Source organism: Zingiber officinale, chromosome 2B (genome assembly GCF_018446385.1).
Source record: "Zingiber officinale cultivar Zhangliang chromosome 2B, Zo_v1.1, whole genome shotgun sequence".
Lineage (NCBI taxonomy): Eukaryota > Viridiplantae > Streptophyta > Magnoliopsida > Zingiberales > Zingiberaceae > Zingiber > Zingiber officinale.
In genome coordinates this window covers 118,884,864-118,956,952 of record NC_055989.1, presented here as the reverse complement: position 1 = coordinate 118,956,952, position 72,089 = coordinate 118,884,864, and the positions used below count along the sequence as shown (strand labels likewise).

The following is a 72,089-nucleotide window of genomic DNA, read 5'->3' as shown; positions in this document are numbered from 1 at the left end:
AGGCAGCCTTGCATGCTCGTTGCTCACGATGAGTGTGAGGCGGCCCTGCACGACCGCCAAAGCGGGGTCGAGCAGGGCAGGCTGTCGCGCAGCCGGTAGCACAGTGCAGCCTGCGCAGGGCAAGGCCGTCCGCAACTCGCATTGTTGAAGGCAGAGTTGGGAGAAAAGCTGTTCGACCCAATTTTGGGTGGATAGAACTAATCCAGAATTTTAATCGACGAATGGATATATGAATCTTATTTCACGATGAGTAACGACGGAAAGGAAAAATAATTCATACAAAATAAATAGTGAAAGTTTTTCACGCGGTAATTTTTTTTTTTAGTTTTACAATTTATTCTTCTAAGTTTACTTGGAGCATAAATCTGGCCTTCGATGGATCCACGGTTGTTTTGTAAATATTTCGTAAGTCTAGTGATACTTTATCATCATAAAAAATATCCAGATTCTTATCTGTTGGACCATGTGATTATTTTGATATGATTAACCAAATTAGGTTATGTCTTGTTTATTATTTGATCTCTGTGCCTAAGTGTGCAGAAACTTAAGAGCGTAGGAAGTCAAGCGGAAGACGCAGCTAGCAAGAAGGATAGCACAGGAAGAGAGCCGACAGGCTCAGTGCGTCTGAAGGACGAAAGAGCTGCGAAAGAGTACACCGGTGGACGAGAAGAACGTGTGCGACGTTCGAGGGACGAGAAGCCGGGACGGAAGCCTGCTCGACGAGAAAGCCGGAAATTAGGTTCGGATGAGCCATATTTCGGTTGGCCGAAATCACCCAAGCAATCAGAACTTCGGAAGCCTTCGTGAAGATGAAGAAAAGTTGAAGAAGCTATTGGAGGCGCCCTCAACATTGAAGGCACCCTCAATATTGTTGAGGGCGCCCTTCACTGGGTTAACTCAACCGTTTATGTGCGGATAAAGCTTTATCCGCTCACCTCGGCTGGAGGCACCCTCAACCTCGTTGGAGGCGCCCTCAATGCTCGAGATAAGTTTTCTAGGAGCTATATAAAAATCCCTGGAGCTAGGAAATTATTCATTCAATTCTGTACTCAATTCCTAGCAACTTCTGTGCTTTCTTAGTGTGTAAAAAAGTTTCTCCGCCTACAGTGAAGGAGATTCGTAGTGCGCTTTTTCAACCGTCTTGGATTAATAACTTTCTTGGTTGTAACCAAGTCAACTCGCTGAGTCTTCCTACTTTTCTTTATTTTATTTTCTTATTATTATTGTTGCTATTATTTTAGAGTTGAAAGAACGAGGAGGGTAGTTTTTCTTTTGCAGGCAATTCACCCCTCCCCTCTTGTCGGTCCCGCTGCACCAACAAGTGGTATCAGAGCTAGACCGTTTTAGAAGGACTAACTGCCGTCTGAAGCAACAAAGATCAAGACGATGGCCGGAACAAGTATTCATCCCTCGAAATTCAACGGAGACTTCGCTACGTGGAGACGACGATTTCGATATTCTTATAACTATGAAATATGGTTTTACAGCTCCAAAAGACAAAGAAGAATACCAATGGACGAAGAAGGAGCAAGCCGATTTCGTGGTCAACGGAAAGGCAGAGTTCCATCTGCTCAACGTGCTGCCGCCCCAGGAGGTAAGTCGGATCGGAAACTACGACTTCGCTAAAGACCTCTGGGAAAAATTCCTTGAGCTCCACGAAGGTACCTCAGAAGCGAAATTAGCAAGGCGCGACATCCTCCGGACTCAGCTGACAAATCTCCGGATGAACAATGGCGAAAAGGTAACGCAACTCCAAGCAAGAATAAAGGAGCTAATAACTCAACTGACCAATCTCGGAGGATCGGTAACGAACCGAGATTCTATCTGGTATGCGCTCAACGCCTTCCCAAGAACTCCAGAGTGGGCGTCCTTAGTAGATGCTTACTATATCTCTAAGGACTTTGAGGTAAGTACTTTAGAAAATTTATTTTCTACTTTCGAACTTCACGAGTCTCGAATTGCAGAGCCGAAACAAATAGAGAAATCAGATATTAATGTTACCCTACAAGCCAAGATGGACGATCCCGACTCCGAAGCGTCGATCGATGAAACTGAAGCGGCGCTATTGGTAAGAAAATTAAATAAGTTTATTATGACTAATAAATTTAGATCACAGTTGAGAAAGCATCAGCACAACAGAAGGACAGTCCGATGCTACAACTGCAACGAGGAAGGGCACATCAAGGATGACTACCTAAAACTAAAGAAAAGGGACAAGGAAAAGTCTCAAAGGCCGACATCCTCGAAGCGCAAGAGTCTGAGGGCTACATGATGAATTGTCATCCTCGAAATCAGAAGTCGAAACATTCTCAGGAGTAGCACTGATGGCCAACCATCAAATCTTTGAAGAAACTAGCTCGAAGATGAGCATAGATAAAGGGGGAGGATCATCATCAGAAGAAAGCTGCGATGAAGGGGGAGCATCATAAATAGAAGTAAGTAAGGTACGTAACCTAACTCCCAAGCAGTCTTTTCAATTCATTAAAGTGCTTACAAAAGATTTAGTTAAATTAGAAAAGGAAAATGATATGTTAAAATTAGACTTAGCAAAGATATGTCCTCTTGAGATGTACGATAATCTAAAATCAGAAAATGAAAAATTGAAAATTGAAATTGAAAAATTGAAAAATGATGCATGCTTAAATAAATTTCTAAAATCAAAACTTAGAATTTATGGAAAGTTGAATTGGTATATTAGAAAACATTAAGGATAACTTAGAAAAGTTCCCAAAAGTTATGTACCCCCTTAGTTTTTGATTAATCCAGTAGGAAGGAACCTATACTGGATTCCAAAAACCTTTCTAGCTTAAATTTTTCTAAGTTAACGCTTTCAACAAGAAAAATTTGACTGTTAATTTCTTTTGAGGCTTTGTCTAAAAAAGTGGTTGTTGCTCCAATAACCAAGAAGGCTTAGTGCCTCGCCACTGCCTGAAAGCCAAAATATTGAAATAAAATGTTTAATTAACTTACTGATAAAACATGAAAATAGAAATTAGAAAATACTTTAAACAATTTTTTTTTGAAATTTTCTCAATTTTTTTTTAAAAATTGCCTAAGTTAGAATCTTTCTTTTACTTAGAAAATTATCTCGCTTAAAATTTTTTCTAATTTTCCAAAATATTTGTGTTTGCAAAAACTTAAGAAAAATTTTCTTTTAAATTGATTTATTTTAAAACTTGAATAACTGTTACTAAGAAAATTTTTACTTGAAAATTATTATCCTATTTTTTTTTTATGTGATCAAATGGGGAGAGATAGGTACAAGTTTAGGGGGAGTTTTAGGGGAGTTAATATTTTTAAAAAATTTTTTACTTAGTGTTGCAAATTTTTTTATTGTAACATTTTTGCTTAAAATGTTAGTTTAGTAATTTCTTTAAATTACTTGTCTGTTTTTTCCCTAACTTTGAACTTGGGTTGATGCACATCAAAAAGGGGGAGATTGTTGGACCCCGTGGTTGTTTTGATGTGATAAACCAAGTTAGGTTAGATCCTGTTTGTTATTTGATCTCTGTGGCTAAGTGTGCAGGAGCTTAGGAGCGCAGGAAGTCGAGTGGAAAACGCAGCTAGCGAGAAAGATGACACGGGAAGGGAGCCGACAGGCTTAGTGCATCCGAACGACGAAAGAGTTGCGGAAGAGTAGACCGGTGGACGAGAAGAACGTGCTCGACGTTCGAGGGATGAGAAGCCGAGACTGAAGCCTGCTCGAAGAGAAGGTCGAAAATTGAATTCCGGTGATCCTTATTTCGGTTGGCCGAAATCACCCAAGCAATCGGAACTTCGGAAGCCTTCGTGAAGATGAAGAAAAGATGAAGAAGCCATTGGAGGCGCCCTCAACAGTGTTGAGGGCGCCTTAAATAGTGTTGAAGGCGCCCTCAACATTGAAGGCGCCCTCAATATTGTTGAGGGCGCCCTCAACTGGGTCAACTCGACCATTTGCGTGCGGATAATGTTTTATCCGCTCACCTCAGCTGGAGGCACCCTCAACCTCGTTGGAGGCACCCTCAAGGTTCGAGATAAGTTTTCCAGGAGTTATATAAAGGCCCTTGGAGTTAGGAAATTATTCATTCAACTCTGTACTCAATTCCTAGTAACTTTTGTGCTTTCTTAGTGTGTAAAAAGACTTCTCCGCCTACAGTGAAGGAGATTCGTAGTGCGCTTTTCAACCGCCTTGGATTAACAACCTTCTTGGTTGTAACCAAGTCAACTCGCTGAGTCTTCCTGCTTTTCTTTATTTTATTTTCTTATTATTATTGTTGCTATTATTTTAGAGTTGAAAGAACGAGGAAGGTAGTTTTTCTTTTGCAGGCAATTCATCCCTCCCCTCTTGCCGGTCCCGCTGCACCAACATTATCCATTGCAACCATTTTACTAATATTATATATAAGACACTCTTAATCTATCCATTCTTTTATTAAAAATAATCCTAAATACTTAAAATTTTCTCTCATTTAATCGTTGTCTTAGTGTCTATTATTACTAAATTTAAATTTTATATAATATATATTTACTCTATTAAGCATAAAACATTTTACTTTTAGTATTTTCAACCAAGATTTATGTTTAGCATTTACTATTTCATGTGTTTCATCTATCAATATGCATTACGATAATGTATCTAATTAGATTATCCAAAGCATTCATCTATGATTATTGTAAAATAATAAGAACTTATAATTGATCATTGATATAACTCTATCTTTATAGGAAATAATTCATTTAATTTGCCTAGAGTTTTCACTCTTGTCATTACATCTTCATACATATCCTTAATTATTTTAGTATATGCTACGCTGATATCTTTTTTTTTCTTTCTTGAATTCTTTATATAATTTTTCTTAAGACTCTATCATAAGTTTTTTCTAGGCCGATAAATATCATATGTAAGTCTTATATCTATTTTTAATATATTTTAAATTAGTTTTTTGAGAATTACATGACTATTGTCGATCTTCGAGTCCAAATTAGATTCTTAACTTTATCGGACATTAGACTTGTCACTATCTTGAGAATGATTTTTGCATGAATAAACAAAGCAACCAAGGAACTTGAGGATTATTTTCTACTATTTCTAATAATATGTTTCTTTATTTTAATTATGGTATTATAGACTCATATTGGGTAAGGCAGATGGTTATAAAGTTAACAATTGGTCTAGGTTCATCCAGATTCGTCTTTCTCTAAATCTCCCTTGAAGGTGGGACTTGGGAATAATGGTTTAAATCCATCAAAGGTGGCGTCATCGACACAAATGTTGGTACAATTATGACCTAAGTGATCAGGTGTGATCTTGGGTTTAGTGTTACCTTGGGTTATGATCTTTGTTCAAAAGGCTTAAGTATTATCTTGTGTTTTGATATTTTTGTTTGAGTATATAGGTACTTACAAGAACACACAGGGAGCTTAGAGAACTCGTGACTTGGTGTGGCCAAACTGACATAAATAGTATCTTGGAAGTTCATAAAAATTAGAGAAAGATGATATGAGGCATTTAAGAGATTGGAAGACGAGAAGCACAAAAGAGGTGATTAGAACAACTTAGAGCAATGACTTGATGTGACCGTGTTGAGACTTAATGGCTTGAAGTTTAAAGAGATAGGAGAAGATTGTAGAGCAACACAGATGATAGCTCATGGAGGTGGACTATATAGGTGAAGATGTAATGATGACATATGGAGGAGCTAAGGACGCGTGTGCATATGAGGGATGGGATAACTTGATATGAGATGAGTAAAAGGTGAAGTTAAGATGAGAATAGTAAGATTTTAGTGTGAGTTATGAGAGTTGAGTCATTTGTACTAATGAGACAAGGGTAGAATTAAGGTAAACAAACTTGACTTTAGAATTGATCAGGTGCTAAATCGTAGTCAGGTGCTAAATCTGTTAGAATGTATACTAAAAGCCTAGCTTTTAATATAAACATTTATCTAGAAATAAGAATCACATTGGTCAAATGTCTACATTTAAATGTAGTTGTTCAATTAATATTGTAGATAACATGGTGTGTGGTGTCACACACAGAAGATCATGTTATCAGTACCTTATAAATTATAAACAGTAGATCACGACCAAGATGGAAAGGAACAAACCATTGGAAGGTCGTAGTGTAATTAGGTATTAGTTTATCTTAACTATATAATTACACTAGTACACTTAGAGTGTATTGAGTAGGACCATTAGAGGTCGTTTCTTTTATACTGACTTTATAAAGGAACAAAGACCTCAGTTATTATGGAAGTGTGTGCTCTTAATCCCAATATAATAATAAGCACATATATTTGATATTTATTTCTTTAATTTATCAATGGGTGAGATTTAGTTCGATAAATCAATAAGCCCGATAAGTTGGGAAATGATATCACTTATAGTGTGTGTTATTGATTAGAAAAGGAAACTGTGTCCTAGTAATCTAGGTTGAGAATGTCCCCAAGATGAGCTCATAAGGATTGTCATGTTAAACCCTGCAGGTGGACTTAGTCCGACATGACGATGAGGTTGAGTGGTACTATTCTTGGACTAAGATATTAATTAAATGAGTTGTCAGTAACTCACTTAATTAGTGAACATTCGACATCTTAAACACAGGGAGACTAACACACTCATAATAAGAAGGAGCCCAAAAATGTAATTTGGGATTGGTGCGGTAGTTTAATAATAATTCTTTAGTGGAATGAATTATTATTGATGAAGTTAAGTTGTGTGTTCGGGGCGAACACGGGATGCTTAATTTCATCGGGAGACTAAAACCAATTCCTCCTCTCGATCCCTATCGTAGCCTCTTGTATATAGAGATTTATACCCACCACATACCCACCTTCTTACCCATCCTATAGGGGCCGCCCAAGCTAGCTTGGAGACCAAGCTAGGGTCGACCATGGTTTGGTTCATGGGTGAATTCATGTGGCCAGCCCTAGCTTGAACTCAAGCTTAGGTGGCCGACCCTATTAAAATAAAAAGGAATTTTAATTTTAAATTTTTTTTCTTATGTGGATAACATGATTTAAAAGATAGTTTAAAAATTTAAATCTTTCCTTTTATAAGATTCTACAAAAGATTAAGAGAAGAGCTAAATCTCTTTCCTTATTTGTAGATTAAAAGGTTGATTTTAATTTTGGTAAAAACTTTCCTATTAATCATGTTTATTATTTAAAAGAAAATTTAAAAATTAAAAATTCTCTTTTATTAGTTTCTACAAAAGATTAAGAAAAGATTTAATATCTTTCCTTATTTGTAGATTAAAAGAGATTTTAATTTTTAGAGATAACTTTCTTTTTATCCACATGTTAAAAGAAAGATTTTAATTTATAGAATTTCCTTTTTATTAACCAATCATGAAGGGAAAAATTATTGGAGAAATTTTTTATAAATTTCCGGAAGCAAATAAGGAAGTTTTAATTTGTGTTTAAAATTTTATTTGCTTGGAAATTTTATGGTGTGGCCGGCCATTGTAAATTGAAAAGAAAAATTGTTTTTAATTAAATAAATTTTCCTTTTCAATGGCAAAAGAATTAAGGAAGTTTTTATTAAATTTTCCTTATTTGCCAAGACCAAGAATTATAAAAGAGGGGGTAGAGAAGGCTTCATGGCGAACAACTCTATTCTATTTTCTCCCTCTTTTTCTTCCTTGGTGTGGCCGGCCATCCTCTCCTCCTCTCTTCTCTTTGATGGCCGAACCTCATCCTTCTTGTGGAGATTCATATGGTGGCCGGATCAAGTTTAGAGAAGAAGAAGAAGAAGGAGAGAAAGAAAGTTTTGTTTCTAGTATCCCTTGGAGCTTGGTGGTGGTGGCCGAACCTCTTCATCCTAGGAGAAGTTTTGATGATCGAAACTCGTAAGGAAGAAGAAGGTGCTTGGTGGTTCTCATCTCGGAAGATCGTTGCCCACACAACGTCCGAGGTTAGAAGAGGAATATGGTAGAAGATCAAGAGGTCTTTCTAAAAGGTATAACTAGTATTTTTCCTTTCCGCATCATACTAGTTATTTTTGGAAATAATATCAAATACAAGAGGCATGCGATTCTAGTATTTTGAATTTGTTTTCGATGTTGTGTTCTTTTATTTTTTTTCTTTTCCTTGTGATTTGATTGTTCTTTTCGGTTGACCTAAAGTTATTTAAGGAAATTAAATATTAACTTTCCTTAAAAGGCTTTGTCTAGTCGGTGGTGGTTGTTCCCATATCCAAGAAGGCCATGTGCCTCGCCACGTCAGTACTGGAAGCCAATTTTGGAAATTAATATTTAATGAAATTAATAACCTAGGTGATTTGGATCGAACGTGTTAAGTTCCGCAGGAGATCCGAGTCTAAACCTAAAAGAACAAATAGATTAAACTTTGGATCAAACGTGTTAAGTTCCGCAGGCGATCCAAGTTTAATTTAAAAGAACACATGGTAGCTAGGAAAAGGTTCAGACCTTTGTACAAAATTTTTGTACAGTGGAACCATTAGGTTTTCCGAGTAGCAACCAACAATTGGTATCAGAGTTAGGGTTTTGCCTCTGTGTATTTGGTATTAGTTTAATTATGCACATGTCATACATAATTTAGGCAGGTTAATAGTAGGATGTGCTAACTTTGTGGATGTAGGATCCAACTATTATGCTTATAGTTATTATGTGTGTGATTGGACCCTTGGACATGTCAAGGGCATTTTTTTGTGTGTGCATGATTGTATTATAAAATACAGCAGGAGCTGTATTTAGTTTTATTAGAATTTTATTTTTTTATCTAGTTACATGTACATTTCTTTTATGGAATATAGGATCGATGGATGTAAATTTTATTTTATGTTCGATCTAGTTTACATGTACATTCCTTCGAGAAATATAGGATCGAAAAATGTAAAATTCTATTTATGTCGCGGATCGAATCTTGCAAGGCGTGGAACCTTTTGAGGATCAGCGGCGCAGCGGAACAAGGAGAAAGATGGATGCGACAACTAGACCCGGTGGCGGTGGCCAAAGATGACAGCAGCTAGTGTTGGCGACACACGGAGGACAGCAATAGATAAAAGCCATAATAGTTGAAAATTAGTTTTTCTATTTATTGCTTTTTATGCTGTGTTGTGTGTGTTTGTTAGTATGCATGCTAAGTAGGCTAGCATAGTCAAAATTCCTCACTTTAAATAACTAAGTGGGAGAGGGATTTATTTTTAAATAAATTCCACGGTCTCCATTACTGGTTTATAAGTGATGCAACAAGCCTACGCGTTGGCTCTGAGTGCCTTCCTCCATATCGGATGAGCTTGTTTACGGATCACTAGCTTAAACTTCCATTTTGGATGACTATAGGAAGTTAATTAAGAGCGTGTGATCTTCCCCATCGGAAGGGACACAATCTTATTAACAGACTTAATGTCAAGTAATGGTATACACTTAGGCACGTCTAATAGTATCCTCCCCATCGGAGTCACTGCTATTATTTGTGTGACCGAAGAAAACCAACTATTGATTTGTCAAATAAATAAGTTGACAAGATAATAAAATTAAAAACCCCTCTTACAAATGTTTGATTTTGTATACATCCACACTATCGTGGCATACAAAATTCACGGTGTTTGAGGTAATTTTATTTGTCATAAAGATTTATTGACAAGATAATTAATGGGTAAACCCCTCCTCTTACAAATGTTTAATTTTGTATACGTCCACACTATCGTGGCATGCAAAATTCACGGTGTTTGAGGTGTTGGAGAATTTAAATAATATTGTTTGAGGAATCAATGTTATTTTAAATTCAAAAGTTTTGACCAAATATTTGATCAAAGAAAGATCAACTATTAATTTTATTCGTCATAAAGTAAAGTTGACGAGATAATAAAATTAATGGATAAAATCTCTTCTTTGATTTTGTATATGTCCACACTATCGTGGCATACAAAATTCATAGGGATTTTAAGGAATTGATCTTGACCAAATATTTTTGTGATTCTTAGGATTTAAAATGTTTGTCAATTCCCTAGCTGTTATACTATAGAAAAGACTTAGTAGTCCCGATTGTAAAAATTGGAAATAGGACTTGGACATTAAGGTAGTCTGTCTTTTTAGAACTAAAGAACAATATAGGTGTATTCATTAGTTGAAACATGTTTAGTGGTGTTATCTACCAGAACCTGGAGTGTAGATACATATGCCATTAATCATGTTCGCAATTCATTGCAGGGTTCCAGGAAACCCGACAACTAAATGAAAATAAAAACACCGTCCACATGGGCACTGCTGTAAAAGTGGCAGCTATTGCAGTGGGAGATGTTTATCCTTTAATAGGAATAAAATATGGATTATTAGAAATTATCTTTACGTACTAAGTTTAGAAAGAACCTGATTTCAGTTTCTAAACTATTATAGAATAGATATTGTGTCTATTTTGATAACAAAGCTGTTATCAAGAAAAATAGAGAAGTTATCTATTCTGGTATGTTGGTTGACAATTTATAATCCAATAACTCCCACGATGCAATAAATGGAAATTATAACACATCTTCTAACTTTAAGAGAAAGCAACCTTCGGAAATGAACCAATTATATCTTTGGCATCTAAGGCTAGGTTATATTAACTTGAGTAGGATTCATTGGTAGCTGATGAACTTTTGGGTTCATTGGTAGTGGAAATCTTTCCAACCTGCGAGTCTTACTTGGAAGGAAAAATAACCAAGAAGCTTTTAAGTCTAAGGGTTATGGAGCCAAAGATATGTTGGAATTGTTTCATTCTGATTTGTGTGATCCTATGACTATCCAGACAAGAGGTAGTATCGGATATTTCATCTATTTTATAGACAACTATTCAAGATACAAATACATTTACTTAATGTGCCGCAAGACTAAGTGCTTTGATTAGTTCAAAGAGTACAAGGCTGATGCGGAGAAACGTCAAAATAAAAGTATCAAGATACTACGGTGAGATCATAGTGGCAAGTACCTCTTGGAAGAATTTAGGAGTCACTTATCAGAAGTAGGAATTCAATCCCAACTAACTGCACCTGGTACACCCCAACAGAATGGTGTAGAAAAAGGAAGGTATAAGACTCTTATGGAAATAAGTAGATTGATGATGAGTTATTACCAAATTCATTTTAAGGATATACTCTGGAAACGGAAGTGAATATAGTACCTTCCAAAGTCAGAACTCTCTACTCATATAGAATTGCTGAATAAGCGTAAGCCTATTTTGAAGCATATTCGGATTCGGGTAGTCCAGCACATATGCTGAAGAGAGATAATGATAAGTTGGACAGGAATTCACTTGTTTGTGGGATATCCTAGAGAAATGAAAGTAGGATTATAGTCTTAAAAATCAGAAGGTCATTGTTAGTATCAATGACCGATTTTTAGAAAAGGACTATGTTATAAATCACGTGCCCATAAGTAAATTTGTTCTTAAGGAAATAATAAAGGACATGTCTAACCTAGTACCAACTGTACAAGATGAAATATCACAAGAAACTGCAACACGTATCACAAATGATACACAATTACAGAAAGTGCCTCGTCGTAGTGGGAGTGTTGTTAGGCAACCTAAAAAGATTTATGTTTTGGGAGAGTTTTTGGACTCGATCCCTGGAGGACATGAACCTGATCTCCGGACATATGACGAAGCACTCCAAGATAAAGATGCAACATCTTGGCAAAGAGTAATGAATAACAGAATTAGAATATATGTATTCTAATAAAATCTGGAAGCTTGTAGAACCACCAAATGGTGTAAAAGCCTTTGGGTATAAAAAGGTCTATAATAGGAAAAGAGGGATAGACAGGAAGGTAGAAACTTTCAAAGCAAGGCTTGATAAAAAAGGAAACTTTTTCATTGGTAGCCATGCTTAAATCTATCTGGATTCTTTTATCTATTTGGCAAGTGGATGTCAAGACAGCATTCCTTAATAGAAGTCTTGAAGAAAGCATCCATATAAAGCAACCAGAAGGGTTCATTGCAAAGGGCTAAGAGCATCTTGTGTGCAAGCTCAATCAGTCTATGGACTGAGACAAAGCTTCAAAGGTCTTGGAATATCCGGTTTATCAAAGTTATCCAGACCTATGGATTTATTTAGTAACCAGATAAGTCTTGTGTATACAAAAGGTGTGATGGAAACGTGGTGGTATTTCTTGTACTATACGTAGATTACATTTTTGATAGTTGGAAACAATATCAAGGTGTTATCGGAAGTAAGGGTATGGTTGTCCAAGCAATTCGTTATAAAGGACTTAGGAAAATAAGCACATATTCTTGGGAACAAGGTTCGCAAGAAAAGAATGTTGTGCTTATCTCAAGCTTTATATAACAAGCTCGTTTTAGCATGCAAAACACCAAGAAAGGTTTTCTATCTTTTAAGCATGGAGTGTCTTTATCTAAAGAGATGTCTCCGATGACATCAAAAGAGATTGAGGACATGTAGGCAGTTCTTTATGCTTCGAAAGTTAGACAACCTAATGTATGCTATACACGAGATCAGAAATCTGTTTTGCCAAGGGCATAGTTAACAGATATCAAAGTAACCCTAGACAAGGACATTGGACTGCAGTTAAACATATATTAAAGTACCATAGAGGCACTAGAGATTATATGCTAGCTTACAAGGCAGTTAATTCGGTCCCTGTGGGTTGCACGAATTTTTGACTTTCAATCAGATAGGGACAATAGTAAGTCAACCTTGGGGTTTTGTGTTTACTTTAGGAGGAAAAGTCATAACTATGGAAGAGTGATAAGCATAGGTATTTTTCTGGACTCCACCATAGAAGCTGAGTATATGGCAAGCCTCTGAGGTAGCCATAAAAGCTAAATGACTCAATAACCTCAAGATGGACTTAGATATGATTTCTGGTTTGTCCAAAGATTATTACAATTCATTGTAATAATAGTGGTGCAGTAGCAAACTCGAAGAAACCATAAGTCTATAAGGCAAGTAAACGCAATAGAGCGCAAGTACCACCCAATTCGAGAAATTGTATAAACGAGAAGAAGTTGTTGCTGCCTAGATTGCATCAAGTGATAGCCTAGAAGATCCTTTCACTAAAGCCCTTAAGGCAAGATCTTTTGATGAGCATGTTGAAGGTTTGGGAATCAGATGTATGGTAGCAATTATGACAGCTTAGTCTTTTAGTATAAGTGGGAGATTGTTAGAATGTATACTAAAAGCCTAGCTTTTGGTATAAACATTTATCTAAAAATAAGAATCACATTGGTCAAATGTCTACATTTAAATGTAGTTGTTCAATTAATATTGTAGATAACATGGTGTGTGGTGTCACACACAGAAGATCATGCTATCAGTACCTTATAAATTATAAACAGTAGCTCACGACCAAGATGGAAAGGAACAAACCATTGGAAGGTCGTAGTGTAATTAGGTATTAGTTTATCTTAACTATATAATTACACTAGTACACTTAGAGTGTATTGAGTAGGACCATTAGAGGTCGTTTCTTTTATACTGACTTTATAAAGGAACAAAGACCTCAGTTATTATGGAAGTGTGTGCTCTTAATCCCAATATAATAACAAGCACATATATTTGATATTTATTTCTTTAATTTATTAATGGGTGAGATTTAGTTCGATAAATCAATAAGCCCGATAAGTTGGGAAATGATATCACTTATAGTGTGTGTTATTGATTATAAAAGGAAACTGTGTCCTAGTAATCTAGGTTGAGAATGTCCCCAAGATGAGCTCATAAGGATTGTCATGTTAAACCCTGCAGGTGGACTTAGTCCGACATGACGATGAGGTTGAGTGGTACTACTCTTGGACTAAGATATTAATTAAATGAGTTGTCAGTAACTCACTTAATTAGTGGACATTCGACATCTTAAACACAGGGAGACTAACACACTCATAATAAGAAGGAGCCCAAAAATGTAATTTGGGATTGGTGCGGTAGTTCAATAATAATTCTTTAGTGGAATGAATTATTATTGATGAAGTTAAGTTGTGTGTTCGGGGCGAATACGGGATGCTTAATTTCATCGGGAGACCAAAACCAATTCCTCCTCTCGGTCCCTATCGTAGCCTCTTGTATATAGAGATTTATACCCACCACATACCCACCTTCTTACCCATCCTATAGGGGCCGGCCAAGCTAGCTTGGAGACCAAGCTAGGGCCGACCATGGTTTGGTTCATGGGTGAATTCATGTGGCCGGCCCTAGCTTGAACTCAAGCTTAGGTGGCCGGCCCTATTAAAATAAAAAGAAATTTTAATTTTAAATTTTTTTTCTTATGTGGATAACATGATTTAAAAGAGAGTTAAAGAATTTAAATCTTTCCTTTTATAAGATTCTACAAAAGATTAAGAGAAGAGCTAAATCTCTTTCCTTATTTGTAGATTAAAAGGTTGATTTTAATTTTGGTAAAAACTTTCCTATTAATCATGTTTATTATTTAAAAGAAAGTTTAAAAATTAAAAATTCTCTTTTATTAGTTTCTACAAAAGATTAAGAAAAGATTTAATATCTTTCCTTATTTGTAGATTAAAAGAGATTTTAATTTTTAGAGATAACTTTCTTTTTATCCACATGTTAAAAGAAAGATTTTAATTTATAAAATTTCCTTTTTATTAACCAATCATGAAGAGAAAAATTATTGGAGAAATTTTTTATAAATTTCCGGAAGCAAATAAGGAAGTTTTAATTTGTGTTTAAAATTTTATTTGCTTGGAAATTTTATGGTGTGGCCGACCATTGTAAATTGAAAAGAAAAATTGTTTTTAATTAAATAAATTTTCCTTTTCAATGGCAAAAGAATTAAGGAAGTTTTTATTAAATTTTCCTTATTTGCCAAGACCAAGGATTATAAATGAGGGGGTAGAGAAGGCTTCATGGCGAACAACTCTATTCTATTTTCTCCCTCTTTTTCTTCCTTGGTGTGGCCGGCCATCCTCTCCTCCTCTCTTCTCTTTGATGGCCGAACCTCATCCTTCTTGTGGAGATTCATATGGTGGCCGGATCAAGTTTAGAGAAGAAGAAGAAGGAGAGAAAGAAAGTTTTGTTTCTAGTATCCCTTGGAGCTTGGTGGTGGTGGCCGAACCTCTTCATCCTAGGAGAAGTTTTGATGGCCGAAACTCGTAAGGAAGAAGAAGGTGCTTGGTGGTTCTCATCTCGGAAGATCGTTGCCTACACAACGTCCGAGGTTAGAAGAGGAATACGGTAGAAGATCAAGAGGTCTTTCTAAAAGGTATAACTAGTATTTTTCCTTTCCGCATCGTACTAGTTATTTTTGGAAATAATACCAAATACAAGAGACATGCGATTCTAATATTTTGAAATTATTTTCGATGTTGTGTTCTTTTGTTTTTTTTCTTTTCTTTGTGATTTGATTGTTCTTTTCGGTTGACCTAAAGTTATTTAAGGAAATTAAATATTAACTTTCCTTAAAAGGCTTTGTCTAGTCGGTGGTGGTTGTTCCCATATCCAAGAAGGCCATGTGCCTCGCCACGTCAGTACTGGAAGCCAATTTTGGAAATTAATATTTAATGAAATTAATAACGTAGGTGATTTGGATCGAACGTGTTAAGTTCCGCAGGAGATCCGAGTCTAAACCTAAAAGAACAAATAGATTAAACTTTGGATCAAACGTGTTAAGTTCCGCAGGCGATCCAAGTTTAATTTAAAAGAACACATGGTAGCTAGGAAAAGGTTCAAACCTTTGTACAAAATTTTTGTACAGTGGAACCATTAGGTTTTCCGAGTAGCAACCAACAAAATCGACTAGTGATAGGCAACGATTAACTTGTGGAACAAGAACACCCAAAATCCCAACGAATCAAGTTTGGACTTTAACTAGTCTACTGGTGTGAAATATAGTCAATTGGTGGAAAAGTTGACTAACTAATCCATTAAGGCCAAGGAAGCATGAATAGAATATTCTGTTTAGGTGACCAATTGAGTGTGTAGTCGGTAACTTATCAATCAATTTTTGTGAAGGATAGAATGTTGAAAAGAGTTATTGGAGCTCGACAATGGTTGGATCAAGCAAAAGCAAAACAGTCAACTGTGTTGGATAATCTTATCATATAGAGAGAGAGGAAGTAGTCGGAATTAAAATTACAGATTAAATCAAATTTATTTATTGAGTTGACCTGAGTTGATAATCTTAATCTGTCAAATAGGGAAGGAAGAACTTGTAAGTATCCCATGGTAGTTTTGATATAATCAATCAAATCAGAGTTAGATCCTGTTGTTTTTGATGTCTTGTATCTAAGTGTGCAGAAACTTAGGAGCACAAGAACTCGAGCGAAAGACGCAGTTAGCAAGAAGGACGACATGAGAGAGTCGATGGACTCGATATATCCGAGGAAAAAGGTGCTGCAGAAGAGTACGCTGGTGGACGAGAAGTAAACGAGCGACTATTCAGAGGGACGAGAAGCCGGAGCGGAAGATTACTCGAGAAGGCCAAAAATGGGTTCGGGTGAGCCCTATTTTGGATGACCGAAATCACCTAATCGAACGGAGCCGGAGCGAAAGATCCGGACCGGAAGTCAACTCCAAATTGACTTTGGTCCGAGTGCCCGGAGCTATTCTGGGCACCCGGATCACCTGGGGCAGCTAGGGCGCCCCGGGTGCGAGCCATGGTCACAGGCTGGTTCAGCCCGGTCCCGACACCAGGACCACAAAGTTTATCATTTGTCGAGCTATCGCGATCCGTTATGTCGCGGATAAAATTTTATCCACACAGACGCCTGGAATCCTTCCAGGCGTTCAGATCAAGGTTATAAATACAACCTTGATTTCAGTAGTTAAAAAAATAACACTTGTAAACGAGTTTTTTTGTCTGTTCTACTACTGTGTGAGTTGTCAACGTTGTAAGAGCCTTCTCCGAAGAAGATTTAATAGTACCCTTCACTTGCCTTGGATTAGCAATCCTTTGATTTAATATTGTGTATCTATTTTTAATCAAATTTTGACGATCGCTATTCACCCCGCCCCCCCCTCTAGTGTTCTTTCCGATCGTACACTATATCATGCAAGCACCAAAACAATAGAGGATAAGGGATATAAAATAGTTGTCATGAGTGAAAACTAACAAATTATCCATTTGAGACTGAGTTAGGTTATTAGAAAAATAACTGTTATATTTCTCTTGATATCGAGTATTCCTTTGAGACCTTATGTAGTTTGAGAGGGATGAACTATGTGTGTAGCATGTAAGTGCCTATGGCTGGGAGCATAAGGAACACAGTTAGATGACGACTTGACTAGGCTTAAAGATTAAAACTTGAGAAATTTAGGCTACTCATTGCATTGAGTACGGAGGACTTCTACTTAGGCCACACTCAAATTACTTTATTATCATACTCATCAATAAAACTATTTGATAGAGTTAAATTAATTTACTAAGAATTATGATGTATTATACCAACACATTGTTGGATCGAGAAGCGCTAGAGGGGGGGGGTGAATAATGCTCGTGGCTTTCACTCGTTTCGGAATCGGAAAACAATCGAGTAACGCAGCGGAAATAATGAAAACAAGCAACACACAAACACAATGTTGGTTGCTACTCGGAAAACCTATAGGTTCCACTGTACAAAAATTTTGTACAAAGGTCTGAACCTTTTCCTAGCTACCATGTGTTCTTTTAAATTAAATTTTGGATCGCCTGCGGAACTTAACACGTTTAATCCAAAACTTAATCTATTTGTTCTTTTAGGTTTTGACTTGGATCTCCTGCGGAACTTAACACGTTCGACCCAAGTCTCCTTAAGTTATTAATTCCATTAAATATTAATTTCCATAAAAGGTTCCCAGTACTGACGTGGCGAGGCACATGACCTTCTTGGATATGGGAGCAACCACCACCGACTAGACAAAACCTTTAATAGAAAGCTAATATTTAATTTCCTAAAATAACTTTAGGTTAACCAAAAAGAACAATCAAATCACAAGGAAAAGAAAGAAACAAAAGAACACAACTTCGAAAAACATATTCGAAATTCTAGAACGTAAGCCTCTTGTATTTGGTATTATTTCCATAAATAACTAGCATGATGCGGAAAAGGAAAAACTACTAGTTATACCTTCTAGAAAGACCTCTTGATCTTCTACCGTATTCCTCTTCTAACCTCGAACGTTGTGTGGGCAACGATCTTCCGAGACGAGAAACCACCAATCACCTTCTTCTCCTCCTAGCTAGGTTCGGCCAACAAAGAGGAAGCTTCACCAAGGAAGAAAATCAAAACACTAACCAAGCTCCAAGAGATGCTAGCTTTTTCTCCTTCTTCTTCTTCTTCTCCGAGTAGTATTCGGCCACCACAAGAGCTCCAAGGGAGAGGGAGAGGTTCGGCCACCACAAGAAGAAGAGAGGGAAGGGTGTTGGCCGGCCACACCAAAGAATAAGAGAGGAAGAGAAATAATTAAGGGTTATCCCATGAAGGCACCCTCACCCCTTCTTTTATATTCCTTGGCCTAGGCAAATTAGGAAATTTAATAAAATTTCCTCAATTTCCTTGACATGATTTAATTTAGAAAAATAAAATAAATTTTCCAAATCAAACTTCAATGGCCGGCCACATCATTGGAGAACAAATTGGACAAGTTTTAATCAACAATTAAAACTTCCTAATTTGTTTCCGGAAATTTTAAAAAATAAAATTTCTCTTTAAAATCTCTTCATGGTTGATAAAAGGAAATTTCTATAATTTTAATTTTATCAACATGTGAATAATTTTTAAAGAAAAAATAAAACATCTCTCCAATCTACAAATAAGGAAAGAGATCTAATCTCTTTCTTTAATCTTTTGTAGATCTTTTACAAGAGAGATATTTTATTTTTAATTCTCTTTAAATTATATCTTCCACATAATAATAAAAATTAAAATTAAATTTCTTTTAATTTAATTTGGCCGGCCCTACTAGCTTGGGTTCAAGCTAGGGCCTACCACCTTATACTAGGCCGGCCCTAGCTTGTTCCCAAGCTAGCTTGGCGGCCCCTATTAGGTTGGTATAGAAGGTGGGTATAGGTGGGTATAGAACTCTATAAATAAGAGGCTACGATAGGGACCGAGAGGAGGAATTGGTTTTGGTCTCCCGATAAAATTAAGCATCCCGTGTTCGCCCGAACACACAACTTAATTTTATCAATGATAATTCATTCCACTAGAGAACTATCATTGAACTACCGCACCAATCCCAAATTACATTTTGGGCTCCTTCTTATTATGAGTGTGTTAGTCTCCCGTGTTTAAGATATCGAATGTCCACTAATTAAGTGAGTTACTGACAACTCATTTAATTAATGTCTAAGTCCAAGAATAGTACCACTCAACCTTATCGTCATGTCGGACTAAGTCCACTGCGGGGTTTAACATGACAATCCTTATGAGCTCCTCTTGGGGACATTATCAACCTAGTATCTCTAGGACACAGTTTCCTTCTATAATCAACAACACACACTATAAGTGATATCATTTCCCAATTTATCGGGCTTATTGATTCATCGAACTAAATCTCACCCATTGATAAATTAAAGAAATAAATATCAAATATATGTGCTTGTTATTATATTAGGATAAGAGCACACACTTCCATAATAACCGAGGTCTTTGTTCCTTTATAAAGTCAGTATAAAAGAAACGACCTCAAATGGTCCTACTCAATACACTCTGAGTGTACTAGTGTAATTATATAGTCAAGATAAACTAATACCTAATTACACTACGACCTTCTAATGGTTTGTTCCTTTCCATTCTGGTCGTGAGCTTACTGTTTATAATTTATAAGGTACTGATAACATCATCTTCTGTATGTGACACCACATACTATGTTATCTACAATATAAATTAAATGAACAACTACAAACAAATGTAGATAATTAGACCAAATGTGATTCTTTATTCATAATGAATGTTTACAAAGCTTAGGCTTTCAGTATACACTCCAACACACAAGCTGTTTACTTGGTTCGAAGCCTGTGACGACTCCTACTCCAAGGCCCATGCTCGTTGAGCGTTTACGTTGGGAAACGACTATAATCACGAAAAGTATTACAAACTAAGTACAATTATGAACTGAAATAAACTTTATACCTACAACAACTAGATTGAAACTAAAGCTCCGAGTCGTCGGGATGTCGCTATAGCACTTCGGGATCGTCTCATTAGCAGCTTGCAGCGTAAGGATTGCTTAGTCGATGTTATTGTTGTCACTATTCGAGATGTCCTTTTATTGGACGTTCAAGGTGCCTCCAATGCTAGCCCAAGGCGCCTCAAACCCAATTTTTATCCCGGATAGAACGCTGAGATGAGCTTCGAATCGCTGCCTCTTATCCACCTGGAGGCGCCTTCAACGCCACTCCAAAGCACCTCTAAGCTGCGGTCCAAGGCACCTTCAGTCCCCATGAATGCGCCTCCAGCTCCTCTGCACAGCTAGCTTCGGCTTGCACCCGAGGCGCCTTCAAGCTCCATGGCGGCGCCTCGGACATTGTTTATCCGAGGTGAAGTGTGCTCTTTTGTCCCTGCACTATGTGTTAGTTCACAAAATACACATATACCCTGCAAGACAAGGTTAGCACACATAAATACGATAAGAAAGGTATTTGACACTCTCTGGACTGTCCGGGTCTGACTTCGGATTTCCTACCAGAAACCCTAGGTCGACCCGACGCCTACTGTTCCCTCTGCGGGGAACGCGTCCTCACCTACTCCTTTCAGGAGAATTACCTGTTGCCAGTGCGATCCTCCAGATCGACTGGACTTTTGCTCAGTGCTCGATGCTTCCGAACTTTCTGCTGGACGCCCGCTTCACGACCCATCTAGTCTTCCACCTGGTTCGCGACACCAGGACTTTCCACCTAGGGTTACCACCCCTAGGACTTTTGTCTGAAGCCCTCAACCCACCAAGACTTTCTGCATAGGGTTACCACCCCCTATGACCTAGGGTTACCACCCCCTATGACCTAGGGTTACCACCCCCTATGACCTAGGGTTACCACCCCCTAGGGTTTTTCACCTGTCTAACCTCAGTTAAGACTTTTGCCTAAGTATACTTAGGACTTTCCTGTAAGCTCATTCAAACTGTTAGATCACAACATAACTTTAACTTTGAATTCTTTGCCATTATCAAAACACTGGTTCGATTGTCGGATGCTTCCCGCACCAATAATCTCCCCCTTTTTGATTATGACAACTTAAATTCAAAGTTAAGTAAAACAGGCATAGGTGAATTAATGTATCAATAAACATAAGTAAGCTTTTTAAGTAAAAAGTTCAAGTAAGAACGTAAGCAAGCTAACTGTCTAAGGCTCCCCCTTAATAAGAGCTCTCCTTAACCTTAATTTGAATTTGTCCTACTCTCCCCCTTTGCCATATTTCAAAAAACTTTTGTAGGGAAAAGACAAAATGAAAGGACTAAGTTTTTAAAACCAATAAATAAAGTTTTTAAAAAAAATTACACTTTTAAAACAATATTTTAAAACAACTTGCAAGTGAAATTTGCTAAGTAAAAACTTGTTTTTGAAGCAAATTAAAACAGAAGAAATATTTTACACACGAAGTTGTTTTTAAGAAAAGTTTAGTAATTTAGCTAAAAAGATTTTTCTTTAAACCGAAAGATAGCTAAATTGACATTTCTTTAGTTTTGAACAACTCCTTTTACTTAGTAAGCTTAAGGGTAAATTTTGAAAAATTGAAACAAACGATTTTCGAGAGGCAAGTTTTGAAAATAGTAAGCTTAAGTTTTGCAATGAAAAATGACTTAGCTAGTTTCGAAATGCTTTGTTGAAAAAATATTTTGTTAAATTGTTAAAGCCTTTTAAAAGACATTGATTTCGAAAAGCTTTTCGAACATTTTTTTTAAAAGCTTAAAAAAAAAGTAAACTGAGACTTTTTAAAGACGTATGTAGAAGTCATAAAATATTTAGATGAATAAAGAATTTTAAATTAAAGGCAAAAGAGGAGGAATAATTTAAGAACCTAATGTCCAAGCATGAGTTAAGTTAAACCAATTTCCTTTAGGGTGGTATCAGAGCCCTAAGGTGCAAGCATGAGTCAACTTGACATTTTAATATTCTTAGCCAACTGTCTAACCTTTAGCTACTGGCTGAGTGCCTAGAGGACAACAGTTTTCACTAGGTTAGTCAAGTTAAGTTAGTAATCCAGTTATATTTAACTAGGGCTGGATCACTTAACTTGATTAATGTAAAGTTGGTTTTTAATGTCCAGACTCACTATGATGCACAGAAATAAGTATTCTGGAGTCCAGACTGTACCCTATGCATCTCACGTCGTCCTAAGTTTCTTTCAAACACAAATAAGTTATGTCTAGTGTGTCTGTGAGATGCTCTGGCTGAAACTAGGGGAACATGATATCTAAAGGTAAGTGCCTAGCCTAAAGCCAAATTTTGAACAACTAATAAGATTGGGATTTTGAAAACCTTTTTCCTAGAATTTGAAAGACATTTTTAAACTGAGTTAATTTAGAACAGCAAGTAAAAATTTTAAAAGTAGAGGTAAGAGACGAGTTTGAAAATCAAGATCTATTCTACTCAACACATTCCTATTTGCCTTCTAAGTATACTGAACTCAAGTTCAGGTAAGGATTTTGTAAAAATGTCAGCTAGGTTTGATTTGGACTCAACATGGTTGAGTACAATTTCACCCTTCGCTACATGATCCCTTACAAAATGGTGTTTTACCTCTATGTGTTTGGTCCTAGAGTGGTGAATTGGATTTTTGGTTAGATTAATTGAATTTATATTATCAATTAAAATTTTTATATTTTTATATTTTAGTTGATAATCTTTTAGTGTATGCATCATCCACAAAAGTTGAGAAGCACATTCTCCTAGGGCTATGTATTCAGCTTCAGTAGTGGAAAAAGCAACGCAGTGTTGCTTTCTGCTTGACCAACTTACTAGGTACTGACCTAGAATTTGGCAGCTACCACTTGTGCTTTTTCTATCTAATTTGCACCCGGCATAGTCTGAATCAGAATAGCTAAAAAGGTCAAAGGTGCAAGTTCTAGGATACCAGAGTTCTACATTTAGGGTGCCCTTAATGTACCTAAGTATTCTTTTAGCATATGTTAGATGAGACTCTTTTGCACAGGATTGGTATCTTGCGCACATACCTACTGCAAATAGTATATCGGGTCGACTTGCAGTTAGGTAGAGTAAGCTACCTATTACACTTCTATAGTGTTTTGGATATACTAGTTTTCCTTCAGGGTCAGAATCAATGTTGATATTAGTTTCCATTGGTGTATTTATAATTTTTGAATTTTCCATGCCAAATTTTTTAATTAGTTCCTTAGCATATTTAGTTTGATAAATATAAATTCCATCTTTGGTTTGTTTAATTTGTAAGCCTAAGAAAAAATTTAATTCGCCTACTAAACTCATTTCAAATTTATTTTTCATTAATTTAACAAATTCTTTTAAAAGTTTAGTGTTGGTTGAGCCAAAACTTATATCATCAACATAGATTTGGGCTATGAAGATGTCTTTCTCTAAGGTTTTGACAAATAAGGTCTGATCTATTTGTCCTTGGTTAAAGCCCTTGGATATTAGGTAATTAGATAACCGTTCATATCATGCCCTAGGTGCTTGTTTTAGGTCATATAAGGCCTTTTTCAGTCTGAATACATGGTTTGATTTGTCTACGTCCTCAAATCCGGGGGGTTGGCTTACATAGACCTCTTCCTTAATGAACCCATTTAAGAAGGCTGACTTGACATCCATTTAGTATAACCTAAATCCTTTATGTGCTGCATATGCCAACAACATCCTAATGGATTCAAGTCTAGCTACTGGTGCATAGATTTCATCATAGTCTAAACCTTCAACCTGGATAAACCCTTTGGCTACTAGTTTAGCCTTATTTCTTACTATATCACTCTGATCATTCAATTTGTTCCTAAATACCCATTTGGTGTCGATTATGGACTTATCTAAGGGTTTAGGTACAAGTTCCCAGACTTGGTTTCTATCAAATTAGGCTAACTCTTCCTGCATAGCAATGATCCAGTCTGGGTCAGGTAGAGCTTCTTCTATAGTCTTAGGCTCAATTTTAGAGATAAGTGCAATCTGACTCAGGTTTCTATAAGAAGCTCTAGTTCTAACTCCTAGGTTTGGGTCACCCAAAATTTGGTCAGGTGGGTGAGAAGTACTTATTCTGGTTGGTCTTATACTTGAGTCAGTAGTTGGTTCCTCGGGTCTAGTGTTAGGTTGAATTTCTTCATCTTCTATAATTCTTGGGTTAATGTCAATATTTTCATTTATATTAGGTAGGTTACTTTCTTCATCAAAGATTACATTAGTTGTTTCTTCAACTTTTAGGGTATTTTGGTTATAGACTCTATAAGCCCTACTGGTTATGGAGTGTCCTAAGAATATTCCTTGGACTGATTTGGGTGTGAATTTTCCTAAGTAATCTTTAGTGTTTAAAATGTGAACTTTACATCTAAACACTTTTAAATAGTTCAAGTTGGGAATTTTATTATAATATATTTCATAAGGGGTTTTATTATGTAATTTGTTAATCAGAATTCTATTTTGAATGTAGTTTGCTATATTTATTGCTTTGGCCCAGAATTGATGATTTAAGTTGTACTCATTTAGCATGGTTCTGGCGACCTCTTGTAGGGTTCTATTTTTATGTTTCACTAAACCATTCTGTTGGGGAGTTCTAGGACATGAAAATTCATGTTTGTATCCATTAATTTTATAAAATTGGGTAAACCTATGATTTTCAAATTCGCCTCCATGATCACTCCTTATTCTTTTAATTTTGGTATTTTTTTCATTTTCTATTAACTTGCAAAAATTATTAAAAGCTTCAAAGGTTTCATCTTTTGTTTTTAGAAATTTTACCCAAGTGTACCTAGAGTAATCATCAATTATTACTAAGCAGTACTGATTCTTGCTTAATGACTTGGCTCCATGTGAGTCAAATAGGTCTAAATGTAGGAGCTCAAGAAAGAAGTCAGTTCTATCTAGGTTGGTTGACTTGTGAGTTGATTTGGTTTGCTTACCTTGTTGGCAAGCTTGGCAAATTATATTTTCTAGGTTTTTTAATTTGGGTAGCCCTCTAACTAAGCCATTTTGACTCATTTTTGAAATGAGTTTGACATGGGTGTGACCCAGTCTTCTGTGTCACAGGTTGGTTTCCTCTTGTTGTGTCAAAAGACACTTTATTGAGGATAGGTCAATTATGTAGATGTTATTTTTCCTAAGTCCCTTAAGTATGACTTCGGGGTTATCAATACTTTTAACTAAACACCCAGAATTATTAAAAATAACTAAGTAGTCACTATCACACAATTGACTTATACTCAGTAAATTAAAGTTAAAATTTTCAACTAATAAAATATTTCGAATAATGAAATCAGAATTAAGTTTGATATTACCTTTTCCGATTACCTTAAGTTTACCGTTGTTGCTGAATGCAACTAATCCTAGGTTCTTGTATTTGAGCTTTGTGAATTTCAACCTATCTCTAGTTATATGTCTGGAGCATCCACTATCCAACATCCATTGATCCAATTCCTATACATAAGGTACTTGAATTGAATTCTTTTTAATGGATCAAAGAATAGATTGATTGAAATAAGCTCCTTAATTTTCCATCTCACCCCATCTAGGGTGATTGTGAGATGATTGAATAATTAAAATATTAAGTTAATTAAATTTGAAAAATATTAAGTTAATTAAATTTTAAAAATGTTAAGTTAATTAAATTTACAAAATATTAAGTTTAATTAATTTTGAAAAATATTAAGTTAATTAACAATATTAAGTTAGTTAAGTAATATTAGGTTAATTAAGTTAATTAAATTTGAAAAATATTAACTTAATTAATTTAATTTTAATTTTAATTTAATTTCTTAATCAATTTAATTTTAATTTAATTTCTTAATCAATTTAATTTTAATTTAATTTCTTAATCAATTTTAATTATAATTATAATTTTAATTTAATTCAATTTAAATTTAAATTTAAATTTAATAATTTAATTTAATTTAAATTCTTAATCATCTCACCCAATCTAGATTTTTCAAACAGGGAATCCTATAATTTTGTGAGATGAATTAGGTTCAATTATGGGGTATGATTTAACTTTATGTTAGATTCAGGTTTAGCTTTGGACTCGACAAATAGGCATTCTCTAATAAACTTCTGGGCTATGGTGAGTCACTTGGACATCATTAAAGTAACTATGCCTTCGAGATTTTTCAAATAGTTCTATCCACTGAACTTAATACAAAACCTTGGTCTAACTAGTTAGGATCCATAAAGGGTAGCTTCGGTCAGTTCCACTTAGCCAAATGCACCAGGTCGAAGCCATATCTTCCTAGAGATGCATAGACTAAGCTTCCCTAACGTACTATCATCCAATACTTCACCAGTACCGTGGGTCAAGTTAAACTTAGTCCTTTTTTATTCTAGCCCTAATTACCCTGTCGGGTAGATTGCGTTTGGTTACCCTGTCGGGTAGATTCCTTTTGGAGGTGCCAGCTATTCTGGAGCCTCCATTATTGATTTTCCTTTTAACTTGTTTTTAAATTTTTAATTTTGAATTATATTCCTTTAAATTTATTTGTTAGGATAATTTTTATTTATTAATTATAATAATTTTTCTTTTTGCTCCCCCTGGATCATAGCCTCGATGAGGTCTATTAAGGTAATGTACTTGATCCTTGGGGACCCAATATTGACCAAGTCTAACTTGATTGACCAAGTTGGACTTGGGTACCCATGCTTGGACTAGTTTACTATTTGGTTTGTTGACTAAGGATAGATAAGATCGATATTTCCTTTTGGATTTAAAACCTAGTCCATTTCTATTGTAAACGACTCTTTGAGTCCCAAGAATTAGGTCAAGGTTCTTGGACCCCAAAGAAAACCGTTCTAGGGTCTTCTCCAAATCCTTGACCTGAGTTTTCAGACTCGAATTTTCTTCCTCAAGCTTTTGGACTTGAGTTGAATTTCCAGTTTGAACTGGTTCAGGCAAGGATTTGGAGTTAGTCACTTCTTTAAGGATCGTTATTTCCTTTAGAAGTGATTTGACCTTAATGTTTGATTTTGCTAATTTGCGTAATAAATAATTCACTAAATTATTTAATTGAGGAATACTTACAGAGGGATCAGGCCCTTCGGAAACGGATACGGATCCGTGGCTTCTTTCCGATTCAGCTTCCGATTCGCTCTCGCTCTCAGACACGTTGATTTGATCCCGGGCCATTAGCACGAGGAGGCTCGTCTGGTTGAGCTCGTCGTCGGTATCTTCTTCTGAAGATTCCTCAAAAGTTGCTTTCAGCACCTTCTTCTTTCTTTGCTTCTTCGCTTCTTCGTTTCCTTTTGATTTGGGCAGTTGGCCTTGATGTGCCCCTTCTGGTTACACCCATAGAAGATCACCTCGAACTTGACTTTTGAACTAGGTTGAACTTCCTTGGATTGTACTGCTTTCTTTAGGTCTCTCTTGTTGAAGCCCTTCTTTTTATTGTAGAGCTTCTTCACAAGGTTCACAAGTTCTGTTGTTAGTTCGTCGTCTTCATCGTCTGAGTCGGGTTCTTCTTCAGATTCCGGTTCGGTTCTTCATCGTGATCTCGGTTTGCGAGTTCTACTGGTACCTGCAAGCAAAGCTACACCTTTCTCGATTGGCTGCGCATTAGTCTGCTCATGTAATTCAAACTCAGAAAATAATTCATCTAATTTTATACAAGATAAATCCTTGGAAACTTTGTAGGCATCTATCATTGATGCCCACAGTGTGTTCCTTGGAAAAGAGTTGAGTGCGTACCTTATGACGTCCCGATTCTCGACTTTCTGCCCGATTGCATGGAGGGAGTTGAGAATATCTTGTATGAGTGCGTGGAGTTGACTCGCTGTCTCTCCTTCCTGCATCTTGAGATTGTATAGTTTATTAAACAGTAAATCTCTTTTACTCACCTTGGTATCGGAGGTGCCCTCGTGGAGTTTGATTAGTTTCTCCCATAGCTCTTTTGCGCTGGAGAATTGTCCAACTCTGTTGAGCTCCTACTTGGTCAGACCACATTGGAGTATGTAGGTTGCCTTTGCGTTTGCCTCTACTTTCTTTATTAAGGATGTGCCATAGTTCTGGTATGATACTAATTTGCCTGAGTCGTCAAGTGGGAGTTCAAGGCCTGTCTTGGTGATCATCCAGACTTCGAACTGGGTTTGCAAGTACGCCTCCATCCGGCCCTTCCAGTACCCGAAATCATCTCCGGTGAAGAGCGGTGGTCGAGCGGTGCTATAACCTTCTTGAAGTGCCATTTTAAAACCTGCACACACACAAAAAATTTTGTTCCAAGACTAGGTCTTGGATTAGTAGTGCGAGATGTAAAAAAAAATGAACTCGAGTGGTGTTGCACCAACTTCGAGCAAAAATCGATTCGAGCGAGAAATAGATCGGGATATAGTAATTATACTAATTTCGGTCGACTCCGAAAAAAAACTGAAAATACCACAAAAAAATTGCTTGATTGGTGGTTGCACCAAATCGAAGCGACCCCGCTCTGATACCAATTGTTGGATCAAGAAGCGCTAGAGGGGGGGAGGGTAAATAGCGCTCGTGGCTTTCACTCGTTTCAGAATCGGAAAACAATCGAGTAACGTAGCGGAAATAATAAAAACAAGCAACACACAAACACAAGCTGTTTACTTGGTTCGGAGACTGTGACGACTCCTACTCCAAGGCCCACACTCATTGAGCGTTTACGTTGGGCAACAACTATAATCATGAAAAATATTACAAACTAAGTACAATTATGAACTGAAATAAACTTTATACCCACAACAACTAGATTGAAACTGAAGCTCCGGGTCGTCGGGATGTCGCTATAGGACTTCGGGATCGTCTCGTTAGCAGCTTGTAGCGTAAGGATTGCTTAGTCAATGTTATAATGGTCATTGCTCGAGATGCCCTTTTATTGGACGTTCAAGGCGCCTACAATGCTAGCCCAAGGCGCCTCAAACCAAATTTTTATCTCGGATAGAACGCTGAGATGAGCTTCGGATCGCTGCCTCTTATCCGCCTGGAGGCGCCTTCAACGCCACTCCAAGGCACCTCCAATCCGCGGTCCAAGGCGCCTTCAGTCCCCATTAAGGCGTCTCCAGCTCCTCTGCACAGCTGGCTTCGGCTTGCACCCGAGACGCCTCCAAGCTCCATGGAGGCGCCTCGGACACTATTCATCCGAGGTGAAGTGTGTTCATTGTTGGTGCAATATTCCCTAGGTCAAGGTTGACCTGTTTGACTGGGCTTAAAGTGAGTCAAGCTCGAGTCTTGATGATTTGGTTTCGATGTTCGACAATACTTGTAGACAACACATGAACATTGCAGGTGCAATTGTTCATGTGGGGAGATTGTGAAGGAGAGTCAAGTATGTCAAGGTTGACTGGATACTTGACTGAAAATCCTAGTGAGTGAAGCTAGGTGAAAGTCCTGGTGAGTGAAGCCAGGCAGATGAGAAGACCTAGTGAGTGAAGCTAGGCAGAAGGGAAATCCTGGTGAGTGAAGCCAGGTGAAAGTCCTAGTGAGTGAAGCTAGGCAGAAGGAAAGTCTTAGTGAGTGAAGCCAGGCACGGGAAAATTCAGATGGGTCAAGGTTGACCAGACATCTGGTGAAAGTCCAAGTAGGTCAAAGGGATTGACCGGATACTTGGCAAGAGGAGAAAAGTCCAAGTGGGTCAAAGGAATTGACCAGACACTTGGTGAGAGAGTCCTAGCTGGTCAAGGGTGACCGGATGCTAGGTTTTATGTACCAAAAAGTCATGGTTGACTGGATGTTGGTTTAGGGGGCTTTGGACTTGCTTTTGGGCAAAAACCGAGATCTGGATCAATCAGCCGATAGATCCAGCAGATCTGGATTGATCAGTCGATCGATTGGATCATGCCCAATCGATCAGCTGATCGATCGGGTGAGTCCCCAGGAACATAACCCCTTTGGATCGATCCGTGGATCGATCCGTGGATCGATCCAGAGATCCCAATCGATCAGTGGATCGATTGGGAGCTGCTGTTTGTGCGCGATAAGCCCTGGATCGATCAACCAATCGATCTAGGCTATTCCAGAGAGCACAGAGGCACTCTGGATCGATTGGTTGATCGATCCAAAGCCTCCCCGATCGATTGGGAGCAATCCAATCGATCGGGATCCGACCGTTGGCGTCGTATTTAGCTGCAGGTGAGCGTTTCCTTCAGGAGACTTACGACATTCATCTCAGATCTTCACCAGCGACTCCACAGCTCTCTCTCAAGTTCAGATCGCCAGTTCTTGAAGATTCTTGGAGGTTCTTCCAAGTCAAGAGGCGAATCAAAAGCAAGAAGAGAAGTTAGGGTTAGGGTTTATTGTAAGCTTTTGCTTGTATTTCATATCCTTTCATTTCTTCTTGTATTGAGAGTTTGTAAAGGCTTCTCCGCCTTCGGTAGTTACCGTAGAGGAGTGTGTTTCATAGTGGAGGGTGTGTGAGTGTGTGGATCCTTGGACTAGTCACATCCTTTGGAGGTGGATACCAAGTAAATCTACTTGTTAGTGTTGTGTGAGTTGTTTCTTGTTCATTTCCGCTGCACATCGTTGAAGAAACAAGCAACGCCGACCACGAGCACGCGACGAGCTATTCACCCCCCTCTAGCTACTTTTCAGTCCCAACAGGTGGTATCAGAGGAAGGCCGCTCTTCACCGGAATCATCGCCGGAAGGGGCAAAGAAAACAAGCAAAGCTAGAGGGTGAAGAAGTTGGAGCAAATTCATCAAAGTCAAAGAATTCAAGAAGCTCAACTTCAAGATGCAATTCCAAGATGGACTTGGATTTGACACAAGGGTGGCTCCACCGTACACATCTACTAGTTTCGATCTTTGGAAATCAAGGATCGAAAACTTCTTAATGGTGGAGATAGAGCAATGGTTTGCTCTAATGGAAGGCTTCGAGGCTCCAAGAACTTCAAAGGGCAAAGTCCTCAAGAAAAGCAATTGGAGCCAAGAGCAAATCCAAAGATGTGAGGCCAATGATAAAGTGACCAAGCTTTTGGTCAATCTGTTGCCTAGCCACATTCTTGGAAAAATTAGAGAGTTCGAGAATGCCAAGGAGCTTTGGAGCAAATGGCATCAATTCATGAGATCCCCTCCACTGTACAAAATCAAGAGGAGGACTCCGAAGTTGAGAGATGCTCAACTTCCGAAGAAGAAGTCCAAGAAGAAGCTTCATCTTCAGAGGAATGCAATGAAGAGGGCAAGGAGGGAGCATACTCCTTGTTCCATATACAAGATGAAGATGAAGAAGCCTCCACCTCTAGGATTGAGGGGGAGCAATCTTTGGTGACACCGGATCAAGAAGAAGGAGAAGCTTCTACATCCGGGTCAAGAGAAGAAGTGGAGGAAGAAGCTTCCACCTCCACAAGTCAAGCTAAATCAATGGGAGGAAAATCATTTGCGGATCAAGAGGAAGCTTCTACCTCCGGATCCAAAGGAGAAAGTGTCACCCCTACATAAGAAGGCATAAATATTTCAATTAATAATAAAAAACATATTATATGTTTTGAGTGTAGGAAGAATGGGCACTACAAGAGCAAGTGTCCCAACTTGGCCAAGAAGAAGGGCCAAGTGGCATCAAAGGGCAAAGAGAAGCCCAAGGAGATCGCTCCCGGAACAAAGAAGAGCAAGGAGCACATTGTGTGCTTCTCTTGCAATCAAAAGAGACATTATCGAAGTCAATGTCCCAAGGGGAAGAAAGCGGTCAAGGCTCAAGGAGGAAGCTCAACTCAAGGGGGAGCCTCTAAGGTAAAAAGGAAGGTAACATTTATTGTGCCTACTCCTTTAAATAATGGTAAAAAGCATGATAGTTCAAATTTGTATCATTTCAATGCTATTTACCATGAAAATAGGAGGCATGATAAAGGTAAGGAAAATCATGTAGCTTATTATGCTAAAACCTCCCAACCTAGGTTTAGAAAGGTAGATAAGAATTTAGGCAAGAACCCTAAGGATTCTAGGTATTTGTCTAAGAAAAAGAAAAGTCATGATTTTAGTGAAAAATCTATGGTTGAGGGATTATGGAAGGAAAATCAAGTCTTGAGGTCAAGACTTGATAAATTAGAGAAGACCCTTAGAAAAATCAAAAATGAAACACAAGGGTTTAAGGGTAAAAAGGATACAAACCAAAGGCTAAGAAGGATGTAGTCTCTTACCATAAGGTTCCATATAGCTATGGAACCAACCCTAGGCTTAGTGGGCAAGCCAAAAATACTAGGGAGGTCATCCCTAAGAGTATTTTTGCAACAAATGTGACTAAGACTTCTAAGAAGTCTAATAAAGTCACTAAGAAGGTCACAAGGGAAGAAATCCCTAGGGTTGCTGTAACGCCCGAAAATTCTCAAACTTGCATTAGAATTATTCTGTGATTTTTTGGAATTTTTAGATATTTTTCGGAATTTTCCGAGTAGCGGAAGTAGCAAAAATAATTAGAAAACGAAAACGGCCTTAGCGGGAATTGAACCCGAGACCTATGGCTTAGGGATAATGCTAGTAACCAGTTGAACCCAGCAGGGCCGTGCTGAAAGAATGAGGAACCAATTATATTTATATTGGAGTTGGGTTCAATAATCCACTTAATATAAATAGGAAACTTAAAGAGGGTTTGGTTTATTTTAAGATTTTGGTTCGGCAAAATCCCTCTCCACCGAAGCCCTCACGCCAACTCTTCTCCTCTTCCTCCTTCTTTCAGCGCCACACCAAGGAAACCCTAGGGTTCCTTCCCTAGGGCCCCAAGGATATTTTCAGGCGACGATTTCAGCACGAGGATGTTTCCCTTCGCGAGTAGAGCACGTGGACGTGAGTAAATCGTCGAAAGGGTCATCTCCACCGGAATTTCAGCGATTAGAATCGTAAGAAACTTCATACAGGAGGTAAGAAACCCCTCACCTGCAGTATAATAGCTCCGTTTGGATTGTCTGTGTATTAGTTTAGTTTTATGTAGGTTTTGTCGACATGTAGGGTGTTTTAACCCTCCTCGCAGGTTTAGGGATTTAGTTGAGCTCCTTTAGATGGGCCGGACACGTTTACGCTCTTCAGTTTGGGGTTGTAGACGTTGTCGGGTGCCTAAAGGTGATCTCCCTAATAAAGAGGAGAGTTGGGGCACACTAGGTGTTCGACAAAGTAACTAGATCAGTAAAAAGATGCAACTTAGGCATTTTAATAGCTCAGTTAAATGCATTAGAAGCATTTAAAACAGCAAATCAGTTTATTTTAGCTTACACGGGACTACGGTCCAATGGGTGGGCTCCCATAGTCGCCTCTAGGTTTAGATAACCTAGCTCTAGGTTCAGATAACTTAGAAACAGCAAGTTAAAACAGTTAGCTATATTCAGTATTTTATTTTCAGTGGCACTGTACTGGATCAGATATCCATTGGGTTGGACTCCCACAGTCGTCCCTAGGTTTAGATAACCTAGCTAACCCTACTAAATTCGGGACTTGTAAACCCGGGTCTAGTTAGGGATGCGCGCACAGCAAGTACAGTTGCCGGGCCCAAACAACATGATTATGTATTTTCACTTATATCTATTAGCTTTCAAAGTTTATTCAGATATGTGACTATAGCATCAGAACAGCACTAGTTTAGCTCAAGTATAGTTTCAGTTTCAGTTCGGTTTTCAGCATAGTTTATTCTAGTTGATGCTATGATATGATTATATGCTTAGTTTATGATGCATGCCATGTTTCAGTGTTTATACCATGTTTCAGTATACCATGCTTTAATAAGCTCAATGCATGTTTTCAAATAACATGATTTGTAAAGCATATTTGCATCGCTTGCATGTTTTTGTGAGGTAGATGGTTTCTTACTAAGCTTTAAGCTTACAGATACTATTTTTCCTTATACTGCAGATAAAGGTAAAGGAAAGATGGACTAGCAGAGGGAGCTGGAGGACAATGCAAAGGATGGTGTGTGTGGCAGGAACTGGAATAAAAGACCTTGGAGAGTTTAGCAAATTAGAAACTAGTTCTTCCTTAAGACATTTTCTTATACTTTGGTTTTTATGCATTCCTAGTAGTTAAAGGTTATGAGTTGATGAACCATGCTCCATGTCATGTTGGAATGTTAGCTATATGTTATTGGAATGTTTATTATGCATTAGTTAGTGGTTATGTGAGATCTTCGGCACGAATAAGTGCTGAAATCAGAGTTTTAGGTGAAATCAGAACTCTGATCGGTCTCCAGACCGATCGGAGCCTGGGCAGTGCCACTGGATCGGTCGGCCGACCGATCCAGACAGATACAGTATGCTACTGTATCCTCCTGGATCGGTCAGCCGACCGATCCAGCACGATACAGTAGCGTTCCAGGAAGCTTCAGGTGCCTGGATCGGTCAGCCGACCGATCCAGACATACCTGGATCGGTCTGCCGACCGATCCAGCCACACCTGGATCGGTCAGCCGACCGATCTAGTTGGGAACAGAACGACCGCAGCTCTGATCGATCTGTGGATCGATCGGCAGGTCTGTGAGTAGTTGGGATGTTCAGTTTCTCCTCCTTAGCATATGCACACCAGCAAAGAAGGTCTTCAGACCTTTCTTATCAGTTGTATCCGTCATTAGTAGAGTAAAATTTTAATTAGCCCAGTTTTTCGCACAGTATAGTTTAGCATCATTGTGACGATCGGCCTTACAGCCAGTGATCAGAAGGCGGGTTGTTACAGTTGCCCTAGAAAAGATGACCAAGGCTTCTCAGAAGCCAAACAAGGTCACTAGGAAGGTATCTAGGGAAGTTATCCCTAGTGAGTACCTAGAGCATCCAAGGAGCACCAATAGGTTTTGGGTTCCTAGGAGCATTTTCTCTACCCCATAGATGGGTTAGAGAGTGTCAACTCTATGAAGAAGGGTAGTTAACCCAACTTTGAAGAAATTGACACTCAACGAGCATTTTCAAGGGTATTATTAACCTTTGAAAATGAAATGGATTTATGATTTACTCTTTGAAAGAGTAAAATGTGCCAAATTTGAGAAGTATTGAGTTTATTTTAAAATGGCACATATTGGGAAAACATAAGGAAATACCAAGTTGAGATTGTGGTATTTTCTTAGTGATTACTCTCTTGGAATAATAGATATGCCAACATTTGAGGAATGTGCTTAATTTTAATTGGCATAAATTTAGTCAAGAGAGATAGAAATGTCAATCTAGATTCTTGGCATTTTCTTGAGGAAATTGGGCAATCTAGGGTTTAAGTTTTAGGTTTAGCTATGTGCTTAAGGATACTTAGATAGATAATCTAGGTATATTTTATTTATGCTAAACCTTGCCATGTTTGCTTGCCCATTATATGCCATGACATCATGTTTTATTTTTGCATTCATACCTTATGATGAAAAACACAAAAATACCATGTCATGACATACATCCATCATGTAGTTATCAGAAATTTTCTTTTGAAAATTATTTCTTTTTAATGTATGCCATAACATATAATGCATTAATTTTATTTCCTTAAAATTAAGGACAAATGACATTTATTAACAAGTGATAAAAATTTATTAACGTGTGGTACAAGTGTATCAACAAGTGACGTCCTAGGTGGATGTTCAATATCCACAAAATGCCTAGATAGATATGCATGATCCCTAGATTAGGGAAAAACCAAAATTTACATCTCACAAAGACCTATAAGATGACTTGTATGTGTTTTGTGCACAATAGATACAAGTGAGATATAAGGATGATGAACAAAACTCAAGATGTTGATTTAGTGCATTCTTTTGAGTTTTTAAGTTCATCAAAACACATAGTTATGTGTTTTCCCATCATTGGGAAAGCTAATGTACAAGTCATGTGCATTAAGCCCAAGGAACATGGTGGGATATTGGTTTTGAAAATATTTTTAAAATGATTTTGGAAAACCTTGGTGAAGGCTATCTCTTGATAGTAATCACCAATGAATATTTAGACACAAACTTGAAGAAAACACTAAAATTTTTGTAAGTTTTCAAGTTTGTGTCAATCTTTGAAAATATGAAGTATTTTCTTAGAAAATTATTTTTCCATGATAAAGTATACCCTAAATAATATCTACACAAATTTTTATGATTTTTAAAATTTTGTATATTTTTCTAGGGGTTTCTGAAATTTACTAAAAGTGAATTTCAGAAATATCGGGACCTCAATCGATCACCCGATCGATTGAAGGGTCTCAATCGATCGGGCTTTCGATTGAGAGCAAGCTTCTCGCGAACAGAAGCCGTCTGGGTTGATCCACCGATCGATCCAACCCTCCTGAATCGATCAGTGGATCGATTCAGCATGGTCCGATCGATTGGGACCCAACTCCAATCGATTGAAGTTGCTGATTTTGGCTGGTAAAGCCTGATTTCAGCACTTTTGAACCATGGTTAGTCTAGGTAACCATTCTAAACCCTTAAAAATACATTTGTATACATAAAAAGGGTATTTTCATGTTGAAAACAAGGATGGATTAGTTAAGGAAGACTGAATTGAAGTTTTGGTTGAGGTTTGTTTCAATATTGAACTTTTGAACCTCAAAACTTCTAAATTTGGGTTTCCTAAAGGTTTAGGGATTCCAAGTCATTATTGGTGCAATGACAGAAGTTACCACCATGTCTTTAGGGGGAGGGACTCTTTAAAGACATGAAAACTATTTTTTCATGAACCTTGGAAGGTGGTTAACCTTCTTTTCAGAACATGCTCAAGGTTGAGCGTTTGAACTTTAATGGGGAGTGGATATCCTCATTGTTCAAATGGCTTAAGTTAAAAAAAAACTCACGGATGGGCATTTGACTACATTAATCGGAGAATGTAGGGTTAAGGATAATGAAGGGTATGAGACTTTCATTATCGTATTGATCACAACGAGTGAAGTTGTGAACAACGATGAGCAACTCTTTAGGGGGAGAGTCTCAAAGGGGAGAGTCTCAAAAGGGAGAGTTTTCAACAAGTGAATTTGTTGATGTGTGCCCAAGGATGGAGCATGTTGTTGATGTGTGCCAATAGGGGGAGAATGAAGGGTTTAAGTTAGGATTTCATTACCTAGAGGGAGTTTGCTCTCTAAGGAGGAGAATGAAGGGTTTAACTTATGCCTTCATTACCTAGTGGCATGAAGGAGGTTTAGGCTATGAGATTAGTCTAACTTACAAGTGGTATTGTCAAACATCAAAAGGGGGGAGATTGTTGGTGCAATATTCCCTAGGTCAAGGTTGACCTGTTTGACTGGGTTTGAAGTGAGTCAAGCTCGAGTCATGATGATTTGGTTTCGATGTTCAACAATACTTGTAGATAACACATGAACATTGCAGGTGCAATTGTTCATGTGGGGAGATTGTGAAGGAGAGTCAAGTAGGTCAAGGTTGACTGGATACTTGAATGAAAATCCTAGTGAGTGAAGTTAGGTGAAAGTCCTGGCAGATGAGAAGACCTAGTGAGTGAAGCTAGGCAGAAGGGAAATCCTGGTGAGTGAAGCCAAGTGAAAGTCCTAGTGAGTGAAGCTAAGCAGAAGGGAAGTCCTAGTGAGTGAAGCCAGACACGGGAAAATCCAGATGGGTCAAGCTTGACCAGACATCTAATGAAAGTCCAAGTAGGTCAAAGGGATTGACCGGATACTTGCCAAAAGGAGAAAAGTCCAAGTGGGTTAAAGGGATTGACCAGATACTTGGTGAGAGAGTCCTAGCTGGTCAAGGGTGACCAGATGCTAGGTTTTATGTACCAACAAGTCATGGTTGACTAGATGTTGATTTAGGGGGCTTTGGACTTACTTTTGGGCAAAAACCAAGATCTGGATCGATCCAGCAGATCTGGATTGATCAGTCGATCGATTGGATCATGCCCAATCGATCAGCTGATCGATCGGGTGAGTCCCCAGGAATAGAACCCCTTTGGATCGATCCGTGGATCGATCCAGAGGTCCCAATCGATCAGTGGATCGATTGGGAGCTGCTGTTTGTGCGCGATAAGCCCTGGATCGATCAGCCGATCGATCCAGGCTATTCCAGAGAGCACAGAGGCACTCTGGATCGATCGGTTGATCGATCCAAAGCCTCCCCGATCGATTGGGAGCAATCCAATCGATCGGGATCCGACTGTTGGCGTCGTATTTAGCTGCAGGCGAGCGTTTCCTTCAGGAGACTTACGACATTCATCTCAGATCTTCAACAACGACTCCACAGCTCTCTCTCAAGTTCAGATCGCCAGTTCTTGAAGATTCTTGGAGGTTCTTCCAAGTCAAGAGGTGGATCAAAAGCAAGAAGAGAAGTTAGGGTTAGGGTTTATTGTAAGCTTTTGCTTGTATTTCATATCCTTTCTTTTCTTCTTGTATTGAGAGTTTGTAAAGGCTTCTCTGCCTTCGGTAGTTACCGTAGAGGAATGTGTTTCATAGTGGAGGGTGTGTGAGTGTGTGGATCCTTGGACTAGTCACCTCCTTTGGAGGTGGATACCAAGTAAATCTACTTGTTAGCGTTGTGTGAGTTGTTTCTTGTTCATTTCTGCTGCACATCGTTGAAGAAACAAGCAACGCCGACCACGAGCACGCGATGAGCTATTCACCCCCCTCTAGCTACTTTTCGGTCCCAACATTCTTTTGTCCTTGCACTATGTGTTAGTCCACAAAATACACATATACCTTGCAAGACAAGGTTAGCACACATAAATACGATAAGAAAGGTATTTGACACTCTCTGGACTGTCCGGGTCTGACTTTGAATTTCCCACTGGAAACCCTAGGTCGACCCAACGCCTACTGTTCCCTCTGCGGGGAACGCGCCCTCACCTACTTCTTCAGGAGAGTTACCTGTTGCCAGTGCGATCCTCCAGATCGACTAGACTTTTGCTCAGTGCTCGATGCTTCCGGACTTGCTGCTGGACGCCCGCTCCCCGACCCGTCAAGTCTTCCACCTGGTTCGCGATACCAGAACTTTCCACCTAGGGTTACCACCCCTTAGGACTTTTGCCTGAAACCTTCGACCCACCAAGACTTTCCGCATAGGGTTTCCACCCCTTATGACCTAGGGTTACCACCCCCTAGAGTTTTCCACCTGCCTAACCTCAGTTAGGACTTTTGCCTAAGTATACTTAGGACTTTCCTGTAAGCTCATTCAAACTATTAGATCACAACATAACCTTAACTTTGAATCTTTTACCATTATCAAAACACTGGTTCGATCGTCGAATGCTTCCCACACCAACACACATGAGTCTAGATTGTAGGTTTTTACTTGAGAACAAGTAAAAGTTAAGTTTGGGGGTGGCAAAAGCCCTTAAAGGAGATGTTTTTGACTAAGGTGCCCATCATTGTTGGTGCAATACCTAAGGAGGTCCTTAGGAGTAAAAAATGTAGATATATTTTTTTGTTGATGTATGCTAAAGAGGGAGAAGAATGATTTAAATTAGAAACCCTAATTCTTTGATTTTAGCATAAGACTTGAAAAGTTAGGTTAAGAGATTAGTCAAACTTAAATATTTAGTCAAACATCAAACATAGAGAGATTATTGGTGCAATTAGCCTCCAGAGTTTTAATGGTTTGTTTGTTTAATATATTTAATGGAGTCTAATTAAGGTTGACCAAGTAATTTAGTAAAATTTGATCAAGTTAAGTGTAAAATCCAAGCAAGTCAAGGTTAATTAGATGTTTGGAAGTGAGTGAGAAGTCTAAGTAGGTCAAAAGTGACTAGATGCTTGGTAGTTGGTGGAAAGTCCTAGTATGGTACCAGGCAATGTTAGTAGAAGTCCTAGTGGATACTAGGTGGTCTGATGGGTTAGCTTGGAGCTAAACACTATGAGTGGAAGGCCTAGTGGGTATTAGGTCATGGAAGTTCCGGTGGGTCATTGGGAGCAGAACTAGTGGTGGAAGTCTTGGTGGATCATCTGGGAGATGAACACTTAGAAAATGTGAAGTCTTGTAGGAATGAGCTCTAACAAGGTAGAAGTCTCAGAGAAGTGAACTCTGAACATAGGAAAAATCCTAGGAATGAGTCCTATGTGGTGAGAAGTCTTGGAGGAATGAACTCCAAGCAAGTGAGCTCAGTAAGTCAGGTAGATTAAGTACTTGGCTTCTTTTGCATATGTTTTCTTATAGGAAGTTGGACTAGATGAAAACTTGAAAGACTGAAGCACAATTGAAGACCGGACCAAGCTGGAGCTACCCAAACTGGTTCTGGTGATCTGACCCAAGTTGGTCTAGGCTACCATAATGGGTCCAATCGACCGAAAGTCGAAGTGATCGCATTCAAGCAATCCAATATATGGATGAGGTTTGACCCAAGCGGCCAAAGGTGTTCTAGGCTATCGGAAGTCATGAAATGAGCTTGATCTAGAGTCAAATTGAATCAAACTTATAGCCAAGTCAATGAAGGTCCAAGTGACTGAAAAGGCTCCTAGTCAATAGGAAAAGTGTCAATCAAGCCCTATAAAAGAGGAGTCAAGGCACATGCATCTATCATCGGCTACAATCAAATCAATCATCTCTCTATAATTGGAAAACTTCTTTAATCTCTGCTCAATTGATCCTAGAAGTGCCAAAATAAGTACAAGCATGCTCAGGACTTCTATAGAGGATCAACAGTAATTGTTTATTTATTTTAAGTTTATCATTTCTATTATTATTTTTCTTGTGTTTATTGGAAATTTGTAAGAGATTTCTCTGCTTCATAATGTGATTCCTTAGGAGTTAAACTTCCATTTGTCCATATTTCTAGAAAGAGTATCTCTTCTTTTTCCTTCCCATTCCCATAAGAATGAATACTATGATTCGCATTTCGAACAGGCATAGATACAGCATCTATAGGATAACTTCCATCTTGAGAGTTAATTGTTGGTTTTGTACAATATCCGCGATCTCTCCTTATTTGTAATCCAATACACAAATCAATTGGTTCCGTCAGATTAGCTATATGTTGTGTTGTGTCAACTATTTCCACGGAAGGTGGTGAGATGATATCTTGAGCGGTTACGTATTTAGGGCCCTTGACGTAAATGGATGCGTCTCGAACTCCATGTATATTACTTCTCAATACAATTTCTTTCAAATTTAGTAAAATTTCATGTACCAATTCTTCAATACCTACTATCGTAGAATATTCATGTGGCACTTTCTCAGATTTTGCACATGTGATACATGTTCCTTCTATTTCTCCAAGTAAAGCCCTTCAAAAAGGAGAAATTTTAATGGATGATATTTCATGCATAGCCTTGGATGTAACACCTTGGGGAGTGTGAATCAAGTAAAAAATCCTGTTGTTCTTATCTTGTATTTTATTGTTTATTTATATTATCCGTTGCATACTGATCTTTATGCCTAGGAGAAGAAATGTCCATAGGGACATGACGATTCTAGGTTCAGAACACTACAAAAAAATCTACAATCAATAGCAGTTAAAAGACAATAGTTTTGAGGGAACCGTTATCTTTTTGCATCTTTTTTTTAATAAAGACAACAGTTTTTGAAAAACTGTTGTCTTTTAGTGTTGTTTGGAGGAGCTACGACAATGAATTTTTAAAACTGTTGTGTTTAACTATTGTTACAAGGGCTACAATAATGATTTTTTTGATCATTGTCTTTCTCTGCTTTTTTGGATTTCAAGACAACAGGTATTTTGATTAAAATATTAATTTCCTTAAACCTAAATATTTCACAAAGTCTCGATCGTCAAAAAACTCTCCCTTCCTTTGTCAAAAATCTGTCTCCTTTGTCAAAGACTCACCTCCATCTCCCCAACACTTCTCTGGCAACTCGACGGTGAGGCGTTCGACCCTTCACTACAACTCCTCTCACGTTCTTTGGCTTCTTGGCCCTGGCACTAACGAGACTCTTCTCACAGTCAGACTGATCTACCTTTGTTTTCCTTCGCTTTGGCCTGATGGCGCTCCTTGTTGTGGCGTGCTTCACGCCTATAACTCTAAGCCCCTCTGCCTCTCCTCTTCCTTGTCATCACTACTCATCGTCTCCACCGAGGAAGTGATTACTCGACTCCCGTGAACTCCACTGTCAGAAGATGTATGTTCTAAGTACCTCTGCATAAATCTATTTTTCACAAGATTAGTATAGGTGTGCAAAGAAAGTAGAGAAGCGCATCTCAAAGATTGTAAGTAAGAACAAATGTTTTCTTGTGCTCCACTTTAATGTAATATATTTTCCCCCAAAATTTATTCTTTTTATAACCATTAATGCATCAAACAATAACAATGAGTTTTTTGTGTGAATAAATTCATGCAAATAATATTGTGTGTATTTTTTAGGTGGGCTGAAGATTTTTTTTTTTCAATTGGTCTTATTTTTTGGCATGTTTTTAATCTCCATGCAAGGGTGAAGTCATTGGAAGTGGACTTGGGCGAAGAAACAAACACTTAAGAATATTATAGACTACATTACTGATATTATCTGCAAGTGAGTAGAACTTGACTACAATTATGGCGTCATACTTATTTCTGAAGGATTGATTGATTTAATTCATAAGGCATGAATTAATCCTTATTTTTCCTCTTTTTGCATGTTTGATATAAATGAGTAGACAAGGGATATATTAGTATTCATTTGTGATCCAGATATAAAATGTTGTATTAATATTTCTATTCTTTCTTTCCAGGTTCAACAACTTATTGCTGAACTAAATGAAATCCTAGCTCATGATGTAATTGATATTGAGGGGTTGTGGAAAAATAAACTTCAACAACAATCGAAAGTTCTCTTTGAATTTCTACCCCAGCAAATCCAAGAGCAACTCTTGTTGGAAATAGATCCACATGGAAATGTACAAGTGATGCAAACTATTTAATGATCATGCCATGTCAGTTCCTGTGCTATGGGTATTTTTGAAATGGCTAGCTAGTCATTTTGTTTATGGCTTATTTATGTTCTTGTACATGTTGCCAAAATTAAAATTGAGAAAATGCTTATCTCCATGGTTGAAATTGAGTTGCAAAAAAGAAAATTGGAGGATAAATATGCTAGAAATTTTAAAGTATAGCCCCACTTTTTTGGGCAAGAATAACCATATTACTTCAATTAGTCTTGTAGCTTTCTAGTCTCTTTGTATTTTTTTCCCCTGTTGATTGACCACTTCAGGTGAGGCTTGATTTTATGCTAAGATTTTTTAGGCATCATTGTAGAATCACCATTTACATCAAGAAATATATTAGATTCTATATAGAGTTTAAGATTTTTTTATTTTAATTTCATTATGGAATAACATAGGCTTCCTTTTGGTTTTTTAACCCCTTATTCACACATTTTAAATTTCTTAATTTTATTTTATGCCAACTTTACTTAGGTGTTTTTGGTTGTCCTTTATACTTTATTGTTTCAATTAGGAGTTCTACATTGCAGATATGAAGGAAGATGTGGCTTGCCAGCAAATTTTGATGCCAATTATTGCTATGCATTGGGTTATGCTGCAGGAGCCTTGCTATATTCTAGAAAGATAGGGCTCATTTCCTCAGTTTGTTATCTTCATCACTTACTGTTAAGAAGAATTGATATGTATTACTAGTAATTGCTTCATTTTATGTATCAAATTTTTCTATATAATTATCAATGCATTTGCTCGTGCATGCCACATCATTTTTTGTGTCATATGTATCCGTTTATGATTTGTATGAGTCATGCATGCCATGATTCTTAGACCACTATTTGATTTGGTAAACAATCTATGAGAAATCATTAGTAAAAGTCATTTTTTGTAATTCTAGTTCAATAAGAAAAAATGGTGAATCAATGGTTTCGTATTATACATTCCTTCAAACAATATGTATTCGACAAGTTCGCATTGATGCTTAAGATTATGTTGGACTTACTCCTTGTTACTCTTTAATTGGTTGAGGTGTGATGTGTATTTTTATTATTAATAATTTTTATTTATGAATACAAATGTTTGATTTACATTGTATTTCTTCTGATACTTTTGAATCACAACTAGTTGACTGTAACAATCATCTAGTTCCTTGTTCTAGGACATTTTCTAGTTGAGCTTGTTGGATTATGGATGCCTCAAATTCTTGCCATCTCTAGTTGCTACTTCAATTGTCTTTGTTTCTAGATACACCATTGATGCAAAAAGTCATTCTTAGGTAAGATAACTACTTGAGATAAATCTATGTCATAACTATATTGTGTTAAGAACTAAACTCTTTTAAATTTGCAGAGCAAGAAACTTACTGAGTGCATTGGCTATAATGGAGTTGACCTGAAGGATTGTATTTAACCTTAAGGGTGTGACTGACAAGTACTTTGACGATTGCAATGAGGAGGATACGAGTAACCACGCGAAGTATGAAGAACTAGCAAAAAAGCTTTGGGATTTAAGCGAGAAGATAGTTAAAGCCAATGAGCAAAGAACATTCAAGGCAAGAGGATAAGTAGCATCTACTAAGTTCCTTTAAGTTCATGTAATAAGATGTAGTCGAGAGTAGTTTTGAGTGCCTTCTAATTAAAATTTCTTTGAGTGTGAGTAATTATGTTTGTTATAGAAGTGTAAGGATGATAATTTGTATATTTATATTGGTTGTTAATTTAATAATATTTTGTTGATTAAAGTAGATTTGATTTTCATTCATTTTCTATTTGTCTATGGTATTAAAAGATAACAGTTTAAAATCTTTATAGAACTATTGTCTATCACATTTAAAGGACAATGGTTTTTAAACGTTACAAAATTATTGTTGTTAGTATTAAAAGACAACGGTTTAAAAATCATTGTCATTGAGGGGGGTCTTTAACAACACCATAAGTTATAATGATTTTAGAAGGACAAAGACAATGGATAAAATCTGCTGTCTTTTAGATTTTTTTTGTTATAATGGAGTGTTATGATTGGAGAACCAAGTTTTAAGGAAAAATCTTGAGGTCCTTGAGATGATCCTAGAAAAGTTTGTTAATGAGTCTAAGAACTTAAATGTGATGCTTGGGAGGCAAAGGCCTAATCATAATAGATAGAGTTTAGAATACTGATCTTCATCATCTAAGGTTGAGACTCCTTCATATTGTAAGGTGTCATTTGATTATGGTACAGAGAAGTCATCTAGAGTAAATTATGCTAGGTGACATTTGGACCTAGGAAGGTAGCTAAAGATGGAAGCTCAAGCAAGTGCTTCATGAGCCATGTTGGGACCACCATCTTTGAGTCCCAAGGAAGGGATGTTTGGGATAATAAAAGGGATCACAAGGTGTGCCAATATGGTTAAGGATGAATAGAGTTCAATCTTAAAAAAAAAAAAAAATAGTACATTAAGGGAGAGTTTCATGCGCGGAACATTTGAGGGTATGTTCCAGAAGCATGAAATTCAATTTGGAATGTATGAGATGCCAAATAAGCTAATGTAATAAGGGGCATTTAGTTTGTGCTTGGTAGATAGGATGAAAGGAAACTAAAACTAACACGATGAAGGATCATTTGAACAATTTAATTAGTTTTGGATTTTGTATTTAACTTGAGAATTGAAAGGATTTTTGGATAAAATCTAATTTTCTTAAGTAGATATGAGTTGAACAAACCTCTATGCAAGAGTTAGAATTTTTCAAAGGCTTATAGATTTTTTTTTTCTTCTGGAAATGACTCGATTGAAATTTTGATAAAAATTTGACTATCTCATAAACCAATCAATTGGACATAGTATAATCGAATGATACTGTAGTTGAGAAGATCAATAAAATATGTTGGTCTTTAGAGAGAGCAATTGACTAAACATGAGTATTAGTCAATTGGGTGAACATGGTAGGACTCGACTAATACATTGCAAAAAAGTAGAATTTTGGATTTTCACCTTGGGAAATTATCAGGGGGACTTGGTATTCATGTATGAAATCCAATGAAGGATTTGAATACAAGTTAAATATCATGTTAGATGAGACCAATACTTATGATCGCATAGTGGTGCATTTGTGATGTATGACAATAGGGGAGAGAAAAAATGTTTAAATGAGAAACTTTGTTCTTCTCTAGTGAGGTTTTCCTTCGTTGGGATTAGGAAGAACTTGATTTGTAATTAGATGGAGAAGAGAACAATGTTAGAGGAACCTTGTTCTCCTTTATCAATGAGTTTAAAAAATCCATATCTCTATGGGAAGCTTAGGCGAAAGGGACTCAATTAATTAGCCAACGAAAATAATTATAACTAACGTTGTTCTATTACAATGATTAGTGGTGTCAAAGTTTCTAAAGATTAGTTGATTAATGATAGATGGAGTCGACTAATGAGAATGAATTTAGTCATTTCAATATTGTTGTTTGGTTTATAAGTTAGGATTAGATATGATTACCAATACTATTATTTAGTTTACGAGAGGTTTGGGAATACAAATGCAATAAATATCATATTTACCCTTAAAACAAATCATAATATTCCTATAAGGTTTCTATACATTTTATCTCCAAAATTACTTATATGGTATTTTGTAATTATTTTCTTATTTACTATTCCTAATAACTTAAAATATATTTTATTGTCCCAGGGCATAGCGCAGACGATGGATGCATAGTATCTCTGGCGTAATGGCCAAGAGTCGATTTTCAAGAACTGACGACCTAAGTTTATCCAACATGCGCTTATGGCCTGCGTACCTGCATGTACCTTCCTTCATATCCGTGGAGCCAACACTAAGGGGTCGCTAAGATAGCGGATCTACCTTTTTAAAATATATTTTTTTATTATTATTTTGAAATAAAATTAGTTTTAATAATTTTGCACTACTAACTCCTATATAAACCCAAAGAAAATCAAGTGGAGTGGACCAAATTTTTCTAAAATAGAACTTGGGATTGGGCAGTTGAGATAAATCATGAGTAATAGAATTCAACGTCTTACTAACTAAGTACACATGAACTTTAGCATAATATTTTGCCAATTCTGGATCAATGACATTGACTAAGAAAAATTATATCAATAAAAGGTAAAAGAACAGGAAGAAGAATTACTACATCACAAGAAAATTTGATAAAATAGCTTTTACAAAATGATTGTGCTGCTATCACAAAATATCTTCTTAAAACTTGTACTATTATCACAAAATGCATTATAATATCTAGCTAAACCCAAACGACATATCAAAAAATATTTAAATATTATAAATCCAACCTTCTAACTATCCATGAAATAGTTTCCACAAAACCTAACAACTACTATTACAAAATCTAGAATAATACTCTTCCCTAAAGTCATTTCCATATAATGCAGTAATTCATTAAAAAAAAAAAACCCAGCACTGTTATCACAAAATCCAGAATAATAGATATCCCGAAGATAATTTTCACAAAATCTAACAAGACCATCACAAAATAAACCACTGCTATCACAAAATAAAACACAATAGTCATCCCTAAGGTAATTTTCACAAAATCTAGCAATGATCGATAAGGGTGCACTTTCACCCAATCCTCCTAGTTCTTAGCATGAAAGAGGAAAGAATTAGACGAACAAAGACCTCAAAGAAGGGTAAGGGAACATCTCGACACACGGAACATCTTGGTATCAACCCCACCCGTGAGAAGAAAAAGAAGGGTAAAAGGGAGGGTGACACCCGAATTAGGAAAGGACTATTGCTTGCTGGTGATGTGATTATGTGTTTAACTTCATGTGGGCGACTCAAGGCAAGCGTAGGAGAGGGCGCAGGAGAGGAGGAGGGAGGAGAGATAGACAAAGAGAGGGAGAAGAAGAGAGAAGGAGAGAAAGCCACTCATCGATGGTCTCGGCTAGACCAATGCGAAGATTTGGGGATGAAAACTAGGGTTTACCCCGGGAGGAGATGAAAACTAGGGTTTAGAGATGAGAATGAATTTTATACTTACAATTTTAATTGGATTTTGTGCATTACAGATTATTTAAGAATGATTCCAAAATACTTTATTTTCAAATCTCATCTAAAATCGGATAGAAATATATCATTATTAAAAAATTTGGTTAAGCTCAATTAATTTTATTTTATTTTTTTAAAATTTATTTGATTTTGATTTGATCGATTCTATTGTTAAGAGATTGCTCTCGCCCTGTGTACAAGTGCCGCATACTCAATTAATCTCCTTAACGTGTAAAGTTCTTATAGAAAATCGGCCCGTTTATTTAGTTTTCCAATTATTCTTCAAAAATTATCTGATGAGATTCAACGGGAGTTATCTGATGAGATTCAACGGGAGTACACGCGTACCGAACCCTGACGCGCGGGGCCGTCCGCAAACGCCCTTATCTCGCCTTCCACGGACTAATTTCCCGTCCCGTCTCGTCCATGAACCAGGTCGACATCCCGTCCACCTTCATGCATACGATAGTCTTTATAATTATCGCTGTCCCTCTTGCTGGCCACTGAAATCCTCCGCAAGCACCTCAAGATCTCCTCCATGGTCTCGAAGCCCAGCTCGCCGCCCGCACCAATATTATCACAAACAGAGAAGAGAGAACTCTTTAGATCCAACGATTCGACATGGAAGGCAACGGCGTGTTGCAGCGGTGTAAGCGACAAGGAAAAGGCCGCTTTCTACAAGATCCCCTCCGGCGACGGTCCCTACGTTCGAGCAAAGCATTTCCAGGTTCCCTTTCCCTTTTTTCTCTCCTAATAATGAGTGAACTGGATGTTAGTTCAGTTCTTTATTTGTTCTAAATATTTTAAATCTTCTTCTTTTTCTTTTCCCAACAAATTAAAAGCATTTACGATCTAAAGTATCTACAATATTCTTTTCATAATCATTGCTTACAATTGAAGATGATACATGAACGTTAAATTATACAATTGAAAACTAATTAGTTTCTGAATTTGAATGGCTTGGGCCGTGTAGCTAGTAGAGAAAGACTTAAGCACCTCAATCCTATGGTTCTGGAAGGCCATCAATCAGAGGGACAGAGTGGAGAGTGCGCTTAAAGACATGGCCGTCGTGATGAAGCAGCAAGACCGTGCCGAGGAGGCTGTAGAAGCCATCAAATCCTTTCGGCATCTATGCTCCGATCAGGCCCAAGATTCTCTCGATAACCTCCTCATCGATATGTACAAGGTATCCTTCTGATCTGATTGCTTCCTCCATGTTTATTTAATTTTGATGTTTGCGAGAATTAAGTCGACGAATCTTAATTATTTGCAGAAATGTGGGAGAGTGGAGGAGCAAATAGTGATGCTGAAGAAGAAGCTAAGGATGATATACGTGGGGAAAGCCTTCAATGGGAAGACCACAAAAACGGCTCGTTCTCATGGTAGAAAGTTCCAAGTCTCCATCAAGCAAGAGACCGCGCGACTCTTGGTATGCGATGTGTGAAGTGAAATAATGCTATTGCTTCGATAAATGTTCTGACTGTTATTGAGACTAGCTAACTAAGATAACTTTGATGTCTATACGTTGTGTAGGGTAACCTCGGATGGGCATACATGCAGCAAGAGAATTACATTGCTGCGGAGGCCGTGTACCACAAGGCGCAAATGATCGAACCCAATGCCAACAACGGTTGCAACCTTGGTGTGTGTCTCATGAAGCAAGGCAAGTACGATGTGGCACGATTGGAGATTAGTGCCATTGTGGACCAAGGTTACGCTTATAGCACCGACAATAAGGCATTGCAACGGGCGAAGAAGCTGTTGGATGAGATTGATCAATCCATCAATGCATCCGATATGAAGGGGATATTGGAGGAAGAAATGTTAAAGAGTTTAGACTTTTTGGAAGACTCCGATCAGAAAATCGTAGATTGGGTATCATTCAAGTCCAAGAGATTGCCGGTGTTCGAGGAGATATCTACCTTTAGGGATCAAATGGCCTTCTAAGTTTGATGTTTAGAAATGATGAACATAATGTTGTGAATATGTTCGATACCACCTAGATGTGAACAAGCACATCCTAGTCAATTGGGGGGAAAACAGCAAGAATAAGGCAAAGTTAGTTGGGTTAAGTGTTTTGGTAATTAAAGGGGAGAAAGGAAGCAAGTCTCTAAGCATTTAGGAAGAATGTTTACCAAATTATCTAGGGATAAATTGTTAGCATTCAGACTTGTTTTTTTTTTTTTAATGAAATGTATTTTTTTTTTCTAGAGCAAGCATATATTTGGAAATTTTAATCCTAACAATGAAGATATGAAAATTATCAGGAAAAAAACAAATGCCAAATTTTAATCCAAAAAACATATACACCAAACAGTGTCTCCGTTTGTTCCTAATACATGCATATGCTATAAGTATAACAACCTTTCCTCAACCTCCACTCTCACCAATTATTCATATATAGTTGAACTTCAAGGTATAGCGATACGTGAGATTTATTTTTCCTCGAAGAAGGAAGAACATTCAAGAATAGAGGGATTTAGTTTGTGGAATCTGAAGAATTTTTTGTACGTAATCGCTCTTTCGACAACCAGCAAGAAAATCCAAGACTTATGGGAGATCACTATAATTTTTTACAGATTAAGAATTTCAGTATTCTTATTTTCATGCTTTAGTATCTACATTAGTATTAGAGTCATGGTTCATACCAACTGCCATGTGAGGTAGCCTTAAACAAAGTCACTGGGAGGTATGGAGCAGGTCAAGAGTGACTGGATGCTCGCGGGGAGGCCTGAACTATAAAAGCAATTGTAGTCCTTTATTTGAGAGGAGAATTATTGGGATACAATTAAAGTCCTATATTGAAAAGATATAGAAAATATCATGAGTTTAAAAAATGTATGATATCTTCATTGGTATAAGACCTTTTAGGTAGAAGCTAAGAGCAAAGTCAAGAGGACTTAGACCTAAAGTGAACAATATTATGTCATTTTAGAGATATGTGAATATTCTTTGGTCACAACAAATGGTATCAGATCGTCTTAGATTCTAAATGCATGAGAATAATCTGTATCACCTCGCCTGAAATTTATGATTTTGTGTTGGCAATTTTCCTCCCAATGCCTCGCAAATGATCACCACGTGAACTAGCGATCGAATTGCTAGCTATCGGCTGTGTTGCATGCTGCCAACTATGTCGGACCATTGGCAACCGACGTCTAACATTGAAAAGTACCGGCGACTGCTGCCAACCACATGTTTGTCACCTATAAACCGTCGTACATACCGGCAAAATTATGGCATAAGTATTTTGTTTCATAATGCATGTAGAAATTAATGCGTTAAAACATGCAAGATAGGATTAATTGAAATTGGGCTTATTGGTGCATTGCTTAATTAAGTATTTGGATTGGATTTAATCAAATTGGTTTAACTTAAATCAAATCTGATTAGACCAGTTTGGTTTAATTAGACTTTGATCTAGTTTAAACTATTAGTTAGTTTAACTGTATCAATTTGATCCAAACCATAACTAATTTGATTAAATGAGTCTATGCTAATTATAAAATTGGGTCAATTTTATTTATTAGGTCAGATCTTTCCGGATTTGATCAAATGAGCTAGATCTGTTCTAATAGGTTAGATTTGATCAAATTTGGGTCAGATTGGCTAATAGGTCAGAATTGATTAAATGAGTTTAGATTAAACAAGAACAACATAAGTAAGGCTTCCCAGTCCAATTAGATTAGGTCTAATGAGGATAACGGACCAAGCTCATATCTGGATTCTCAATCAACTGGTCTAGTATGTCAGTCCACTAGAGCTCCACAAATAAAGAAAATTAGTTTTTCTTATTTACTTATTGATTTTGTATATTTTCTGTGCATATGTGTGAATTGAAATGAACTGATTTTGTTATTGGTTTGTCGATTTTGTACTACAATTATTATTTTCAATTCCAGATGCCACAGATGATATGGAGGATAACTCGTTGTGATGTGTGACGGAATGAGCTACAGGAACACATTCAAGAGATTGAGTATGACCCATATTTTGGAGTTAGAGGACATATTGGATGGCTTGATTGGTTATTCTGGAAACTCGAACAAGAAGAGTTTCTAGTCCTGGATAATTATAGGATCTGGCGTTGATTCATTCACTGCTAGAGAATCCAAAGGTGGTAGCACACCAGATATGGGGGCTCTCCGAAGGGAGAATCTCATATGCTTGTGTGTGGAACTACTTCACCATGAGTTCCCAGAGGAGGATCGTGAAGAATTGAGGAGGATCTAGAGAAGATTACTGAAGCATCTGAAGATTACTGAGGGCAGTGGGAGTCCTGTTACAGTGACAGTCAAGCTGCTATAGCTTTTTCTAAGAATTCCAAATATCACAGCAAAGACAAGCAAATAGAAATTAAGTATAATTTTGTAAGGAATATTATTGACAAGATAAAGATAATTTTTGAGTATGTCTCTACACGTGCTATACTTGAAAATCCTTTTACTAAGCCTTTGACTAAAGACTTATTTCAAGGATATATGAAATCTTTGGGACTTCGTAAAATGTAACACTTTGTAAAAATAATTGAATATATGAAATGTCATGATTTGCTCAGTGTAAGTATTTTTGTTACATTTGGATAGAAGTCTTGGTGAGCATGTGACAGGTTGATATCGGTCCACTTACATGAACAATCACCTCTGTTTGTTAAGTATAAATAGAGGTGAGACCGTTACTTATGGGACAACTTATGTAGCTGTGAATAAGACATACCCATAAATTAAGGTCACCTTGATAATTGTACCAATATGAGATCATTTATGTGTTAATAATGATCGAAGTAAATGAACTCACCATTTACTAAATCTGTTGAAAGCCAGATTTGAATTCATGAATTGAATTCAAGATTAGACATTAGGTATGTGTAGATCAAAATCTGTACGATGTTAAATTTGAGAAAAACATGCGCTTTTTTTAATGAAGAGAAAAACATCATAGCATATGATTCATACTACATGTGCTATAGCGATAATAAGAGTAGTAGGAGAATGGATCCCTATTCCTCTACTATGTGAGATCTTTGAGATTATAAGTTAATCTTAATTTTACTCTAAGTGACTATTTAGCTGTTTACTTGAAGTTTTAATCAGTGACTGCTACTTTAGCATGTATCCTATCACTATGGATGATTCGATTTATGAAGCATAACCAGGAAAGCGAATGATTAGAATAAATATATTTTAGTTAAAAAAGAAAATTAAATAGATTTACATCTTTTGATGTTATTCACTAGTCGATCCATTTTTATTATGTATAGAAATAAGTGTGAATAATAAATATGGAACATGCTCTTGACATAATAGTCATCATGAGGGATTAGAGATGCTCATATTTATGTACATGAAGAATATTTAATCTAGATAAATATCAAGACATGAATATCTCTAAGATTTTTTTAATGGTTGTGTGCCACCGGGAGATTGAATGTTTCCTAGATAACAGATATGTACCACCAAGAGAGAGGCTATGTGCCATTATGAGAGTGTCTCTGATTCATTTAAAGGAGTGACTATGTAAGGTGTAATAATCGTCTTAGCAACAATATCTCAATATGATTGCTGTCGTATGAACCATTTTCCCTTAAAATATGGATTGGATGTTCTGCTTAGTCTTAGTGATTTGATTTTGACCTAATCTTAGTGACTTACATTGGATGATTGGGAGATGTAAGAAATGGGAACGTGAGCATGCCCATGTTCCCCACATTTCTTTGGGACAAAATATCTCTTTTACCCCTAGGAAATTCCCATTATAAAAGGAGTGTCCAAAGGTGAGAAGAGGAGTTTAGAATGTGAGAGATATTCGATATGTGAGATTCATTTTCACCGAAGAAGGAAGAACATCCAAGAACAGAGGGATTTGATTTGTGGAATTTAAAGGGCTTTTCGTATGTAATCACTCTTTCGACAAGCAAGAAGAACCAAGATTTACGGGATATCACTGTAAGTTTTTATAGATTAAGAATTTCGGTATTCTTATTTTCGTGCTTTAGTATCTACACTTGTACCTTGATTTTGCATATGATGCAATTTGTCACCTCTCCTTTAAAGACATGTTTGTTGTGAACATCTGATGTGCGTAGATTTTATATACTTTTATGCATATTTTGACGCACATTTACATACTTTGAGCTTGCTTGATCTATGCATTTTTATACTTCCAGCTTTTCTTTTAGCATATTTACTCTTTTTGTTTGGAGATATGCTTTTTGTGTATTTTTTGTACACAGGAGTCGAATTTGGTGAAGATTCTACATTCTTGGACAAACTTATGAGCTAAGCATTGGAGAAAGCACTTGGCTGTGTGCCACACACGGCCCTGCCTGGGTGGAGTGCTCTGGCCGTGTGGTCAACCAGGAGAAATAGACAAGGAACTTGGCCTGGCCGTGTGAACCTCACACGGTCGTGCTAAGTTTTGAAGCAAATCATAGTTCAATCCTTACATGGCCGTGTGGATCTACATGGCCGTGTAAGGTTTCCAGAGACCAAGAAGACCATGGCCGTGTGCATCACACGACCGTGCAGGGTTCCCAGTGCTTAAAAGTGTTCTGGCCGTGTGCACCACACGGCCGTGCCAGGTTTCCAGAAACTGGGGCAGTCTAGGCCGTGTGGATCTACACGGCCGTGCTTGGAGGTCTTGATGGGAGTTGTCTACGACCGTGTACACCACACGGCCGTGTATGGATGGTAGAGAGGGGAAAGGCTCTGGCCGTGTGAACCTCACATGGCCATGCCTCGGGGCCGTGTGGCGCCCGAAAGCCCCCCTCTATTTAAAGCCTCTTTGAAGATTTGAAAGGGGATCTTCTCCACTTTGGGAGAAAGCAAGATTTGGTGGATTCCTCCCATCCTTAGGAGGATTTTTGGGCGATCTAAAGGAAGATCTTGGTGAATTCGACTATGGGAGCGAGGATTGGATCCGAAGATGGAGCTATATTATAGATAAGTTTTCTTTCTCTCCTCTTCTTGGATTGGAATTGAAGAAATGCTTGTAATCTTCTTATCTTTGGTTTTCTTTCTTTGTTTTATGGAGTAGATATTTTTGTTCTAGGATGGAGGGAGTATTTGTGAGATAAATTGATGTAAACTCTTGTGGATTTGCCATTTCTTTATTTCTATGATGTTGCCTAGTTTGTATCGATTGGATCTTGAATGATTAATTGTGATTAGGGCTTAATTCTCATTCTTGATTTATTGTTTGGATATCTTATGGACTTTGTAGAGATTAAGTCTCACTCGATTTTCCGAGGGATCCACGTGACAGGTGCAAGCCCGTGTAAGGACGTTTGAGGGATAACCTTGAAGGGGAAATGAGAATATTCAAGAGGGTAGGATAGATTTTATGATTCAATCCTTGTATCTTTATGGGTTAAGAAGCTATGAACTTATATGTTGATATCCGAGGAAAGCATAGTAATAGGTGCAATCCTGTGTAAGGACAACGTAGGTTCATATCTAATTGATCACATTTAGGTACATTTTTCAGTCCTAAGCCAGTTATCTATTGCAAGAGAGAACCGACAACCTTATACAAATATTAGACAATTGAGAAATAAGAATTGGTAAACCATATACATTCAAGAGATCTTACAAAGAAACCAAAACTCCTAGAACCTCCCTTTATTATAACTCAAACCCCAAACTCTTGTTTGTTAATCTTTCATTTTAGATTTATTTTTCATCCTTAGCATTTGAAACCAATTGATTAGTTGTTTAGCTAATTCGCTTTGAGATATTTCTAGTGCTTATTCCAGTCCCTGTGGATACGATAATCTTTTATATTACTTGCGACATTTCCGTACACTTGCGGATCGTGACAACATCCCATATTTGGTATATAGTGCAAGTAAGAGCTAGCTTCTTAGCACGATTTTGCTATGCCATGTTGTCTGATGGCCATTGCATAACATTCTTTAATGTCATCATTTGTTAATCGATGCCCATCCAACCCCATATGTGGCTCCATATGATATGGATGACATACATAGTTAGGATTTTCAACCAGGGGCCAATTTAAGAAATTTAAAAAATTGATAACACAAAATGTATAATAAAAGTCATATATTAACTTCATATACTTTTACAATAACACTTTTTGAGATGTCATACTTTGTTCAATAATAGTTTCATTATCAACTGTATCAAACACATCTCGCTCAATATATAGTACCAAGCAACCATTTACGATATTATCTCCCAACTGATTACAAATTGAGGTTTTGGTTATTTTTGTTGCTGAAAATATTATTTCTACAATTGTAGTTGTTAAGACACTTTGAGAGCTAGAGAGGGGGGAGAGGTGATTGGTTCTGATTGTTTCATTGATGATTTGTTGCAGTAGAAACTTGAAACAATTGTTAACACCTTTGATTTTACTTGGTATCCACCTCTTCGAAGTGACTAATCTAAAGGTCCACACCTCACTCATATATACACTATGAAAATCCTCCTCCTCAGAGGCAGAGAAACTTCGTACAAACTCAAACACGAGAATACATCTAGAGAATGCAACAAGGATACATCAAGAATAAGGAAGTGAATACTACAATAAAGAACCTTGCTCTTGATCTCTTATTACTCTGGATTACCTCTTAATCAGTTGGAAATGTAGCAATACTTCTCTTCAAACTTCTCAAGAACTAGAAAAAATTGACGGAGAAAATTTAGCTTCAATCCTTCATGAAATCCCTTTATATCGCACTGATTTAGGGTTCCCAATCTATTGACCTTACTCCCAATCTATTACCATATTAGATCAGATTGAATTCAAGTATCCAAACCTTACAATGACTCTTTTATGCTTTTCCTAATCAATTAAGCCCTGCAAGAATCAATTGAACAACTTCCAATCAATTAAGAAGTTTCGTTTCATGAAGAAGCTCCTTCCCAATCGATTACCCAATTGATTTGGGAAGCTACTGTTCAGACTTAACTTAATTCCTAACTAGGTTTGCCTAGTCCCACTAGGACTTTACTTATGCCAAGTGCTTAGCTCTCAACTAACATACCTTAGACTTAACCTATTCCTAACAAGGTTTGCTTAATCCCACTAGGACTTCATTTGTGCTAAGTATTTAGCTCCCAGCTAACCCAGCTTGGATTTAACCTAGTTCCCAACAAGGTTTTCTTAGTCCCACTAGGACTTTCCTTGTGCCAAGTGTTTAGCTCCAAGCTAACCCACCTTGGACTTAACCTAGTTCCCAACTAGGTTTACCTAGTTCCACTAAGACTTCACTTGTACCAAGTGTTTTATATCCTAGCTAACCCACCTTAGACTGAACCTATTTTCCAATTAGGTTTGCCTAGTCCCACTAGGACTTCCATTTACCTAAGCTCCAATTAGGACTTCTCGTTTGCCTAACTTTCAGTTAGGATTTTGCCAGTCAAGTCTCCGATCAACCTTGACCTACTCGACTTCTCATTCACACATATTGTCCAAACATCAAAACTCAAGCTCGAGCCAATCTGAACTTAGTCAACCTACTCAACCTTGACCTAAAGAAGATTGCACCAATAATCTTTTCCTTTTTCATGTTTAATAATATATTTAAGTTAGGCTAACCCATCAACCCAACTTCCATCTTCATCCCATTCCAAAGTATTAATAAGGGTTTCTAACATAAACCCCACATTTCTTCCCCTTTGACACACGTCAAAAACTCTTCCCAAGAGTCAATTCATTCGAAACAACCCAATGAAGCCCCATACCTTTCATTATATCTTATGCTCAATCTTGAGCATACATTCATCACAATAAAGATGCTCAACCTTCCATTGTCTCCTTATCAAAAAAAAAAAAAAAAAACTAAAATAATGTCTTTAAGGAAGACCTCTCTCTCAAAGCATGCTCCAACTTCTATCATTGCAGTAACAATAATTTAGAGTTCCTAAACCTTTAGAAAATCCTAAAATTGAAGTTATGAGGTTAAAGATTCAATATTAAAACTAAACCTCCTCCTTATCTCTAAGTTAGTCCACTTTAACCATTCCTTTCTTATTTTCATCAAGAAAATTACCCTTAAATACTTATCAAGGCATTTCATAGGGTTAGAGATAGTTAGCTTGACTAAACATGGCTTAACCAACTGAGATCAGATAATTTCAATTGAAATCAACAATGTCAATCGATTGATTTCAGCTACCAATCGATCCCGGCCTATTCTAATCAATTAGCGTTGGGTGCCAATCGATTAGGCCATGTCTTAATCGATTGGAGTTGGATTCCAATCGATTATGCCCTTACCAATCGATCACCTGATTGATCTTGCGAGCTTCTATACTAGCAAAAATTTATCACCAATCGATTGAGTTGAGCTTCAATCGATTACGCTATATCCCAATTGATCACCTGATTGATTAGAGTTTTAGATTTCTAAATTTAATTTCAGCTTCAATTTTAGAAACTCCTAAATAATTCTACGAATATCTATAAATTATGAAATTTTATACATTTTAAAGATTAATACAAAATTGGAAACCATTGAAAAATTTAATGTTCACTCTATTTTATATCCACTTAATTAATGGTAACTCTTATCAAAAGATAGACTTCAACAATATTTTTCAAAATAATTTTGAAACGGTTTTAGAAAATAATTTCTAATCATGTTTTTTGGACTAAATGCACATGACTTGTATACTAGTTTTCTCCATGATTGGATTTCATATAATCATTTGTTTTAATTATACTAAAACTTAAAAAGATACACTAAATCAACATCTTAAGTTTTATATATCCATCTTCCTATCATCTCACTTATATCTAATGCGTCTCAATACACATATATGTCATCCTTATGATTTTTGTGAGATATAAATTAGGTTTTTCCTAAACTAAGAGATCATGTATTTTTAATTAGACATTTAAACTTTGATCATCCAACCTAAGATATCAATTGATGCCATTTTCCTTAATTTTTTAAAAATTAAAATAATGCATGATTGATGTGAGCCCGTAAGTATACGGGTGTCGTCAAGTAAAAAAGATTATCGATCCCACGAGGATTGGTTATAAGTACTAGTGATTACTCACGGCAAATTAGCTAAACGATCGATGGTTGAGAGTCACGCACTAAGTAAAGAGAAGTAAGATTAAGAAAGAGAGAGAGAAAGAGAAAGAGTGTTGAGAAACTTGGTTTGGGAAATGTTCTAGGGGTTCGACTTCATTGTGATACTAATCAATGTATCATGGATCACCTATTTCCTATCTTCTATTCCTATATACTTGTAGGAAGTTAATTTCATTACCGGCTCTTCCCCGCGGAGGTCAAGTCAGAATGCTATCTTAATCCATGTCCTATGCTACTAAATAGAAGTGATTCCTATGAAGTCTAGTAACGGGATACCCCTATCACTAGAGTCTCTCAATCATAAATCATAGGAACACACTAACAATCAATAACAAAGAGATATAAATATCAATTATATCCTGATCCTATCTGAGACCTACGAAGATGATGCACTGGGCACGGTGGATGAATGATTGATCGTCAGAAGACCTTTCTCTCTAAAAGAAGTTTTTCCTTCAATCCTGCACACAAGGAGACAATCCAACAAAATGTTAGTGCCTAGAAACCAAGGGAGTCCTTAGCAAAGGCCCTCCGATGCTTAAGTTAGTCCCAGTTTGAATGAATGGATGAAGAACCTTTAGAACGTATGCATGAGAGTAGAGTTGTAGATGTCAGTGAGCGTATCTTCATCACGGATAGGACTCCCCTTTTATATACCACCTCACATAACCTCCACAATCATGAGGTGACAAAATATGTCAAAGTTTGTTAAGAAATTCACTATAATCATCCAAGGAATTTTTATTCTACCCACATGTATACCCCTTTTGTCATTTATAGCTTCTGTTATTATTGGGGTTGCAGAAGGAATATACTTTTATTATTAGTCTACTGATGGGAGACACGATGATCCCTGAAGAAGTTTCCAGAAGAATATTCTTTGACACAAAGTTGTTATTATGATAAGCTGTAGGGATATTATCTGTTGAACATGAATCGGCCAGTCCTTAAGCTAGCCATCCTGTTGAGATGATGTTGTCAACTGAATATAATCCAGCCAGTCCTTAAGCCGACCACCCTGTTAGGATGATGATATTGGTTGAATATAATTTGGCTGGTCCTTAAGCTGACTGCCCTGTTAAGATGATATTATTAGATGAATATAATCTGGTTAGTCCTTAAGATGGTTACTTTGCTATGATGATATTGTTAACTGAATAAAATCCGACTGGTCCTTAAGCCGGTGCTTTGTTAAGATGATATTGTTGACTAAATATAATCCGGTCGGTCCTTAAGACGATTGCTTTTATTGAGTTGTTCAATTGCATTCTTTATATTCCACTGCTATGCATCATATTAAGTTGCTCAACCACATTCTATGTAGCATTAAGATACTCGCTGGAGAATGGTAGAGTGCATCATGCTCTTGGGAAATCCCTTTGATTATAATATATATTGTGCTGGAATTCTGTTCAAGCAATAATAATATTAGTATAAGTACCATATGTCTAGTCATCCTTTTACCTGACTGAGCATATGATAAGTTACCTAGAGAAGACTCACTTCATTCTGAGAGACTTGATCAATATACCAGGCTGGGCTATATTTGTCCCGCTGGGTCATAATATGAGGATAGATACTGCATACACGGTCGTCCTTTTCCTGCCCAGACTTATAATGGGCTACCGAAAGATGTAGCTATGTTATGAGAAGTTTGGTTAGTATATTGAGTTAAACTACATCATGCCATTACCCGACCAAATTTTTATACGGCCAGGGTAAGCATACTCGTCCGACTCTAAGACTGGACGGATGCACATGCACACTATCACTTATGATTAGTATGTTGTGGAGTGAGTCAGTCATTCTGACCGATATGTAAGGTCGGCCGGCCTTAAGCTTAACCACCTTAAGATCTGGTTACCCTTGAGACACTAGACTCCCTGGTTTGCTTGGCTTAAGGGCTGATCATCTTTCCCCGACCGAATTATAACTTGGCCTGGTAGAATCTAAGAAGCTTAGCACTGGGTGATTTAATCAAAGTCGAATAAAGGGATTTTACTCCTTCTAGAGTATGACTGCCACCTCATATTGACTTTGATTGCCCCATCACTTGGACTTTGACCACCACATTACCTTTTGGGTCCACTCATCATAACCCTTATCATGTCCAATTCTCTACTTCCTTGTGGGGAATTGCTTCTCCTTTTAAGGCAATACCTTAGATGTTCGAAAACGGGATACCTTTATCATTAGGACTCCTTAGTCATACAATCTAGGGCATTCCCTTTACAGGATTAGCAAATCTATACAAACATTCAATCAAATATGGAAATTAAAATCAAGAACATTGCACACACATAAGATCAAATAGATACAAGGCATAACAATGTCATATAGATAGGAAATTAGAAAATCCATGAGTTTTTAGATCAATTCACATCACAATTACTCTCTTAATTCTAGAATAAGAGATCTACTCCATAACTAGGAGGAGAGAATCCAAAGACATAAAGATTTAAGCCAAGATCACCCAAAACTCTAGAAGAAAAAGGGAAGAAGGCTTATCCTATACCAAGAGTGGTCTTCAGATCCAATCCAAGCTTCTGGAGAGATGGAGATGCTGAATTCGACTTTGGATTGTCCAAGAAAGCGCTGAAGAAGTCCAGATCTCATCCAAGTTGGATCTCCTAAAGGGAAGAGCCTTTCTCCCTCAAGAAGGGAAAGAAATCCTCGTAAATAGAGCTAGGCACGGGCTTGGCACGACCTGTGCCAAGGTCGTGTGGGATCCACATGGTCAAGGTCTGCCTGGCCTCTGGTCTGGTGGCACGACCATGTGGATTCACACGACCACAATCAACTCCGACTTTGGAAAATCCACACGTCCATGTGGATCCACACGGCCAGGTGTTGCTCCTTCTCTGTTTCTTCTCTGTTTTGTGGCACGACCATATGAGTTCACACGGCTAGTGCCTTCTCCTCCTCTGGCATGTGACATGACCATGTGGATTCCACATGGTCGGACCCTTTTTCTTCATTTGTTCTCCAAGTCATCTACAAGTACCGTTTTCGCTCCAAAAGCACATCCTGTCAACAAGAAAATACACAAAGAACATATTTCTAACAAAGAAGAGTAATTATGCTAAAATATGATAAAAAGTATAAAAATGCATAGATCAAACATAGATAAAGTACGTGAATGTGCGTCAAAACATGCATAAAAGTGTATATAATCTATGCATATCAATGATAATGATTATGATATACATAAAATGCATACTTTCAAAAGAAAGACTATCATAAATAATGATGCATGTATGACATGACTTGTATCAAATATCATGGCAAGATGTCAGGTCAATGTATATATCATGATGTCATGACATGTGATAAGGCACACAATCATGGTAATTTTAGAATAAAGAAAATACATAGATTTTCTAAGTATCATTATTAATTGCTAAGTCAAAAATAGACTTAAGTTACCCTCATCACCCTAGAAAATGTCAAAATCCCAATTTATCATTTCTTTGAATTCTATCCTATTTGTGTCAATTTGATCGAACTCAATTCTTAAAAATTTTGATTGGCATACTTTTACTCTTCAAGATTAACAATCCACTTCTTATTTTCAAGGTATAACAATATCTTGAAAATACCCCAAAGTGACAACTTTACTGTGGTTGGGTTAACTACTCTTCCAATTAGAGCTGACACACTCTAAACCCATCTAGAGTGTATATAACATACTCTTATGAATCCAAAATCTATTAGCACTCCTTGGGTGTTCTAAGTACTCACTAGGGATAACTTCCCTTGATACCTTCCTATTGACTTTCCTAGGATTCTTAGAAGCCTTAGTCACACTAATCTCCTCAAACTCAACTCTAGGGATAGCTTTCCTTGTAACCTTGGCTTCAATCCTAGATCTAGGGTTAGTTCCATAACCATATAGAACTTTATGGTATGAGGTCATACTCTCCTTGGACTTACGTTTGTATCCCAAACCTTTCTTGCTCTTAGATGACTCTTGTTTTCCTAAACCTATATTTTGTTTCTTAGACCCTTTAACGTTATTTGTCATTTTCTTAAGGGGCTTCTCTAATTTATCAAGTCTTAATCTCAAAACTTGATTTTCTTTCCTTAACTCCTCAAACTTTGATTCTATTATTGCCTTGGATATTTTTCTTTTTAGGCACATATCTAATTTTTTTATATTTCTTGCTAAAATTATTTTCTACCTTTCTATCCTTAGGTAAGGTCATTCTAGCATAAAATGATTTATAATTCTCCTTAGCATTATCATGCTTTCTATTTCATGATAAATAGCATTAAGATGATAAAAATTATTTCTAGTATGCTTGTTATCATGAAATGAAGAAGTACCATTAACTAGTGGTACCGTTGTTTTTTTCCTTTGTTGGATCTCCCTTGACTTGAGCTTCCTCCATTTTTCTTGGTTGGATTTCTCCCCCTTGGATATTGATTTTGATAATGTCCTTTTTGATTCCAAGAAAAACACACAATGTGCTCCTTACCCTTTCGTATCACGGGGTCGACCTCTCTTGGTTTCTTCTTCATCTTGAGAGCCATTTGAGCCTTCTTCTTGGCCAATTTTGGATACTTATTCTTGTAATGTCCATTCTCCTTACACTGAACGTATATGATATGATTTTTATTTTTAACATTTAACATTGTAATACCTTTTTTTGTAAAGAAGGCACATGATCCTTCATTTGATCCAGATGTTGAGGCTTCTTCTTATTCCGGTGTTAATGAACTCTGCTCCCCTTCAATTTTGAGGTAGATGCCCTCTTCAAATTCATCCTTAGATGTTGATTATCTCTCAACTTCTGAAACCTCTTGTTCTTGACCCAATGAGTTTCTCTCTTTGAATTTAGCTTCACTTTGCACTGAGGTTGGATCTTTATGAAGTTTTGCCAACTTGCTTCATAGCTTCTTGGCACCTTGGTATTCTCCAATTTTACACAAAATGGTGCTTGATAATAAATTAACCAACAATTTGGTTACTTTGTCATTAGTCTCACATCTCTTGATTTGCTCCTCGTTTCATTTGTTCTTTGAACCTCTTGGAGCTTCAAAATCTTTCATTAGAGCAAACCATTGCTTTATTTCCATTATGAGGAAAATTTTGACCCTTGACTTCCAAAGATCAAAGTTTCCCAATCCAAATGGTGGAGGTGCTCGTATATCATATCCAAATCCATCTCTAAACTCCATTTGAACTTGAGCTCCCTTGATGATTAGCCTTTTGACTTGTTGAAATTAGGGATCAAATCTTCAACTTCTTCTTATTCCTCTAGCTATTGCTTCTTCTAGTGATTAATCCAATGAAGAGCGGCCTACTATTTGTTAGGACACTATGAGAGCTAGTAGGGGGTGATTAGCTTTAATTGCTTCGTTAATGATTTATTGCAGTGAAAACTTAAAATAATCGCTAACACCTTTGATTTTACTTGGTATCCACCTCCTTAAGGTGACTAATCCAAGGGTCCACTCCTAGATACACTATAAAAAAATCCTCCTTTCCAGAGGCGAAAAAGCCTTGTATAAACTTGAACATGAGAATACAATGAGAGAATACAATAAGGATACAAAAAGACAAGGAAGTAAATACTACATAGAAGAACCTTGCTCTTCATCTCTTATTGCTCTGGATTGTCTCATGATCAGTTAGAAATGTAGCAGCACTTCTCTTCAAACTTCTCAACAATTGACGAAAACTACACTACAACAAAAACCTTCATAGACATCGGTTTTCCACCGGTGTCTATTTCATTTTCGACCAATGTCTATGAAGCCGATGTTAAAAGTCTGCCATTTTAGACATCGGTTTAAAACCGATGTAGTATCACTTAACAACACCGATCTTCGAATCGGTTATTAACCGGTGTAATATCACTTAACGACACCGTTTCATCAACGGTGTAAAACCGATGTAATATTGTATGTTAATAACACCAGTTTTGGCAGCAGCAAATGACCGATGTAATATTAGTTAATAACACCGGTTTTGCAGCGGTGGAAAATCGATGTAATATGTATATTTTTTAACAGCACATATTTGATTTCCGAAACAATGAAAAACCGACAATAACAAAAAAAAAATACAAAAATATTCACAAATTATACAAATATTCTTCATTCAATAATATCCATAAAATACACAAATATTCACAAATTATATAAATAATCTTCTTACAACAGTATCCATAAAATACCCAAACATTCTTTTTACATCAAAAGCTAGCTAATAGATATCAAAATCAAGGTAGAACATTCTTTTAACACATCAAGGTAGAACCACACTTCAAATGTAATCTAGCATGCATTCAGCCCACTCGAACCGCACTTCATCAATTTCAACTCTGGAGTACTTGAGATTTGTAAACTGTAAAAACACATAAATCCACCATATGTCAAATAACTAAAACAAATGTGTACATGTATCAAATAAAATAGAATACTGAGTTTTTAAAGGCTGCTGTGCAAGATAACGAATATAACATAGAATCTAAAACTTTCATATATGACACTTAGTATATGCTGCTTAGAATATAACATAGATAATTTGCTCCTTCTAATTCAAGTGTACAGATTGATAAGAATCGACAGCATCATACAACAACTTACTAGGCATGATAATGGTTGAACAAAGAAATATGACTACACAACAAATCTAGTGAAGCATAGAAGAACAAAGCTACCTCTGATGAAGAGATATATTATTTATTGTACTACCTCTGATGCCATCTTGGTATCCTGAATATCCTGCACTAAGCCCCCTATTTTCTGTGATTTCTGCTACCAACCACAGCAGCAAGGAATGCGGCAAGAAGGCAGCTGCCTCCTTAGTTCAACACCCAAAACAGCAAGTTAGAGCTTCCTTTTGGGTCCATTCAATCCTCTAGTAAGTAGAAACTATTTTCCCTTTGGTTTATGATGGATTTGGAGTGTCTTGACCTAAGATATAATCCTCTTGTAGCCCTCTATATTAAAGGCCAACATACATGGAAAATTCAGCATGTTCTTCTGAAGTCATAACAGGGTAGGTAAACTTTACTTGTAGTTTTTATTCATTTGCTTCATGTAGGAGTAGATTCTAGTAAATTCCCACACATTTAATGTTTAATGATCGGCTAGGGATAAGATTAGGGATCAACATGATCATTTCCTCCCTATAGCCATGTGGTAGAGGTCGAGCTTGTAGCCTAAATAATGTAGTTAGGGGTCTCTATCTGATTAATGAAAAACATGAATATAGGTAAAAACAAAAGAGGTGAGTAAAATAATGAAGAGGGGTTAAATCATAAAAACAAAGAGTTCCCTATTCTTGAGGTACCCACAGGCATATTGACACTCACTCTTACTTCTAGTTGAACTTGAAATTCATTGGTATAGCTAAATATGGTAATGGGTACCCTTTAGGTTTGATTACCCATTTATCTTAATAGGTTAGGTTAAATTCGAGTATCAATGTGTTAGATATTTAGAGGAAGTTGAGCAGGTTAAAAAAATGTAATCAATACTTTAATCCTAAGGTTACCATTTAAGATAGCTTATCCAGCCACTCTACTCACTGCAGCTCCTAATCTCTAATTCCTTTCTTCTTAGGCAATCATTTAGTCTCCAACTAGTATCTGGTTTGTAACAAAAGCATAGCATCCGGTTTGTAACTTATTTTAGGCAAATAAAGCAACCATATAAGCTTATGAAATGAGAGAATGCTACACTCATTAATGGTTGCATAAGGATTGCTTAAGTCAACATATAAATTTTCTTTAATGGGATGTAGGTCAATTAATATGGGTTGTTTAATTCATGTGTTTTATGTTGTGTGAATTGCTTAAGGTCATCCCTAAGCTACTGTACATGCTATGTCAGAGCTAAATTCGTCCCAATTTGTGTGGGTTCTTTTCTCCTTTTCACCTAAGCCATATGCATAAACCATGCACATATTAAGTAGAAGCAACTAGTTTTCACTCTTGTGAAACAAAACATCTAATGCTTTTTGTAAACGTTTACATGCTATCAAATTAAGAGTGTCAAGTTTTGATTGGAAGTGTGGATGTTTCCAGCGGTATACAGCTTTCTGAAGAATCAAACATAATCAGATACACCGCTACAATGTGATAGTGTACATAAGCATATCACGCATAACAAGCCACAAGTCCTATCAATCTACCATTAATTATGTACTTACATTCATAGTATTGGTTCAAGTCATATCTAAGTTCATGTCGATCTCTTCACATTTATAAATTTTTCAAATAATTAATATTAGCTTCTGCAAATGATGTTGCCCCTACAGATAAAAACATTCATTGGACAATAAAGGTTGAGAAAAATAACCACCTCAAAGTTTCCTTTCAGTTCTGATTCGAGCTTTTTGGTGAGACTCTCGTTGTACAATTCCTCGTAAGCCAACTGAATCTGCTTTCTTTGGGTGGCATTTCTATGCGCTAAAATGTTGATCAGTGTCTTCTCATTAGTTCCCCATCCTGACACATGTAGATGTCGCGGTAAGGCTATTTAGCTTATACAAATTTTGCTTCACTATTTCTTCATAAATTTATATATGCTATTCAAAACTAGTGTATCTGAGCAAGGTATCGAAATACACTGTAGAAGAACTTGCATCTCTCTTGTGCACAATGACATTATATGAGGCCTTGATGAACCCATTGCTAGACATTAGGCTTCAAAGGGACAAGGCTTCAGGGATGGACAAACAGAACACTTTTGCAAACTCTTACAAGGAGATTTCCAAAGAACATAACAATACTAGGAAACATAAATAACACATGGAAATGAAGACTATAATCTCTGTGCTCCTCTTTTATGAGTTTCATTATGGAATATCACATTATCAAAGGTTTGAAAAATCAATCTTCTATCAATTATTAAAAGAAGAAAAAATCTATGTAAATCAATTGGACAAGAAGAAAACAATTTCAGATATCAAAACAATTATTTGCCTGATCCATTAAATAAAAAAAAAAACTCATTTCTTGAAGATTTCTTCCTTGGTCTATGTTATGATCACAAAAACTATCAGAGATAACAAGTTCATATCACTTAGAAAGATGAAACCTCTCTATTTTCTAGGAAATATGTAGATTTATTTCTGATCGGTGTTAAAAAAAAGTAATCTTGAACTCATAGAGGAATGATCTAAGCATTAGATCTGCATACAACTATGTGCTATTGCTATAGATTGCTTATCGGCGTAAAAAAAAAGTCATCTTGAACTCACAGACAAATGATCAAGCATTAGATCTGCAGATACCTCATTAGATCTAATGATCAAGCATTAGATCTACACTCATTAAGATAAGATCCATATAGTTAAGCCCAAATAATTAAGACAAACACATCATGATTAACATGATAAAGGTTAATTATATTAAAATTAACAACCACGACAATAGAGGCGATGGAAGATTGCAGTGATGCTTATTTCACCAAAAAAAATGCCTTTAGTGTTGGGCATGAATGGCATCATCACATGGACAGAAGACGAGTGTGGTCCTCTATTGTCTTTAAAGACTCGCTTCAAAAAAATATATGGGAAAATGACTTTCCAAAACCTTCATTATAGATAAAAAAATACCTTCATAATCCCATATATTGAGGAAGCCATCCTCAGCAGCTCTTCTAAAAATTGATGCTTTGTCAAGAAACCACTGGAATAAAGTTAAAAGGACAGTAAGTTATAGCAGCAGTTAACAGAAGTATTCCAATGCTAATAATATAGTAATATAGCATGCCTGAACATAGAGAACAGCAACCTTGTGACCATCAAGTTTGTGTACTGGTGCACCAACACCACCAGAAGTTAGGTTACGTTGATCAAACATATGCACAGACTTATCAACAAACTTGAGAAAAAATATGATCATAGATAAAGAAATGCTAAGGCTGCATATAATCACTGACTCACAAACTCAAGACATCATGTTTATAGGAGAAAGTAACAAAATACTGCCTAAGAACCAGCAGAGGTTATAGAATGGGAACAAATAAACATCAAGAATATACGTAGTCACCAGCTCTCCTCATTGCAGCGATAACTCGTCGATAAAGATCAATTTTTAGCATAGAAAGGTCTTCCACCCACCAGTCCTGATAATGCATCATTAATTTTCTTGATCTGCTATCACATTCTAAGTGAGCTAAACCAGAAACCAAATCAAAAGAAATCCGTAAACGATGCTGCAGGGGAAAATTCATTGAGTGGAAATTACCCAAAGATTTCAAATCAACTTCTCACGAAGACACAAATTCGACTCTAAATCATTCCGAAACCCTCCAATTAGGAACCAAAACTTCAAGGAAAGCTCGAATCACTTCTGACCTCTCTGTGACCCATTCTAACAAACAGGTAACGTGCAACTCTCTACAACTTGTTCATCATGGAAAACACAACACAACTCAACCTCAAATCATCGAACACCAGCCAAAATCTCTAGGAAAACCTACTGTGAACACATCAGAAATCACTGTCAAACAATTTTGGGTAACATACGCAAACCAAGCAGTAACCTTCAACCGAAACCTCCAACAAGAACACATCCCACCGAGAAGAATCCAACCCGAATCGTATACAAAGAAAAACCAATCAAACACATCCACAGAAGAGGAAAACATATCGAAAGCGTCTACAAAAGAAGTAAATCAAAACATCTCCAGGAAGAACAATCAAAGCCTTTACCAGAAGAAAACCAGTCGAAATCCATACCAAATCCTCACTTTCTATAGGTTTTCCACCCCACTATACCTCATGGATTTCGAGTTATCACAGGTAGATACACTTGCCTCTTTCTTCTTCGTCTCGCCTCCACTCGTCCTCGCGTTGTGCCCCGTCAGCTGTGGCGCCACCTGCGAAGCTCAGCTAGGCAGCGAAATGGTGCGACGAGTGGCTCTGTCGACTCGGGAAAAATGGAAAGAAGAGAAGGGTCGGCGGAATCGGGCAGGGAGATGTGACGAGGAAATGAACCCACTGTTCAAAGGGGACGGCGATGGCGAGAAATCGAGGGAGCAGAAGTTGAGGCGGCGCCAGCAGCTAGGGTCGAGGGAGGCGCGGTACCAGGACTTGCAGACGAAGGGGACGGCGACGGCGAGATCTCCGAGGGCGAGGCGGCGGAAGGGGAAGAGGGAGATGATGCTGAGGTTTAGGTTTAGGTTTATGCTGAGAGAAGGGGCACGATATTGGTTTAGGTTTGGAGGGAATTTTGTGAAGTCTTGTAAATTTTGGCCGGTGAAAAAATTAAATTATTATTTTTTGGTTCATTAACACCGGGTTTTAAAAACCGCTGTTAAAATCGGTGTCTATTAACAAAAAAAAGGCGCTCATAGACACCAGCTAAAAAACCGATGTCTATGAGCGAAAATCTGCGCTCATAGACACCAGTTTTTAGAAAAATCGGTGTAAAATACTCAAAGACATCGGTTTTTGCTTAAAACCGTTGTTGTTCCACCGATGTCTATGAGGATTTTTCTTGTAGTGCTAGCAGAGAAAAGTTGGCTTCAATCCTTCACGAAATCCCTTTATATCACGTTGATTTAGGGTTCCCAATCTATTGGTCTTTGATATGGGTTATGATAGGCCAACCTATCGAATGAAGTAGAAGTCATGGTCGAGAAAGATAGGAGGGGTCTATAGCTGGGTGAATGTAGGATTAATAGGATAATGAACGACCAAATAAAAGACTTTCTATAGGCGCTCGGTCAGGAGAAGCCTGATCGAGCGAAAAGGCACTTAGCTTTATATAACTTCTAGTGCATCACTGGTCTAATGAAGATTGAGCGGGCATCAATGTGCTTATATGTGCTTCGCTGGATAAAGCCTAGCCGAGCATAATTGCACTTGACCTTACAAAGCTTTTAGTATATTACCGGATGAGTGAAGGCCGAGAGAGCACTAATGTGCTTACATGTGCTTGGCCAAACAAAGCCTAACCGAGCATAAAGACACTTAGCCTTATACAACTTTTAGTATATTATCGACCGAGTTAAGGCCGAGCGAGCACTAATGTGCTTACATGTGCTCAGCCGTACAAAGTCTGACTTTGCATAAAGGCACTTAGCCTTATATAGCTTTTAGTATATTACTGACCGAGTGAATGTCGAGCGAACACTAATGTGCTTACATGTGCTTAGTCGGACAAACCCCGACCGAGTATAAAGGCACTTAGCCTTCTACAGCTTTTAGTCTATTACTGGCCGAGTGAAGGCCGAGCGAACACTAATGTGCTTACATGTGCTCGACCAGACAAAGTCGGGCTGAGCATAAAGGCACTTAGTCTTATATAGCTTTTAGTTTATTACCAGCCGAGTTAAGGCCGAGTGAGAACCAATGTGCTTACATGTGCTCGGCCAGACAAAGTCTGGCCGAACATAAAGGCACTTAGCCTTATACAACTTTTAGTATATTACTGGCTGAGTGAAGGTCGAGTGAGCACCAATATGCTTACATGCGCTCGGCAGGACAAATCCCGACCGAGCATAAAGGCACTTGGCCTTATACAACTTTTAGTATATTACTGGCCGAATGAAGGCTGAGCGAGCACCAATGTGCTTACATGTGCTTGACCAGACAAAGCTCACCAAGCGTAAAGGTGCTCAGCCTTATAAAACTTATAGTACATTCTCGGCCTAAACATGTTTAATAGAAGGTATTCTTAGTATATATGCGACCAGCTTGAATGACCGGTCGAGACTGTTAGAGTGTATACTAAAAGCCTAGCTTTTGCAAACATTTATTTTGAAATAAAGAATCACATTGGTCAAAAATATCTATATTTATATACTAAATATATGTTAGCTAGAGCCCTAGAGACAATCATTTGATGATTGTATTTTGGACTTGTTGTATCATATTCTATATAAATAAAGACATTTGGTTTTGGTTATTATACTTACTTGTATTGGTGCCAAATAAACTAAGTATAATAACGTCCTTGAGTAGAAGGTTCTTACCTATATCAATTGATTGATTGAATCAATAGTGAGATGATATAGGGAACACTACTCTTAATCATTTCTAGTCGAGTATTAACATTCAGGGACAATGTTAATGTAATAAGACTAGCATGTAGGTCAACTCGATGACTCGATCTCACAAGTCATGGATATGGAGATATCAAGTTGACACATGGGTATGCATTGGAGAATGTATACTGAATGACCCGCCATGAGAAAGTATCATGGATCGTATATGAGTGTTATATACTTTCTCATGTGGCTATTAGTATGACTACTAGTCCTTAGACATGAAGTCACCATGGTTCCCTACATAAGGAGTTATGTATTTTGGTTTCGTCAAACGTCACCCGTAACTG

At 37.2% G+C, this 72,089-nt stretch overlaps 2 protein-coding genes, 1 long non-coding RNA gene and 1 pseudogene across 3 annotated transcripts in view; 2 read left to right on the top strand and 2 right to left on the bottom strand.

Moving 5' to 3' along the window:
* Positions 1-189, bottom strand: part of LOC122046928 — a 7,891-nt gene extending 7,702 nt beyond the window's left edge. Inside the window, exon 1 of the long non-coding RNA XR_006130429.1 lies at positions 1-189. This exon is cut by the window's left edge and continues 878 nt beyond it. This is a non-coding gene — a long non-coding RNA (uncharacterized LOC122046928).
* Positions 190-40,548: 40,359 nt separating this feature from the next.
* LOC122048609 (DNA-directed RNA polymerase subunit alpha-like) lies at positions 40,549-41,248 on the bottom strand. Its single transcript, XM_042610156.1, has 2 exons — positions 41,217-41,248; positions 40,549-41,077 (listed from the first exon to the last, which is right to left on the bottom strand). The coding sequence occupies exons 1-2, from the start codon at positions 41,246-41,248 to the stop codon at positions 40,549-40,551; spliced, it is 561 nt and encodes a 186-aa protein (XP_042466090.1).
* A 542-nt stretch (positions 41,249-41,790) lies between these two features.
* LOC122048608 lies at positions 41,791-44,284 on the top strand (annotated as a pseudogene).
* Positions 44,285-48,219: 3,935 nt separating this feature from the next.
* LOC122046927 (protein SULFUR DEFICIENCY-INDUCED 1-like) lies at positions 48,220-49,953 on the top strand. Its single transcript, XM_042607887.1, has 4 exons — positions 48,220-48,444; positions 48,691-48,903; positions 48,991-49,146; positions 49,251-49,953. Exons 1-4 carry the CDS (start codon positions 48,256-48,258, stop codon positions 49,662-49,664), a joined length of 972 nt encoding a protein of 323 aa, XP_042463821.1. The 5' UTR covers positions 48,220-48,255; the 3' UTR covers positions 49,665-49,953.
* The last annotated feature ends 22,136 nt before the right edge of the window (positions 49,954-72,089 follow it).

Excerpts from the sequence above, each read along its gene's own strand:
- LOC122048609 (XM_042610156.1), bottom strand. The coding sequence starts at position 41,248 with ATGGACATTTCTTCTCCTAGGCATAAAGATCA. Across the intron at positions 41,078-41,216 it reads TCTCCTAGGCATAAAGATCA|GGCTTTACTTGGAGAAATAG; the intron begins GTATGCAACGGA and ends TCCTTTTTGAAG.
- LOC122046927 (XM_042607887.1), top strand. The coding sequence starts at position 48,256 with ATGGTCTCGAAGCCCAGCTCGCCGCCCGCACCAATATTATCACAAACA. Across the intron at positions 48,904-48,990 it reads TCCTCATCGATATGTACAAG|AAATGTGGGAGAGTGGAGGA; the intron begins GTATCCTTCTGA and ends AATTATTTGCAG. Across the intron at positions 49,147-49,250 it reads AAGAGACCGCGCGACTCTTG|GGTAACCTCGGATGGGCATA; the intron begins GTATGCGATGTG and ends TACGTTGTGTAG.